The sequence below is a fragment of the Triticum aestivum genome, chromosome 4D (assembly GCF_018294505.1).
Source record: "Triticum aestivum cultivar Chinese Spring chromosome 4D, IWGSC CS RefSeq v2.1, whole genome shotgun sequence".
Classification (NCBI taxonomy): domain Eukaryota; kingdom Viridiplantae; phylum Streptophyta; class Magnoliopsida; order Poales; family Poaceae; genus Triticum; species Triticum aestivum.
The window spans coordinates 515368798-515440886 of NC_057805.1; the positions used below are offsets into that span (position 1 = coordinate 515368798).

A 72089-nucleotide genomic window follows, 5' to 3' on the forward strand; every position below is an offset into this window, starting at 1 on the left:
CTAGTGACAACCCCAGTCATGCGAACTGTGGGATTGGGACTGATTAGCCCAAACGCACACGAAAGAAGAAGGTATACGACCTTTCTACTATGCGTCGGAGTGCGAGAATCAAATTCAAGAAGAAATTTCATGACGATCCATGAAAGGGATATACTAGAATAGTAGAGGTCTTGCGGCTAAGCGTAGGTTTTTGGCGGAGGCTTCCCGGGACTATAAGCTTGATCTTATTGCGTTGCTCGAGATAGGACGCGATAATTTCACCTCGCAGTTTCTGGCCACGATTTATAGTGGTCTAGACTTTGATTTGCACTGTTTGCCACATCGGGGAAGGTCTGGCGGGATCTTGCTCGAAGTCAACTGTGAATCTCTAGAGGTGGTGATGAAGGTGTTTATGGGTAAGTTTGCCATCAAGTTTCATGTGCGATCGAAAGTTGATGGTTTCAGATGGGCAATTGTGGTGGTGTATGGAGCGGCACAGCCAGAGCTCAAACCTGACTTCCTTGCAGATCTAGTAAGGATCTGTGGAGGGGATACCTTACCCATTTTAGTGGGTGGAGACTTCAATATCAATAGAAGAAGAGGAGAAGAAAATAATGACAATTTCGATGGTAGATGGTCATTCATGTTTAATCCGATTATAGAAAGCATGGACCTGTGAGAGATTGAACTCACGGGTAGGCAATTCACTTGGGCTAATAATCTTCTGAATCCAACATATGAAAAGTTGGATAGAGTTCTCACGAGTGTTGAGTGGGAACAAAAATTCCCTTTCGTGACGGTGCAAGCGTTACTAAGAGGAATTTCTGACCGTACACCCCTGCTTGTTGACTCTGGTGAGGCAACTCACCAGGGAAACAAACATACCTTCTCCTTCGAAACAGCGTGGTTCGAGAGAGAAGGGTTCCTTTAGATGATAGTAAAGTATTGGGAGTCAGAGCAAAGGGGTGAGTCCAATGTCGAAAGATAGCAATTTAAGATTAGACACATTCAACAGTTTTTGAGCGGCTGGGCCAAGAACGATAGTGGTATTTATAAGCAGCAGAAAGAGAGACTGCTTAACATCATTAATGATCTTGATATAAAAGTTGAGAGTCACTCGTTAGACACTGATGAGCGAGTGGCTAAAAGAGAAGCTGAGGTCTGTTTGGCAAAGCTTCTTCGAGAAGAAGAGATCAAATGGGCACTTAGGGCTAAAGCGTGTCGGGTGATTCGAGGGGATAAATACACAATTTTTCCATATGCTTGCCAATGGGAAACATAGAAAAAAGAAAATCATTCAGCTTGAACAGTATGAAGGCATAATTGTCGGTCATGAGAACCTTAAGATGTATATTTTAAACTTCTATAAAAAAATTGTTCGGGCCCCAGTTGAGAACTGCGTCGCACTCAATGAGAGTGCAGTGGATAACATAACACAACTGGGAGATGCTAAGAATGAGGTGCTCATGGCCCCGTTCTCTGAGAAGGAAGTGTTTGAGGCGATTTCGCAAATGAAAAATAACAAAGCACCTGGTCCAGATGGCTTCCCAGTTGAGTTCTATAAGAGATGTTGGGATTTTATTAAGGGTGACTTGATGCCTATGTTCCATGATCTGTTTAATGGCCAATTGCAACTATTTAAATTGAACTTTGGAACAATCACGTTGTTACCAAAGAAGGAAGCGATTCGGATTGAGCAGTTCCGACCGATATGTCTGCTTAATGTAAGCTTCAATTTTTTTACTAAAGTGGTACGAACCGTTTGACACAGATAGCTCAGTTTGTGGTTCAGGCGACTCAAATAGCCTTCATCCCTGGACGGCATATACTCGAGCGTGTGGTTGTCCTACATGAAACCTTACATGAAATCCATTCAAAGAAACTCGATGGAGTGGTCTTTAAAGTGGATTTCGAAAAGGCTTATGATAAAGTGAAGTGGTCATTTTTACAGCAAGCTTTGCGTATGAAAGGGTTCAATGCAACCTGGCGGAAGCAGGTCGAATCCTTTGTACAGGAAGGCAGCGTTGGAAGTAAGGTTAATGATGATATAGGCCATTACTTTCAAATGCAGAAAGGACTGAGACAAGGAGATCCGATGTCTCGTATCCTTTTTAATGTTGGCCGTTCTTATAAAAAAAGCGAAAGAAGGCAGCCAGGTAGGGGGTCTTATCCCACATCTGGTGGACGGTGGGGTATCCATTCTACAATATGCAGATGACACCATTATCTTTATGGAACATGATCCAACTAAGGCAAGGAATATGAAGTTAGTTTCGTGCCTTTTTGAACAAATGTCCGGGCTCAAAATTAATTTCAGCAAAACTGGATTATTCTGTTTTGGGCATGCCAAAGATGAACATGATAGTTATAAACAGTTGTTTGGTTGCGAGCTAGGTTCTTTGCCATTTACCTATTTGGGCATCCAAATACACCATCGTAAACTCACTAATAAAGAGTGGAAATGTATTGAAGATCGATTTGAAAAGAAGTTGAGTTGATGGAAGGGAAAGCTCTTATATTATGGGGGCGGTTGGTCCTTATCAACTCGGTAGTCATGAGCATGGCGATGTTCCTCCTATCCTTCTTTGAGGTACCTGTAGGGGTACAGAAAAGATTGGATTTTTATCAATCTTGGTTTTCCTAGTAGATTGACGAGAACAAAACCAAATATAGATATATGTCTTTCTTTTCGCAAAAATCAACAAGTGCGAGATGCTTTCGTGGTGGAAGAAATTGCACAATGACATCTGGTATGGATAGCTTTATTTTTGTTGGCAACATGCCGAGTTTGTCTCTATGCAAGGCTGGTTATAAATCTTTTCTTGTCAAGACTCAACTTTATTTGGTCTATGAAACGGATATTGATATATTATATATTAGTTCATTTTAAAATTACATTTTTTGCGACTATTACATTCATGTTTTCACTTCATTATTAATGTGGTTTTGTGGTTCAGAAGTTTGGTGCTATCTTATATGATGTGTATCCGAATATTCGAATTGTGATTTTCTAGGTTGTACACTTAGGCTTAACTTGCCCAGGCTCCACAAAAGTTCTGGTTCTGCCACTGCGCAAGTGTAATTTGATAGTTGATGCGCTGTAGAGTATGGTGTCGGAACAAATGTTGTGACGCCTGCTTCTAGCTGCAACGCTTGCTCCTCTGGCTGCTTCTTGAAAGACGGCGCACAGCAGCGGGAGGCGCACTGCACAGCTGAACCGAGTGGGCGGCTGTGCAGCACCGACGTGTCGCGGGACTGGGTGCCGACAGAAGTGGCTGGTGTCATGCAGAAGCGGTGCAGTGCCAGACGAAGGACCACAGCGTGGTGCGGTGGCACGGAGCGGGTTGGGGCGGCTCAGCAACGGGGATTTAGAGGAGAATGACGATGGACTCGGTAGGGGATTTCATTTTTTTTCCTGAGGCAACTTGGTAGGGGATTCCTAAGAGGCTGACACGTTATTGGGCGGTTTGGGCTTTAGCGCCGGTGGTTGTGCCCTTGCCCTTGTCGTCTTTAACACAGAAGTACCGGTCGATGATGCAATATAGACCCAGTCGAATCTGCCCACTACCAAAGTTATTCGATCTGTCACTGGCTATGTGGGTCCGGGCAGTTAGTAGCGTGCGTGACATAGGTCCGGACGCCTGCAAACCTCCTACCTGTTTGCTTCCATTTTGTGAGAATTCAGACATTTGGACCGGTCCGCGGAGTTTGGAGGACAACGTTGGAGGGTTCAAACTGTCCGGACCACACAGTTACGACCAGTTTGACATACAACTTTGGAGATGCCCTAAGAGGACCTAAAATGTGAACACAGTGCCAAGTTTCATCAAGAAAACGATATTCAACCATCATTTACGTGGATAGCATTAGGTAATAGGTGGACAGATACATTGTCTAATTTTTTTCATTAGTACAAATCAAAATCCTATACAAATACACACCAAAGTACATAATCAAAGTAGAACAAACACTACTGGAAATTCACTCTACGCCGAGTGCCAGAAACACTTGGCAAAGGCTTTGCCAATAATTGTTCTCGGCAAAGAGTACTCGGCGTACACCTCTCAAGAAAACTCAATTTCGTCGAGAACCATCCATCGGGCACTGGGCAAACAGTTTTCCGAGAGCCAAGGGGGTTGCCACTTGGCGCGTCTTTGCCTAGAGCCATCAAGAAGTTTGAACAATCTCAAACTATAACTTTACGATTTCAAAGGAAAGTTAACACCCAGTTTACAATAACATGAGCTCAACCAAACACCTTTTTTCAAGGAGGGACAAATCCTCAACGGTGTAACAGTCCATGCCGCTCCTTAAAAAAACTTTCCAAGCTGCTCACATCCAAGGATTTTTTTTTGACAAACCACCCGCTAACGACAAATTTCGCTGCCCCATGAGAAACCCATATACCGAGTAAAACAAATAGTAGAACTTTCAAAAAAAATTAATTTAAACTGTCGATGTGTAGTTAGATAGGCAGGAACTGAAACATATCACACCTAAATAGCGATGGTGTAGTGGTAACTAGGGTCTTCCATATCGAGTCCAACCATATATATAGGCCGCTGGTTTGGCCCTCGGTCATGCGGACCTAACCAGACAGTTTCTGAATATATTTAGTTCAATAATAATGTATATAAGTGGTACATAATTTTGAATTCAAAATATGATTTAAATTTCGCCTGAAATTTGTCTGGTATTTCATGGTTACGTGGTAACCTGGAATCTCTGTCCCCCATGAGAAAAAAAATCATTCAGAATTCAAAACCTTGCTCACATTTCAACCGGGACCCTATTGTACAACTCCTCCTTGTCCAGGCGCGGCTTGGCGACAGCCTGCAGCGGCATGCTCATGAATGTGACGATTCCGGGGGACTCCATCATGTCAACATCCTCCGGCATGGTACCTTCTGGCAGAGACCACTCGAAATGGGCAGAAGGTGCCCGATCATGGAGGCCACGAGGTTGATTCCCAGCTGCGCGCCAGGACACGCCCTCCGGCCCGCGCCGAAGGGGAGCACCCTGAAGTCACCACCCTTGATGTCAATGCTCTTCTCCAGGAAACGCTCCGGCCTGTACTCCAGCGGGTTGCTCCAGACATCGGGATTGCGAGCGATCGCCCACACATTCACCGTGACATCGGCGCCGCCGACCTTGACGCTTGTGCTGGCCTTGTGGGGCAGCATGGGCGGCGTTGCCGGGTGCAACCGGAGGGACTCCTTGACGACGGCTAGCAGGTACGGCAGGTTTTGGAAGTCAGTCTCGGACATGACCCGGTCACGGCCAATCACACTGTCCAACTCCTCTTGTAGCTTCCTCTGCACCCTGGGATACCTAACCAGCTCTGCCATTGCCCACTCGGCTGATATGACTGTCGTGTCCATTCCAGTAGTGATGATGTCCTGAGCACGAGGAACAAATCTTGGGGTGGTAACCACTAAAGAAATCACAAGAGGGCCAATCAGATTATCAGGGTGCAACTTTAGTACATAGCAGATATCGTGTACTCCTTCCGAAAAAGCTTGTCCCTCAAATGAATGTGTCTAGCACTAACTTGGTGCTAGATACATCCATTTGAGAGAAAAGCTTGGGACAAGCTTTTTTGGACGAAGGGAGTACTTCTTCGATGTTGATTTAGCAGTATGAACAAGTTTGACATGTGCAATATAGGAATATACGAGGAGACATCCAGTGACAAAGATTACACTGGTTTACCAGTATGAACAAGTTTGGCATTGTATTAATTGTTGCTCAGCCGAATGTATCTAGACGTATATCAGTGTTAGATACATTTGTTTGTGCAATAATTAATATGGGAAGGAGGGAATATTTATAAAGAGAAAATAAACATGCATTTTCCAATCCCATCATCTTACAGCAACCTTTTTTTTGAGTTGTTGATGTTTTTGAGATAGCATTTTACACCAACCTTGAGAGAGTGGCATCTCACCAAACGTATATCTAGTAAATTTGGCTAAACTTTCCCTTCTCCCAAAAATCAATCAACGCAATAAAAAGGTAGGGAATGCAGCATTTATGCAAATAATGGGAGCACTGACAAGGCATTGATATTTTATTCCACATTAAAAGTTAGCACAGCATCTCATCTTATGACACTAAAATCAAAATGTACTGTATGAAGATATGTTAATTAAATTTTGAAGGGGCATCCATCATACCCATAGAAGTCCGAAAACTGTGTCATCACTAAGCTCATACTGTTCTCTGAGAGTCAACAGTGCATCCACGAAATGATGCTTGCTACCTCATGCTCTTCTATGATCTTCTTGGTCAGCTGATCCCTTCTCTCATTGTGGGTCTTGTAAAGCTCCTCATTAAGTGGAAACAGCCATCTCAAGTACCAAACATATTCAACAATAGAGAGAGATGCACCAATTTTGATACCGTTGTTGACAATACTCTTGAACTCCTGCCCTTCTTCGTTAATGTCACCATTTGCATTCATAAACCGCTTCCCAAAAACTAGCCTTGTTATATTGTTGAAAGACACCATGGCAAGGTGACTCCTCACAACCAGTGGCTTTCCTTCATTACCTAAAAATATTGGAACAATTAATTTACAACTCAACTCAATAGGATATTGCTATGAATCTTATAGTATTTTACTATGACCTTTGCAAGTAAAATTATGTTGTATTAACAAGGAAAAAAAATAGTGTTCTACGACAAAATAGTGCATCCTTTAAAATCTGCTATAGCGAATCTATCGCGGTGTAGCAAACGATATATTGTACATTGATTTCATTTAGCAAGACATTGCTCAAAACGGTACAGAGTGCTATTTAAATCAGTAGTTATGAATCTTGTTGTATTTCGCTACAAATGTTGCAATTAGAATTATGGTATGAATCTTATAAAATCTTGCTATGAAGGCTTTTTCTGTCAGAATCACTGCGTACAATGCTTCGACATCCAGCCTTGGTACGACGCTTCGATGGATGGCTCGTACTGTTTGTGGTACTGAAATCAGATCCAAAATCGTTGCGCATGGCAGTGCTCTTTTTCTTCTTTTCATGCAAGCTTGACACTAAGAAAGGTACACAACAGTTAAACATTTCTAATCCAACGAACTCCCATCCCAACATGAGTCTAACAGGAGAAAGCAATTCGTCGACCATTTGCAGCAGCAACCATATACTCCATCTGTCCTATAATATAAGAGTGTTTTTGACACTAGTCCCATAATATAAGAGCGTTTTTGATACTGCACCAGTAGTCAAAAACGCTCTTATATTATATGACAGAGGGAGTATAATGCATGGCATAAGTAATATCAGTGTTCGGAGGTGAGAAAGAACATGAAATCTCGGCTGCTTGCTTTGCTTACCGGGGCCGGTGGCGGCGCGGTGGACGGACGAGACCATGGCAGTGACCTCGTCCTCCCGGATGGGGCGGAGCGCCTCGAGTCGCTTCTGCGTGAAGAGCTCGAGATTGCACAGCTTGCGCACCTTGATGTAGTGCGGGCCGTAGTCGGCCCAGACGAGGTCCTGGCCGTTGCGGCTGAAGCGCTGGGTGGAGCGGTTCCGGGTGCAGTTGGCGAGCTGCTGGTCGTGCTCCTTGAGCACCTCCTTGGCCAGCTCCGGCGTGGAGACGACGACGGTGAGGGAGGAGCCGAACCACACGGAGAAGATAGGCCCGTACCGCTCCGCCCACTCCTGGAAACAGCGGCACCGCACGGGCTTGATCTGGCGCAGGTTGCCCACCACCGGCCACGGACACGGGCCTGGCGGAAGGCGCAGCCAGTCGAGTAGTGCGAGCGAGATCGGGATCGCCACCAGCGCCAGGACCAAGGGGAGCAGCAGCGAGGCCACGTCCATGGTGGCTACCTATGAGTGACTGCTAGCTTTGTTCTATTCTGTTCTGGGTTGGGAGAAATGGTGGTAGGACATGCACAAGGTACATATATGTGAGAGTAGAAACTAATGGGCACATGCAACAGAGAACGAAAATATCCTGTAGAATCGTGCACCGGATGCACCAGTGGCTTATGGGCCACCTGTTCTATCTATCTATCTTCTATCTATTCTATCTATCTATCTTCTACTCTATCTACCTATCTATCTAGTATCTATAATGGACGTGACTATACAGCGGCGGGGCAGGTATCTATAATGGACGTGACTATCTATCTATCTAGCTAGTATCTATAAAATCATGGCTTTAGTACCTGCAACCGGCAAAAAAAAGCTCCCTAGAGTTTCAACTCTCAAACTTGATACTCGTGACCGAGAAAATTAAAATTTTCATATGCAAATTCGTAAGTTTTAACGATTAAAACTTAAACTTCTTGTGCATTGGTGCGGGATCCAATTATTAATACCAGACGGACATCGCACCAAACCCTAACATATAAAGCCGGATGCCCCAGCCCAGCCACACGCCAGGACTGGGTCCATACCGGACCGACGCACTCACAGAGGCTGTCGCCGCCATCTTTCACCAGTCCATCTCTAGAGCAGTAACTGACCCATCGACCTTGCCTGGCCTGCCGTCGACGCCACCACGACACCAGACAATTCCACCATGCTGCACGTATCCGTCCACGCACGCCCGTCGCCGAACCTCCGCAGCGCCATGCCACCGGGATCCGCCGTCGGCCTTGCAGTGGATGAGACACCATTCTTCCGCTTGTCCCGTCCAACCAGCACTTGCTCCAAAACATGTACTCAGGAGGGACAACATACAGGATTCTTATTTGGATCAAATAAGTTCAGGTACACAAGTTTGACAACTTCCGGTACATATTTCTTGAAAGCTCTAATATACTGATGACCTTCTGTTGACATTCACATAGGATCTATAAATACTCCCTCCGATTTCAAAATATAAGGTTTATTAATTTTTTCAAAAGTCAAACATGTACCTGTTTGACTAAGTTTCTAGAAAAATATATCAATATCTACAACACCAAAATTATATAATGTGATCCATCATGAAAAGTATTTTCAAACAATTAAGGTATTGAAGATGTTGATATTTTATTCTCTAATGCATCACATGGTGTACTTGCATTGCTGGTTGCACATGAACCGGAAATTAGTTTTGATAATGAATGACTCAGTTTTTTTCACGTGCAAAACTTAACCCTTTTTCTGTTGATACAAGCAAGTGGAAGTTTTGCATAAGAGAGCATAAGAAGACAAATACTTCTATTTCCAGTATATTTGTCTACCTTTCTCCAATTATTCTACCTGCAGCTATGGCTTTCACAAAGTAAACAATCTTTGAAGGCTGCGATGTTGACAACACTGCCAGAGTTGCTTCTAGCCATTTCTCTATGGAAGGGAAAAAAGGTTGTTTGACACCCATCAAGCGAGTGCCAAAACGATGACCAGGCCTGCACGAGTGAGTCGTGGTGTTTGCACTTTAAATTTATTTTAAAGGGTTCGCCATTTCACAGGCAACTAGTTTTTTTTTTTTTTGCTTCCCATCACTTTTTTTCTGCACCAATGATCAGAATCCGACTGTGTCATACCTTCTTTCTCCTCCCATGGGAACCCCCTCCGGTCGCACCCTTCTTCCTCCTCTTGCACAAACCCCCCTCCAGCCTAAATCCTAACTCTTCCGACTCGAATAAGTCACTCCCTTCCACTGCTTCAGCGGCGACACTGATGCGTCCCCGTATCGAGGTCGGGCGTCATATAATCCGATCGACATGGAACCAAACACAAGCCAGCCAACCCCTTGCTCTCCTCCAACAGAAACAGCACGACAAGCCGCTGCCGGACACATCATCTCCGCCTCCCAACAAGGTCTTGGCTCAAGCTCGCCGGCAACGACACAGCCAGCTATGACTTCCCTATCTCACCCTCTAAGCTGTTGATTGAGGCCTGAAAAAAATTCTAGGCATCTGATCAATAGCAAGCGCATAATTTTAAACCAGTCCACACGATTGGGAGCGTGTGATCAGCCATAGCGATTGCTCCCAGTGCAGTGTATGCTAGCTGATACTCCTACATGCATAGGATGCTAAGCAAGAAACAATTGGTCGCCTCGCGCCGGCTGCTGCAGCACATTTTTTTTCCTGAGAATGGTGCAGAACAAGTTGTGGTGTGTCTTCATGCCCATTTTTTTTCCTTTTTACAGCGAAGTGTCTCCATCCATGCTTTTTCGTTTGTTTGGTGTGGACATGGCACGAACAGAATTCTGGCCAGGTTAGTAATCCATCCCAAAAGTATAAACACATCATAGCCAGCCCAACGTGGTCGTGTGCTTCCCGCACTTACCACTTTCAAAGCCCCTGCAGCACCCAACACTTGCCACTTTGGCACTTTCCCAGTGATGAAGTCTGCGCAGTATTTTGCGTCCTCCACGCTTCTGTGCCACCCTCCTTTAATTTCTGGAGCTGGAGGGGAAGAGCCACAACACAAATACACCTACCACCGAGGAAGACAGGTTCAGAGAAGCGCTTTATTTTTTATATATAGTAAAGTTCTTGTTTGAGAGACTACACATGTCTTTGTTTATGCTTTGGGTTAGAGCAAATGACTTCTATTTTTTATGATTTTTATTTTTTGTACCTTTGACTGACGAGAAGAGGAGGCCGCCAAGGGCCAGGCCCTAAGACAAAGATGGCCCCAATCCACGCTTCCTTGGCCCAGATCGGTGTGAGCTGCCATGTAGTTAGGTGATAGCTAGCTTTGTCTCAAAAAAAAAGAGGTGATAGCTGCTGAAACAGAGAGGTAGGCCGGTAGGAGTGGAGAAATGTGTGGTGATGAAGATGAACTATGTCTCCATTCAACTATAGCGATCTGGTGGATGAACTAGACAGCAAAGAGCGACCATGCATAACACATACCAAGCGACTACATTCTAATTTGGCTTTCTTCTTGGGCGTCTAATCCTTATTAGGCGGACAACTGTGTGATGATGATGATGAACTCTGTGTGTCTTTTGAATATGTAAACTGGAATTGATGTATTTTGGGGTGATGAAGATGAACCCTGCGTGCGTTTTGAACCATGTGGTACTGGATGCTCCCTTTGATAGTTGACATCACTAATCTTGAAGCTCAGTGAGTCATGTCTTCAATTGCCACTGTGTGGGTGGTGGGATGGTGGCAGTGTACGTATGTGCTTGCTGTTCTGCAAAATAAGTATCACCTTTATCTAATTTAGTGTCCTATATCACTCATTCAAACTGCAATTGACATTGGCACGCGGTAGTGTTCAGGAGCCCTTAACGATTTCCGAGGCATGGATCTACACTCTAAGGCAACCATGAATAGTTGGTGGAGTAGTTGGTAATACCATATCCTTGTCACCCTAGTACATTTTAGGTATAACTGAGTAATGTAGTATGGCTTAGTGATGCCGTAGAGACAAAATGATGAAATGGTGTAGATCACTTGAAATTATGATGAGAACTTATGTAAAACCCCGGGATCCATTTGCCACATAGATAAAGTAGAGAAAAACAAAAACAAAATAGAGTTGTTGTTCTTAATGTATTATTCGGTCGAGAATTAATGGTCAGGTGATTCATGGGCACACGAGAGTGTGACATATGGAAGTTCTTTAATGATTCCGGAGGCATGGCTTTACATTCTAAAGGGACCATGAGCTTTAATTTTGATGATAAACAACGTCCAAGTGGGAGTACAAGATTCGAAAGAGAAGGTTAGGTACAGGTGACAACACCACGCGCTCGATCTGAGGGAAACCTTGGACAGAATATTTCCATATCTATGCGGCATTCTTTGTGGCAGTATATTGTGCTGTGCACAAGACAGGCACCTTTTTCCGTTTCACGCTTGTGGTTTCTAATACTGCCTCCTAGAATATAGGACCATCACTTTGTTAAATAAGATGGAACATCAGATTGAGTTGTATATATTTATCGTCTCATGAAAAGAAGCATCGTGTGCTTGCATGCATGTGCAACACTTTTGCGTCACCAACACCAAAACGTAATCACCACTTGACCAGGCGCCTATATAAGGCCACAAATGGACGCCTCTGCCTCGTCAAGACTCGACTCACAGACCAAGAACCTCTAGTGGTGGCTTAGTGTGGCTTTCAATATGGCCAACAAATCATCATCTGCTTCAGCCTTTGCCGCCATGGCCATCACCCTCCTCCTGGTCGCGCACTCCACCACCATGCCGAGGGTAGTTCACTGTGCGAGGGTTGCAGCGGCAACCACGGTTCCGAGCGGGACCCTCTCTGAGGGAAGCGGCGGCGGCAGTAGCTTCCCTGCGGTTGAGGCCATGGATAAAGAGACGACTCCCGGCCATAGCACCGGCCCCGGTCATGGTCACCAGGGCCGGGCGCCATACAATACTACCGGTTCGCCGTAATCGGTAGGTCGATCATTACGTGGTTATGTACGTAGTCCGTGCATGCATGCATGCCCGGCTTTCGTAGCTACTCCCTCCGTTCCAAATTATTCGTCGTGGTAACCACCCACGACGAGTAATTTGGAATGGAGGGAGTAGTAGTTATGTTATATCATGAACTGAGGCGTCCGGTATCAATCGGCGTCGTCTTCGTGCTACATGTTCGCACTACGAGAATAATAGGTTCGATCGAGAGGTCTGTTCTTTCGGCCAGGTTCGTCGTTCTTGGTCCGGACGAGGTATGAGTGTGTACAGGTATTGCGTGTTTGCCTGCATGTAAATATGATCGTCATTTACTGGTGAGTGGTGACGAATTTATATAAGCATGGTTCTTCATGAAGACAAGGATGTCAGTTTGATCTTTGTCTGCACTCCTTATGTCTACTTGGATGTGTTTATAAGGAGGTGTACCGAAGCAGAAAAGTGATCTATCTATCCCAAAATGTAAGTTAAGTTGGCTTGAGACGGAAAAAATAGGACTTACATTTGAGATGCAGCGAGCAATATTTTGGGCCGAACGAGGAATAATCTAGGATGTGTCGGCCGGCGGCCACCACAGCTCAAACTCTCGTGCTCTCTCTCTCTCTCTCTCTCTCTCTCTCTCTCTCTCTCTCTCTCTCTCTCTCTCTCTCTCTCTCTCTCTCTCTCTCTCTCTGAACTCAGGTGGGCAAGATGTTTCGCACAGCGCACAACGTTACTGCTTTTCTGTTTATCGTTGCCTCTTATTTTGTTTGAGCTAACAAACTTGGCTGATCAGCACGCCATGGCCCCGCTCGCATCGAACGTGCCATCCCACGTTCACGAGGTGGGCGTGCTCACCGCGGCCATCTCCCAGACCTATTCATGCACGGCGCGCACAGATCACGGCCATACATCTTATTTCATACGGAAAGAACAGAACCGGTTTAGCTTCAATCAGGGTTTAACTAACAGAATGCATACCAGTATAATTGGAAATTGAACCTGCTCCAAGAAGGAAGAAAGAGAAACACATGCATTGATTTTCTATCGGAATAATTTAGCCGTGCGCAAAAGGCATAACCAGGGGCTGCCCCACCTCAATTCAAGGCTATTCAACCAAATACCCATTATTTTTGCTCAAAAAATAAGTATATATAGTGTATATTGTATGTACAAGTATAGAAAAATGGGAGTGTCTATTTGTCATGCACCTGAAAAAAAGTATTGCATCATTCACTTTTCATCTGGACTGTGAGATCTTCATCCAACTGACCAACACTATTCATCTTCTTCCTCCCTTCCTTCTTTAGCGCGGTTAGTCGCTGCCACTTCAAGTGGTCGCTGCAGGTTCCCTCGACCGGCTATGTTAGTTTTTTTCCTTTTCTGTTTTCTTTATATTTTTTCTTGATTTTTTGTATGTTTTTTTCAACGGTTTTCTCTTCTTCTTTTCTTTTTTCCTTCATTATACTTTGGTTTTCTTTGTGTTCTTATTGCTTTTTTATCTTTATTTCTTTCTTCGCTACACTTTTTTGAATGCACGGTGCCATTTTCGAAATACATGTTGTACAGTTAACGGAAATAAACATTTGTATAAACTACATCAACATTCTTTCACATAGTATAAGTATTTTTTTTTAAAGTTTACAAACATTTTATTGAAACACGTGGATATTTACTTAAACGCCATGCACATTTTTTAATTGAAATAAACATCGTTTGAACCAATGCGGCTATTGTTTTTACATTGTAAATAAAAGAAATTAAATGTCACAAATATTTTTGAGAAATGCGGGAATATTGCCGTAAAATATCACATATAATTTTTAATGGTACGAAAAATTTATTTGCATTGTAGAATGTTTTTTAAAAAATTTGGCATGTATTTTTGAAAAATAGGAACATTTTCCATTTGTCATGAACATTTTTAAGTTATAAATAATTCTATACTATGCATTTTAAAAAATTTGCTAACAATTATTTTATTCTATGTTAATTTTTTTCAAATTTTTGGTTTCAATTTCTTCAGTAAATTCAAGTTTCAAAACTATATGCTTTAAAATATTAAATTAAAAAGAGAGGAAATAAAAATCGGGTGATGCAGCGAGAGGATCCACATAGATACTAGGCCAACCCACCACGTGCTCCTTTCAGGCGACGCTTCTACTGTGTCCTTACGAGCGAGACATAGCCGTGCCCATATTTCCTCATTGTTTTGGGTTTTCCTTTCTTATTTCACTATAGTTTGGTTCTCTTTGTTTATTTTTATTTTTTTATTTTCTTTGCTTTTATTTTTGTTTTATTGTCAGTTTTATCAGTTTCTTATTTTCCAACACATGTCTACTTTTTCTCATTAAACAATGTGCATGTTTAGAGCACACTTGACACATTTTTCCAACACACGTTGGGCATTTTTCAAATACATGATGTACATGTTTTGAACACTTTATTAACACTAGGCATACCCGCACGGCGGCACGCCATGCCCCGTCAACATGTAGTGTTTCTATATTGTGTCTTTGTTGTATGTAGTGAACTTCAAATTAAAGTTAAAAAAACTATGTGGATAAGGTTTTATTCCCAAAAAAGGAAGTAATGAGTAGACGGAAACCTGAAATGATACATTTTTGTCACTGTGTGGTGCATCATAGATAACAGGAAGTACATTCTGACTCTTTTCTAACAAGACTAAACGTCGTACATTCATTTCTGGCCTACATCATTCTACTTTTATTTCTGGTCTACACATTTTATTTTGAGCCCCTTGTCGGATTCGTGCTTGTGATGAAGTAGTAGAGGGCCTTTGCAAATTGTTCGATGCGGCCCACTGATGGTTTGGTGCCGGTGTATGTAACGTTGAGGATACATGCACAATGGTATATGTCATGCCAAAACTCTAGTTTGCCTTGTGAACTCATCTTGCTGGGGAGTTATTTGCTGACGGGTCATGTTGAATTGCCATAGTTTGGTATGTGCCATGTCTTGTGTTGAGAGAATACGTTGTTTTGTGACTTCGAGTACATGGTATTGATACTGATGTTGTAATGAGCACAAATGTATTCCAAAGCTGCTTGGGCGGCGTTTACTTCTGATGCATCCAATGTCTTGTCTAGCTGACCTGTGTTCAAGTCGCATCGTTAACATTGGAGTGTGATGACAATACATGCTTCTATTTTGCCACCGCGTCCGTCCCAGTGGTCGTATCTGCGTATCTCTAAGTTGGCGGCTAGACGGGACGGCTTCAAGAAAGATGTGTCGTGATATGTAGGCCGTCAATTCATCCTGTTGTATGCGGATGTGTTATGGTTAGCTGTAATTGTGAGTAGAAAAGTGCAGAATATATGAATTGTTGAATAAGTAATAATGCTATTGTTCATGTTATAGTCACGATCAGTATGATGACTGGGCATGCTTGATTCGAGTATCTTGCCATTGTTCCTAAGTTGCTCTCATTTGGGACCTCCTTCGCAGGCGTGTATAGATTCCTAGTCTCACCGTGTGCTTAAGAGATGGCTTTGGCTGGTGGTGTCTTGCTAGGTGTGTTTTTTGTACTCCCTCTATAAAGAAATATAAGAGCGTTTAGATCACTACTTTAGTTATCTAAACGCTCTTATATTTCTTTAGGGGGGAGTAAGTTTTTTTTTTTGAGGGAGTAGCAGAGCTTGGCAGCCTATAAAAATGGCTGAAGTTGTTGCATTTGTCTCACAATGACAAAAAAGAATCAATGTTCGAATCCATTATAGAGCCTGATCACCTCTGCCTTGGAAGACAAAAAAACATATCTCACAGGTAGTGCGAAGTAGAGGATAATGAGAATTCAGGTGCCTAGGTAGTAGTTGGCACGTACTATAGAAATGTGAAAGAGTATATGTATCCTTGCAACATTTGGTCCCAAGGTTTGAGTCCGTACAGTGAAGAGTTGAAGGAATCAATACTAACGAAACTTGATGTGAGGTGGTGAAACTTGTATAGAAATATCAAATTTCAGTAATATTTTGAAATAAAATCCAGAAATCGTAGAATAATTATATACGCCCATTCCGGCAAAAAGCTCCATATCGCTTGGACCATTGGTTTGAGAGATCTATGCTTTGAAACGTTCAACTTCAAAGTTTTAATGAATTTGACAGAAACTTCAAAGATCCAAAAGAATAAGAAGTTTTGGTCAAAAGTTGAAGAATACATATTCTAATAATCTGGGAAAGTTTTAGATCACTTGGATCATTGGTTTAAGGGACTCATGCTTCTATACTGTCAGCTTCAGAAATTGGTCCGTCGCATGCACATCATGATAACTTGCTTCACTAATCAGAACCAAAGTTTTAGCATGCGCGAAAAAAAAGTGCAATTTTGCCATCGTGTTTACTAATCGTGTACTTCTATATGCTCCTATCCAAACACTAATTGACGTGAATCCCAAGCCACTTCCTAGTTTTCAATCAGAACCAAAGTTTGGGTAAATCTTGTTCAGATCAAGCAGCATGCAAGTGTACATTAGCATAGATTTGCATGGAGTCCCTCTAAATACTTATAAATGTAAAAAAAAATCCCACATTGTCTTTGCACCCAACTTTGTTCAAGCAGATAACTCATGTAGCACCATGCTGTATTTCAGTAAATCTCTTTGAATTTAAGTCCTTTGAAACAAAGAATATTAACATAAGATACAAACACATTTTATCAACGGGATTTGTGATTCAATGAAATAGAAATATGGACTAAAGCACCAACTTCGTGAAGTGTCTGTTTTGCTTATTTTAAGAGATGCCTTCAACGATCCTGCTATAAGGTGACTGAGCGAAGTAATTGGGAATGTACAACAAAGTAAGACCACAAACATACGACTAAATAAAGTAATTTGAAAGTGTGTTATACTAAGTACCGTGAAGACCCAAGAAATTAAGAAAGTGTCAGTATTATCAATCATTAATTCTGTTCATAGATGCGATTGTGCCATTCCATCATGATGGTGGTGGTGTGAGAATACTGCACTCGATCTGGTGAGTTGAATAACACGCTGATAAAAAAATGTTGCCATTTTGGATAATACCACCATCTAATGACATGAGGTGCGATGACAATATAAATAGTTGCATCATATAATTATGTAATGTAGTATGTAGTACATGTGTCCATTTGAAAACCAGGTGGCTAAAGAAAGAATAAATTACCTTACCCAAGACGACATCTTTAATCATAACCACGGCTTAAAAGTTGCCTATTCAACGAAAAAGGTGCAAAGATTTGTTCAGCTTCATCAAGACAAAAAAGTACTCCATAATATATTTCCATGCAAGCTAGGTTTTTGCTAGATTATATACTTCTTAATAATCAAGTCCCGAGTGAAGAGTTTGAGATTAAGTCTATGATTACATTCATCCCACTTAAGCCTTGAGCAAAGGTAAACACCAAAATTACATATCAACGTATGAGATGCTGGATCAACTCAAAACAGATAGCATCTCTGGACCATCCCATCACCTTACTATGCTCGTTGCTTGTTGCGCCCGATTGCCTTACTAAGCTCGTTGCTTGTTGCTGGTATGAGTCGAAAGCCTGATAAAACTGAAGAATAACGGTGAGATCCTGACACTCTTGGACAGTGCGCAGTTGATCACGACAATGCCATCTCGATTTGCACTCTTCTTGAATTATGTAACTACAGTAAGAATCACACCACCGGCCGGGATATATTCATATATATCAGCTTCGCTGCAAAATTAAGGTTCACCATGTAATGCAAGTACAGGAAGCCAACAAGATTCATGAAAAATGCGGCATAACAATCAATCACTTTCACATGCTTTGGTGGAGCACATGAGTTGTTAATTACTATGTCCAAACCATGCGTACGTACCAGCTGTAACATGGAGTCTTGATGAAGAACAGTGCAGCAGAGGGCAGTCGGATTATACCGCGCGCCGTCATGGAGACGTGAGGTGCCGAGAGCACATCCATGTGGCAGGGTAGTTTGCTGATGGTAGCGTATAAGCGAGTGTTTTTGTCGGAGTATGCCGAGAGCCTTGTCTACGGCGAGTGTTTGTGGGGCTGCTCAGCTTACAACTGTGTAAACCGAGAGCCTAGCCTTCACCGTGTGCTTTAGGATTTGAAATTGGCTTACATTGATATATTTACAAGCCGAGTGGTCGAAAAATTACACTCGGCGTATGGTGAAACACAAGGCAACAACTGTTTTCCTGTAGTGGAAAATCACCGAAACCCTAATATTTATGTTGTATCTATTTGACCCTATGCGGGGCATATATGTGGAGAACATAAGGGGTCGAGGCTTCAAATACAAGATTAATATGAAATAGTTTAAACATATTCGATCTCTATCTTTGAATTCAACTAGTAAAAGAGCTGGTGTGTTGCAAGAGGAGAAATAAACACCACACGCCCCTAACCCAATAATCATGACTCAAGACCCCATTAGGTCCACGTCCTTTATATCAACACATGGCCTACCATCTGTGTTGCCACTTGTCCTTCTTCCCACCCTTGCCGATAGTGGCCCGCTAAAAAAAATTGCACTATTCAGTGACATAAGCCCTGGTGATGAAACTGGAAATGTCGCCAAAAATCATTTTTCTTTGACGGTCAAACCGAAGAAGTGATGAACTATGACGATCATGATAATGAACCAACTGTTGACCAGCTGGCCTATGTGGCAAATATGATTAGATGTCTAGAAGAAAGCGGGAAGGAGAACTGTAGAACTCTGGTGACAATATGTTAACATTGTTTGACATTCAAAAAGATACTGCTAAAGGTAGATTATAATCTTATATGTTGAATTACATGATGACTGTTACACAAAGCTCAGGCGCGTCCAAGAAAAAGCGGGATGAACCGGTTAGTCAGCGTACTTGAAGTTGATGAAATATATTTTGTTGATTACAGTCTGTGCAATTATATAATGCGGTTATCATTTTTTGTTCAATTACTGTTGTTCTCAACATTGCACATTCAGTGCGTACCTGTTGGCAAAACTGATGCAACTTCATATTTGGCATTCATTGCCAAAATTAACAAAACAAAAATGTACATTGAAGCAGCAAAAGAGATGCATCAGTCGGTGATGCCATTAGTTACATTTATACCTCCCATGAAATCTGCATCACGATATATAGTGGGACTGGGCTTCTTTCTAACTACCTTAACATCATGACATCGACTTTGTTCTTGTCACTGATACCATGCTACCACTGGCCGGCTAGCGAGCCTCCAGTTGTGAAAGAATAGTACTACCTCCATCTCGGTGAATAAATCATTCGCGTGTGGTGTCAGACACCTTCATTAATGCAGATGGCGGTCTTGTGGCATTCATCCCGACACGAATGAGAAGTTTATATATGGGTTATTTTTACTTATTGTTGTTTCATACCAATCCTGTGGTTATAAGTATGAAGGTCCGGCAGTGCTTTCTTGATAGTCCGGTGGTTACTGAATTTTTGCTCAGACTGTGCGTGTGATAACTTAGTTTCTGTGCCTTTGAGAACGGCCCATGAGTGGCTCCACCTGTTCCGTTTGGTTTAGGGCAGCCTGTAGGCTGAAGGAGCGTGTTATTAATCCAATGTGATGATGCGTCCATGGCTATCTTTCATGTGTTTTGCTTATGTAGAATGTAGCTGAAACTGTTATTGTGTCTGTTGTGTTCACGCCTGCTGAACTATTTTTTGCGAGCGGGCGATTAAAAATTAGTAGACTGTGCTGCTTCCGCTCCAGCACCTATCGTTGGTTGTCTCGGTTGGTTGCTTTGTATACAAAGCGGGAGAAAACCCTTTTTCGATAAAATTAGCAGAAAGACAAAGGCTCGATCAAGTTCTCGTTTGCTGGAATAGCGTCCTGTGTTAGCACTAGAAGGGTGAATCACATGCATGGACATTAGAGATGGGGAGAATAGCCAAAGTGCGAGAAATGTGCTTAGGTATAGCTGCTTGACACGTACAAACAAAAGGCACAGACGAACATGAATACCCACTTACACGTCATCCCAATGTAAAAAATACGAAATGGGCAAGAATTTGAGCTCAATTATATTGGGGAAAAATTCTAAAATAAACCTCGCACTCATCAATTATTTATGAAACTTCCTCGGCATCTTACGAAGATGTTTAAACATGATTGACACTGCTATTGTATGATGAATAAAAAAAATTGACGATCACGCACAACAAGCCAACCGACTGCATACAAAATAAACAAAGAAGATTTAACTCATGTCACGCTCTAGTTTAGGTTGAGGGGCAAGAAAAGACAGAGCAGTACAAGTGTAGAAGCGACGCGTTGATGCATGCATGGGGCAGAGACCGGTTCCTTGAAATTTGGTTGATGTGTGCGCCTGCCGTCTCCTTGTCCTCCTCTTCCGCCGTGTGCCCCGCATCTCCTCCTCCTCAACCAAGAAGACGGCGAGCAGGGAGCTGGTTGGCGCTGGGTGTTGGAGCGGGGCGCCGGCGGGTGTGGCGAACGGTGGCCGCCCCCAAACTTGGTGTCGGTGCTCTTCTCCTTTTTCTATTTGACGAAGGAAGCGATTTCTCCGCCTTTTCATTGTTGAGATTAGAATAAATGGCGGCATGCTTGGAGGTCAACTCATTCAAAAGAGAAGGGCAGGTTTTGGAGAGATGATCCAAGTCATCTGGTGTCATGGCTTGATCTAGTGTGGTGGGAGACTTGAGGATGAGCTCAAAGCACGCCTCCTTTAGCCTGTGGCAGCCATGCTGCTCAGCCAAGGCAAGAGTGGTTGCCGCCGTCGCCACGCTGATTTTCCGGCGTAGCACGTCCTCGCAGAGCAGCTTGAGTCTCTCCATGGCATACCTGTCCGCAGCCTCCATGAGATGCTGGGCCATCGCCACCACCACGTCGTCGTCTTGGTCCGATTGCTGCAGCGAGTCGGTATATGCGAAATGCAGCAAGTTGTTGAACACCTCGGCTCTCATGCCGTCGATCCGTATGTTGTGGGTGGCGCCCTCCATCATTGGGCCGTAGAGCTCCGCCTTGAACACCGCCGACCGCGCCGCCAGCAGGCACCGGTGCGCGGCGAAAGTCTCCTCGCCGACCAGGAACCTCACGTCCGCGCCCTGCCCGCTGTGCAGGAGGTCACGCATGTGCAGTGGCCAGTCCGGTGGCGGCGGCATGGCGGGGGCTGCCAGGAAATCCAGGACCATGACGTTGCACCTGACGGACAGGGCAGTGCCGTCCTTGAGCAAGTCCTTGTCCTTGTCGAGCTCTTCCCGCTTGATGAAGTCGCCAAAGCCCCAGTATTCACCCAGCTGGGTAAAATCGTGGATGTTGCCGGCCCTAGCGTAGCGCGGCGCGGGCTCTCCGGTGGCCTGGTCGAGCAGGTCGAACCCGACCTTGGCCATGGTGGAGACCTCGGTGGCGGTGCGATCGAGAACGGCGAAAACGGACACGAAGCCGGCTGTCTCCGGGCTGTCGCCATTGGGGAAGAAGTCGATGTGCCAGCTCGTGCCTCCCACGGGGAAGGAGTCCGACCTGAAGCCTTTGCCGTTTGGGTAGATCTCGCTCAGCGCTGGGTATCCTTTGATCCTGAGGACGTGCTGCACGGTCGTGGTGGTGGCCTCGAAGGTGGACTCTGAGTTCTCGCCGGTCTCACGCTTGGATATGAAAGCCCTGATGGGGTGTGGCTCCAGCGGCGACGCTTTGGAATTGAATCCGGTGGCAGCCATAGATCGCCGGCCGACCGTGGCACCTCAACCTCGACCTCGGTGTGAAGGCGACGTATATATGTGAACGCGAGGCGCGCGGAGGCAGGCTGGGGCTTTGGTTACGGGCCCTTATGATGTGGTGAGCTATTTATCTTATACAAGCCCGGTCGGACGTACGAATCCTAATCGGACAACCACTCGTTTTTTTTTTTTGAGGATACAGACACTCGTATTGGTAATGTGTGTATCTATATATATACAAATACAAATACAAATACAATACAAAACAAATAATAAAGGATGTATTGCTTCTTATCACCGTAAATTCGTCCGTCGTCATCCGTCAAACAGGTTTCGTCCGTCGTCCCTCGCTAGACTGGGCGAGGCATCGTAATAGGTTCGTTAAAAAAAACGTGATGTTTTTGGCCTCGAGAGGCATTCTGCCGCAGCGGCCCACTAACTCTAAGAAAGCATCCAAAAAATGCTTGGGAGTACGCAGAATCGAACACGCATCCTGCGCACCAGCTAATTAGCCTAATGCCAGTTGAGCTAGAAAGATTTTGTTGCTTGGAATGTTCCGTCCCGTTCTAAAATAGTATGACCTCGACCCCTTCCGTGCAATCACACCAATTTATATACTTGCAAAACTTGCACATATTCAGAAGATGGCGGCTGCATGATTCTACATATAGATATAGATGATATAAAAGAAAGGATGTAGCAGATTCTCAATGAGAGATACGGTGCTACACTGGAAGGATGCTACAGGATGCGGGCAATCCGATGGCCTGGCCAGCTGCATGCATGTGCCGGTTTTGACTAGCATGCATGATGGTTAATTCATCAGTTACTTTTATGCCCCGGCCAATGATGCATGTAGCATGTACAGGTGCATGCATGATGTATTAATTGTGCATGTACGGATGCCTATATTTAGTTGCTAATTATACTTATGATGCCTCTGTGTTTTTTGATGGTACTTCCTCCGTTTTATTTACTCCGCATATTAGCTTTGGTCAAAGTCAAGCTTTATAAACTTTGACAAAGTTTATAGACAAAAATATTAACATGTACAATAACAAATCAATACCATTAGATTTATTATTGAACGTACTTTCGCATCATATAGATTTGTTATTGTAAATATTTATATTCTTTCCTATACACTTGGTCAAACTTTACGAAGTTTGACTTCAGTCAACTCTAATATGCAGAGTAAATAAAAACGGAGGGAGTAATATGTGTCTCATCCATATCATAAAGGTTAAAGTATAAGTTACATAAAGACCGACATGACAAAACTGGAAAGACAGCAGAGCGTCTCTGAGCTTGACACCAACACTCATCACCTTTCTTTGGAACCACCACAGCACCCACCGACAGAAAAAATGACGGATCACCTTCTCACCCGAGCTCGACGCGGCTCCATCGCTGATATGCAGCTTTGCGGACCTCCAAGGTGGCTCGCAAAGGTGAAACCATTACCGTTGAACGAATCAGACTGGGGCAACACCCCGGACACACCATCGTACTCCAGATCTGGCACCCTCACATGACAAAGACGTTGGAGGAGGAAACCATACATGCCATCCACGAACCACGAGCCTAGCACATGTTCCGTCTTCCAGATGTTGTCGATGCAGACCACAATCTCCATCTGCTCCTCGACTACCTCCCAAGCTCCATGCCGACGTTGGAGTAGACGTCGTCGCAACGGCAGAGCCCGAGGACACATGTCCACCACAAGGATGCCGCTGCCACCACGACTTCCCCGCTTAAATAGACTGGTTCCCAGATCCTTCACCGACCATAGAGACGATCGCATCGTCGGAGAAGAATCCGGAGCTTCTTTATTTAGCATCACCGTCGCCGCCACCGAAGCGAAGACATCGAATGATCCAAAACCCTAAGATTCTTGGTCTTAAAACCTAAAGCTAAAACAATCTACACGCGCGGGATCCTGCGACCCTCCTCACCACCGACGACCAAAAGGTCGCCGAGGAGGAGAGCTGCCGGAAGACGGCGCGGGAAGCAGGAGCGGCTCTCCTGGTGGCTGCGGCTAAGTTTCCCTACCAGAGGAAAACGATCAGGCCTTTTCGCCTCACCTTATGATGCCTCTGCTTTACGAATGAGACACTACATAGGTATAGTTCCGGTCAGGTAATCTTCTTGTTCTTTTGCCTCAAACGTCCATAAATATCTGATAGAAAATTTGAACAGTAAAAGACAACGAAGAAAACATTTCTCTATAAAGGAAAATGAATCATGGAACTAGATTAACCCTAAATTAAAACAAACACAAAATTTAAAAGGAAAGTAATATTACCCAACCATAAGAAAAAACTTCAAGTTTATCGAGCCTTCTTATTCCCAAGTAACACATAAATTAACTTCTTTATAATATGCAAAAATAAGCATATAATCCTGGAATTTTTGCACAAAAAAAGTTTTCTCAGAACAAAGGAATTAGTGGCATCGCTATTATCCTACAAAAGGATACAAAATAAATTAAAAACCAAAACTAAATCAAAATTATAAATTTTTCCAAGAGAGAATAACTTACTGGCACTGGAATTACCCTTCAAGAATATGGAAATTAAGAAAAAAACAAATAATAATAAAACTTGCACACAATTTACATAGAAGTTGCGCTTTTTATATTATGCAAGAATAATTATATAATAGAGGAATTATATTCAAAAATATTTTGCTCAGAAGTAATGAATTGGTGGCATCAGTACTAGCCTTAAAGAAGAAAGAAAATGAAATAGGAACTAAAATAAAATCAAAATAATGAAGTTTTGTAAGTGCATCTAGTGCCCCTTAGTGATTTTGATGTATTGAAGACTTATAGGTTAACGGACTAATGTGTTTGTGAGTGTACACGGGTTCTATAAGTTTCTCAGAAGTTGAGATTTCTGAAGAAAGTCGACCCCTAATATGAATGTCTTCATTTGAAGACTTTGGTTTGCTTGAAGACTTTGAAAATGAGGAAATTGGTGTGTCCTTGAAGACATTGATATTGATGCGAGGATTATGAAGCGTGAAGACTTTTGTTTTCGTAGTTTCTTTTTCTTTTTCTTGAGTCATAGGAAACATCGTACTGTTAAAGGGGGTCGAGGTAAAACGAAGGAAGAATTTCCAAATGATGCTCATCTCAAAGCCTACACCTACGCAATCCTTCGAGTGAAGCCTTTGGAAATCTCATACAGTTCAGTCAATTTTTTCAGTGACAGAGACGAAGATCTTTTGGTCTCTGAGGAATTTGTTCTGACTAAGGAGTTAGGAATTCATCAGTGCGGATTGCCTACAAGTGAGGAACATGATAGCCCTGAGAAATTTGAGAGCTCAAATTTCTGACTGTTTGAAAGTGCGTTATATCGACTAGAGGGGGGAATAGGCAATTTTTAAGAATTTCTTCACTGAGGAATTTGCAGGTGAGGAAATTCCTTAGCGAAGAACTACTAGCAGCGGAATAAGTACTCAGAAGTAAACATAACAGAACACAAGCATGGTCATCATGATGAAATGAAAACAAGCACATAGTACAGAAATCGTAAACACAGGATACCACAGGATGAAGACAAACAGACTGAAGAAATTGAACTGAGGAAATTGAGAAAGTCTTCAGTCAAAGTCTTCAAACACAGATATGAACAATTACACAACACAGTAATGAGGAAATGAAAGAGTTGAGGAAATAGAACCAGTAGGCTTGGTGAAGATAATGATTTGGTAGACCAGTTCTAACTACTGTCTCAGTTGTACATCTGGTTGGAGCGGCTAGGTATTTAAACCTGAGGACACACAGTCCTCACCGTATTCTCCTTGAACTAAGGTCACACAGACCTCGTCCAATCACTCGTGGTAAGTCTTCAGGTGACTTCCAAATCTTCACAAACTCGGTCACTCGGCGATCCACAATTTCCTCTTGGATGCTCAGACCATGACGCCTAACAGTCTGGAAGAAGCACAGTCTTCAAAGGTAACAAGCGCCAGATCCACGCAGGATCAATCTCTTCAGTGATGCTCAATCACTTTGGGTTTGTAGGTGTTTGGGTTTGGGTTTTCCTCACTTGATGATTTTCGCTCAAAGTCCTCGGAGGATGGGATGCTCTCAAATGACAAGTGTCAGTTTCTCTCGGAGCAGCCAACCAGCCAGTGGTTGTAGGGGGCGGCTATTTATAGCCTAGGGAGCAGCCCGACATGATAAGACATAAATGCCCTTCAATGATATGACCGTTAGGTGGGTAGATATTTTGGAACAGCTGGCACATAGCACAGCAACGGTCAGAAATTTGAGTATCAAATTCCTCAGGGCTATCATGTTCGTCACTGTGTAGGCAATCCGCACTGGCGAATTCCTAACTCCTCAGTTAGAACAAATTCCTCAGAGACCAGAAGAACTTTGTCTCTGTCACTGAAGAATATGACTGAACTGTATGAGATTTCCAATGGCTTCACTCGAAGGGATTGGTAGGTGTAGGATTTTGAGTTGTGCATCACTTGGAAATTTTTCGTTAGTATTTCCTCGACCCCCTTTAACAGTACGGTGTTTCCTATGACTCAAGAAAGAGAAAATGAAACTACGAAAACAAAAGTCTTCACGCTTCATGTTCCTCGAATGAATACCAAGTCTTCAGGGTTACACCAATTCTTCATTTTCAAAGTCTTCAGAAATACAAAGTCTTCAATCGAAGAACTCCATTTTTAGGGGTCGAATTTCTCTGTAAATATCAAACTCCTCATAGACTTGTAGACCTGTGTACACTCACAAACGCATTAGTCCCTTAACCTATAAGTCTTCAATACACCAAAATCACTAAGGGGCACTAGATGCACTTACAATCTCCCCCTTTTTGGTGATTGATGACAATAATATAGGTTAAGTTTTAAACGGGGATAAACATATGAAGTGTAAATACTGATATTGAGGAATTTGATAGCAAGATATAGAAGAAATCCCCCTGAAGATGTGCATAGTGAGGAATTTGCTTTTGAAGCAATGCACACTTGAAGAGTAGAATCATGGAGATCTCCCCCTATATCTTGTAAGTCATACACGCATTTAACATAGAATATGAAGAATTTGAAATGCATGATAAAATATGGTGACTGATGTAATTCAGCATGCGTGCATTGACATTAACGAGGAATAAGCATGCAGAAGAACACAACAAAAGTAACAGGTCACCATAGAGTTTAAGTTTACAACTCGATCCAACAAAGTTTCAGAAGAACGAGAGTTGTAACTTAGCAAAAACACCCATATATGATAGACCCATTTGAAGACTGACTCAAATTTCTCCCCCTTTGTCATCGAAGGACCAAAAGGGTTGAAAATGAGGACTAACGCCCCTGAAGAATATCATGATGATGGAGGAGCGCCAGCGTTGTTGGGGTCGTTTGCCGAAGTAGGGCCTGCCGCAGTGTCATCCAAGTCTTCATGCTCGTCGGTTTCACGCGATGAGGAATATGAGCTGGCCACCAAGGAAGGAACCTTGACCTTCTTGTATTTCTTCGGTGGAGGTGCAGACCAGTCAAAATATTCCTTGAGACCCATTTGCTTCAGATCCTCGTCAGAGTATACATGTGACAAAATAGCCCAGGTGCGACCGAAGACTTCATGGTGGTAGTAATGGTTTTTCTTCACTACATTATGTGTAACAGTCATGTTGTGAAGAATAGAACCAAACTGACGCTTAACCCATTTATGGTTTCGATCCACCTTCTGGTGAAGACTGAGAAGCAGCTCATGGTCAGTCATCACTCTTGGAGCTGTGGCTTGAGGAGCAAACTTGGGTGCATTGGCAGCAGAATCATGAGTGGTAGAATCATCATTGGTGGAATAAGATGCAGCTTTGCGGAACTGACCATCCAATGGACGAATGCCTTCATCAATGACAGCAGGTGCCTTGTCCTTTTCATCAGCTGAGGAATAGGTCCGCTTGAGGACTTCAATCGGGGGAAAGTAGCTGAGGTGATTCTGAAAATCAGCCTTGTAGTTGAGTGAAGACCTTGTTCTGAGGAATCTCATAATCCAAGGAGCACAAGGCTTCAGCTCAAACAGAGAGAGTGCAACATTTGCCAGAGTCCTCATGAAGAAATCATGATAATTGATAGGAATGCCATGCTTGATGTTGAAAAGCAGATTCTTCATGATGCCAATGGCTTCTTCATCATTCGAGTCATGGCCTTTGATCGGACTCAATGTATTTGTCAGAATGCGATAGACAGTTCTTGGCACATAGAGTAATTCCCTCACGAGGAATTTGGTCCTTGGGGCTTGACCGGGCTTCAGCGGCTTCATAAGAACTTGCATGTGGTGAGCAGTCAGCACAGGCTCTTGGTACAGACAACGAGCTCCTTCAGGTGGAGGACTGATGGGAAGGGCGTGAAGCAATTCAGAGGCCGGTGCCTTATAGTGAGTGTTTTCGGTCATCCAGTCCAAGACCCAGGAGTTCACATCGTCAGCATCTCCGGTGATGTGCAGCATTGCGTAGAATTGAAGAATAAGTTCTTCATTCCAATCGACAATATCTGAGCAAAAGTTCAGGAGGCCTGCATCATGAAGCACACTAAGGACTGGTGAGAAGCATGGCACTGATTCCATGTCCACATGAGGAATATGCTCGTGGTCGAAGACTTTGTCCTTGTTGAAGAGCAGTGAAGAATAGAAGTTGGCCTGGCTGGCGGTCCAGAAACGCTTCCTTCTAAGACGAGAAGAATCATAGGGATTATAATCAGTGAAGAACACATGCTCGCCGAAGAAATCATCAGCCTTGAATATTTGCTTCTTTGAGAATGGATCCTTTGGCTTGGGGTGAGGAGTGTCAGTCAATTGCATCACCACCTCAGGAATCGCAATCTCAGGTTCCACAGGCTGAGGAATTTCAGCTTCTTCTTCAGTGACAGCCTGAATCTCATTTACATTTTCATCAGCACTAGTGGCTGGAATTTCTTCATGGACAGATGGGGTTGCACGAGGTTCTTCAGATCCCATTTGTACTTCAGTAGCAACAGGGGACTGAGGAATTTGCCGTAGAGGTGTGAACAGTGGAGAGTTGGGGTGCTGACTTTCCCAGAAGTCATCATTCAGCACTGGTGTGGTACAGCCAATGTCCACATCTTCATCTTCCATTTCTTCAACGCCGGCCTCTTCAGCAGTAAACTGAGGCGTAGGCGAGGAGACAGCTGGTGGTGAAGGGATTGGATCCACTTCAATTTCTTCATCCAACTGCTCTGACGAAGCAGCAAAAGGATTCTCTTCATCGGATTCACTTGGAATCACATAATCTTCATCAAAAGGAACTAGTGCCTTTGATGGTATGGTTGTGAGAGGAACGTCATCAATTGGGTTGTCAAATGAGCTAGTCAGCGGCTTCATCTTCTTCGGAGCTGAAGAATCTGATGAAGTTGATGCCTTCCTTTTCTTCACCGTTGCACGCTCTGCAGCCTTGGTCTTCTTTGCATCTGATGCAGATGGAAGAATTGGAGTTGGGGTAGGCGCAGGAGGAGCAGAGGAATTTGGTTGAATTTCTTCAGGCGCAACTAATGCAGTTGCCCTGACTCCTTCATTTTCTTCAGGAACAGCCATTGAAGCTTCAGCTGTCCTGACATTCTCTTCAGGCACAACACTAGTGGAAGCCCTGGCAATATCTTCAGTAATGCAGTCATAAGCCCTGGTAGTCTCATTTTCTTCAGCAACCTGAATGTCATCAGCGGTGCTGGCATGTTCTTCAGTGGGCTGAGCAGATGCTTCAGCCTGAGGAATTTCTTGTTGCGTTGGGGCAGCAACATTGGAAGTGAACTTATCAGCAAGTTTCATAAAACGGACTTTGGCTCCAAGCCAATCAGCGCGATACGCATCAAATTCATCACTGAGTTTTTTGATCTCAGCTTGAATAGCCACAAGTTCATTTGTTGACATGGAGACAACATTCTTCTTCAGGTAGCGCTCCTTCTTGTATTGCGCTTTCTTGATCTGCCTGGCCTTGTCAAATTTCCATTTCTCTTCTTGAATGAAGGCAGTCAGCATATGACTTTGGCCAGGAGTCAGCTTGAAGTCAGGCATAGGAGCGTTGGGGTCCTTGTGCCAGAGATCAATGTAGTCAAGGATCAATTTTGGATCCAAAAGTTGAGGCACATTTGTGCCTTTGGCTCTAGCGGCTCTAAGTTGCCTATCTCTGATGATTTCGGCAAGTTCCTCATCATCAGCTTGGACTTCATCAGACGGCTCTTGGAAGGCGACCTGCTTCTTTTGAGGACTTGGTCGAGAGCCTTGTCCAGCAGTGGCCTTTGTCTTCAGCAAAGTGGGGCCAGCTGAGGAATTTGGTGCAGCTGAAGAACTAGCAGAAACTCCTGAGGCAATAGAGATGCCTATTGTCCTTTGGCACGTGGCGAGATGCACAGGTGCTGAGGATTTTGTTGGAGGAGCTGAGGTGCTTTGGCAGAGGAGCTAAGGACTTTGGAGGAGCAGCGTGAGGAGTTGGCCGTGAGGGCTTTGAAGGTTCTGTCCGTGAGGGCATTGCTGAGGAACTTGGCCGTGAGGGCATTGAGGGTGAAGCACTTGGCTTATGAGCAGGCTTCTTTGCCATGGCCTTCTTTGGCTTGCTTGCAGAGGCCTCGGCAGTGGTAGTAGCAGCAGAGTCTTCATTGAATTTCTTCACTGCTTATTTTGCCATTTTGGCCAGTTTAGCTTGACGCTTTGCCCATTCATCAGGATAGTCCTCACCACGCTTGAGGCTGGTGGGATCAGCTTCTTGGCCAGGTGCCAATCAGGGGCGGAGCTAGCGAATTGCTAAAGCCTGGGCACACCACAAGCTAAATTCTACTTTGGTGTATCAAATACCACAAGTACCATATATTCGGGTAAACTCCATGTGCAATATACACACCAATATTTCATAGATCATAGAAATAAATAAAAATGCTAGATACAATACCAATTAAATTGCTAATTGATAATAAATTGTAGGTAAATCGAACAATTTGTCGATATATCATAGGGGCACTCACCGGTGCTGCATGTGTGGCTAGGGCTCGCGGAAGTGCGGATGGTGATTAGGACGAGCCACCATTCGCCGCTGCCGGAGTGGAATTCCCCCCACAGGGACTGCGGCTTTGACCCCGAGCTTTCGATTTTGATCCCGAGCATCGCTCGCTGGGGTCATAGCCGAGGCCCGGCCATGCACCATCTCTTGCGGTGTTGCCGGTCGCCGTGCCTCCGCCAGTCCACCTGACCAATCGCCGCCTCCAACCCTGGAGTTGCTAGGGCACATCGTGCCGCACAGACGAACCGGCGAGGCTAGCGATGCAACCTCCTGATTGATCCACGTTATTTTCCTTTGCAGGAGACCACGAGCTGACTACCTATTGTGGCCCATATAAGGAAATTAAGGGATGGGCCTGCCTTGGCGTACTGGTTTGACGTGGCTAAGCCCAAAAGGCAAAAACGATGCCCAGACTAGCCAGAAGTTGGTGTATTCTGGATCGTACATCGTACGTTGTGATCCAGCTGCTCGTAAAATTTGCAGCGCTCGAGCCCGGGCACGTGCCCAGGGTGCCCGGACGGTAGAATCGCCACTGGTGCCAATGGAGGTCTTAGGCATGGAGGATTTAGAGCGAATTACTTCATGTATTTGGGAGTAACATATCTGTACTCCCTCCATTCTCTTGCCCATCTCCTCTCTATCTTTTGAATGGGCACCTTGCGATGATTTTTATCCTCCTCAGGGGGTGTGCAATACCCAGCATAAATGTCATCAGGGATTTCAAACGCTGTGTTGACCTCAGGTCTTTTTCCTCCCTTCTGTGGCTTCTTACCATCAGCCATTTTCTTCAGCTGAGGAATATGAACAACAAAATTCTGTGAAGATGTGTGCAACTTTTCTTCGAGGAACGCTGCAAATGAGTTAAGTTGATGAGAACCTAGTGATTCAAAAGTGGACATGAGTACCTGTGAACAGAGTATAGTTGCGAGGAATTTGGAGAGGTCATATGCGTTCTCAGAGGTTTTTTTTAAAGAACAAGTTTGAGGAATTTGACCAGATGAGTCTTGAAGAATTTCACTAAGCTTTCATTGTCTTAGGTTCCAGAGTTGTACAGATCAAAATTCCACACAATTGAGGAATCTTGAAGAAAAATGTTGCTTAGAGAAACGGATCAAGAACAGATGACATGTGAGGTGTTTTAGTGTGTGAGGATTTGAGGAAAAACACCTCTGGAGATTTTATAGAAATCATTTGAATCAAAGAAGGTAGTAAAAGTAACTTTTAATTACCCTGGATGAAGAACACGACGAACTGGGAAGTGTAGAAGTGAAGTTTGTCAGTTCAGATCTTCCACGCCCTAACTCGGCAGAGGAAGACAGCTACGGCGGCGGCGGAGTGAAGAAATCCGCAGCCGGCGCGAGTACGACGGCGACTGATACGTCCATTTTGTATCATGCTTTTATGTCGATATTTATTGCATTATGAGCTGTTATTACACATTATGTCACAATACTTATGCCTATTCTCTCTTATTTTACAAGGTTTACATAAGGAGGGAGAATGCCGGCAGCTGGAATTCTGGGCTGGAAAAGGAGCAAATATTATAGATCTATTCTGCACAACTCCAAAAGTCCTGAAACTCCACGAAAGTTGTTTTTGGAAATAATAAAAAATATTGAGCGGAAGAAATACATCAGGGGGCCCCCACCTAGCCACGAGGGTGGGGGCGCGCCCTACCCCCTAGGCGCGCCCCCTGCCTCGTGGGCCCCCTGTTGGCCCTCCGGTGCCCATCTTCTGCTATATGAAGTCTTTCATCCGAAGAAAAAGCATAAGCAAGCTTTCGGGACAAGACTCCTGCGCCACGAGGCGGAACCTTGGCGGAACCAATCTAGGGCTCCGGCAGAGCTGTTTTGCCGGGGACACTTCCCTCCGGGAGGGAGAAATCATCGCCATCATCATCACCAACGCTCCTCTCATCAGGAGAGGGAAATCTCCATCGACATCTTCACCAGCACCATGCCCTCTCAAACCCTAGTTCATCTCTTGTATCCAATTCTTGTCTCTAAGTCCGGGATTGGTACCTGTAGGTTGCTAGTAGTGTTGATTACTCCTTGTAGTTGATGCTAGTTGGTTTATTTGGTGGAAGATCATATGTTCAGATCCTTTATGCATATTAATACCCCTCTAATTATGAACATGAATATGCTTTGTGAGTAGTTACGTTTGTTCCCGAGGACATGGGAGAAGTCTTGCTATTAGTAGTCATGTGAATTTGGTATTCGTTCGATATTTTGATGAGATGTATGTTGTCTATCCTCTAGTGGTGTTATGTGAATGTCGACTACATAACACTTCACCATTAATTGGGCCTAGAGGAAGGCATTGGGAAGTATTAAGTAGATGATGGGTTGCTAGAGTGACAGAAGCTTAAACCCTAGTTTATGCGTTGCTTCGTAAGGGGCTGATTTGGATCCATATGTTTCATGCTATGGTTAGGTTTACCTTAATACTTTTGTTGTAGTTGTGGATGCTTGCAATAGAGGTAAATAAGTGGGATGCTTGTCCAAGTAAGGGCAGCACCCAAGCACCGGTCCACCCACATATCAAATTATCAAAGTACCGAACGCGAATCATATGAACGTGATAAAAACTAGCTTGACGATAATTCCCATGTGTCCTCGGGAGCGTTTTCCTTCATATAAGAGTTTGTCTAGGCTTGTCCTTTGCTACAAAAAGGATTGGTCCACCTTGCTGCACCTTATTTACTTTTGTTACTTGTTGCTCATTACAAATTATCTTATCACAAAACTATCTATTACCTATTATTTCAGTGCTTGCAGAGAATACCTTGCTGAAAACCGCTTATCATTTCCTTCTGCTCCTCGTTGGGTTCGACACTCTTACTTATCAAAAGGACTATGATAGATCCCCTATACTTGTGGGTCATCAAGACTCTTTTCTGGCGCCATTGCCGGGGAGTGAAGCGCCTTTGGTAGGTGGAATTTGGTAAGGAAAATTTTATATAGTGTGCTGAAATTTACTGTCACTTGTTACTATGGAAAGTAATCCTCTGAGGGGCTTGTTCGGGGTATCTTCACCCCGACCAGTAGAGCAAAGAGTTGCTCCTCAACCTACTGAGCCTACTGAAGATGAAAATGTCCACTTTGAAATTCCTTTGGGTATGCTAGAAAAACTGCTAGCTAATCCTTTTGCAGGAGATGGAACAAAGCATCCTAATGAGCACCTAATATATGTGGATGAAGTTTGTGGATTATTTAAGCTTGCAGGTATACCCGGTGATGTTATTAAGAAGAAGGTCTTCCCTTTATCTTTGAAGGAAGATGCATTGACATGGTATAGGCTATGTGATGATACGGGATCATGGAACTACAAACGATTGAAATTGGAATTTCATCAGAAATTTTATCCTATGCATCTTGTTCATCGTGATTGCAATTATATATATAATTTTTGGCCTCACGAAGGAGAAACAATCGCTCAAGCTTGGGGGAGGCTTAAATCAATTTTATATTTATGCCCCAATCATGAGCTCCCAAGAGAAATAATTATTCAAAGTTTTTATGCTCGGCTTTCTGATAACAATCGCACCATGCTCGATACTTCTTGTGCTGGCTCTTTTATGATGAAGACTATTGAATTCAAATGGGATTTATTGGATAGAATTAAACGCAACTCTGAAGATTGGGATCTCGACGAAGGTAAGGAGTCAGGTATGACACCTAAGTTTGATTGTGTTAAATCTTTTATGGATACCGATGTTTTCTATAAGTTTAGCACTAAATATGGACTTGACTCTGAGATAGTAGCCTCTTTCTGTGAATCTTTTGCTGCTGATGTTGATCTCCCTAAGGAGAAGTGGTTTAAATATCATCCTCCCATAGAAGTAAAAGTAGCTGCACCTATTGAAGTTGAAGAAAAGACTATAACTTATAATGATCCTATTGTTCCTACTTCTTATGTTGAGAAACCACCTTTCCCTGTTAGGATAAAGGATCATGCTAAAGCTTCAACTGTGGTCCGTAAAAGCAATATTAGAACTTATACACCTCCTGAGCAGATTAAAGTTGAACCTAATATTGCTATTGTTAAAGATCTCTTGTCTGATAATATTGACGGGCATGTTATTTATTTCTGTGATGAAACTGCTAGGATTGCTAAACCTTGTGCTAAAGATAAACATAGACCTGTGGTAGGCATGCCTGTTATTTTTGTTAAAATAGGAGATCATTGTTATCATGGCTTATGTGATATGGGTGCCAGTGCTAGTGCTATACCTATTGACTTATACAAAGAAATTAATCATGATATTGCACCTGCTGAGTTAGAAGATATTGATGTCACAATTAAACTTGCCAATAGAGATACTATTTCACCAATGGGAATTGTTAGAGATGTTGAAGTCTTGTGTGGGAAAAATAAATATCCTGCTGATTTTCTTGTTCTTGGCTCCCCACAAGATAGCTTTTGCCCCATTATATTTGGTAGACCCTTCTTGAATACTGTTAATGCTAAGATAGACTGCAAAAAGGATGTCGTTACTATTGGTTTGGGTGATATGTCTCATGAGTTTAATTTCCATAAATTTCGTAGACAACACCGTGAAGAGGAATTGCCTAGTAAGGATGAAATAATTGGTCTTGCTTCTATTGCCGTACCTCCTAGTGATCCTTTAGAACAATATTTGCTAGACCATGAAAATGATATGTTTATGAATGAAAGAAGGGAAATAGATGAAGTATTCTTTAAACAGGAACCCATCCTGAAACACAATTTGCCTGTTGAAATCCTAGGGGATCCTCCTCCACCCAAGCATGATCCTGTGTTTGAGCTTAAACCGTTACCGGATACTCTTAAATATGCTTATCTTTATGAGAAAAAGATATATCCTGTTATTATTAGTGCTAACCTTTGAAAGCATGAAGAAGAGAGATTATTGAAAACTTTGAGGAAGCACTGTGCTGCTATTGGATATACTCTTGATGATCTTAAGGGCATCATTCCCACTCTATGTCAACATAAAATAAACGACGGCTGAATCCTAAGATGAAGGAAGTGGTAAGAAAAGAAATACTAAAGCTCCTTGAGGTAGGTATAATTTATCCCGTTGCTGATAGTCAGTGGGTAAGTCATGTCCATTGTGTCCCTAAGAAGGGAGGTATTACTGTCGTTCCTAATGATAAAGATGAGTTGATCCCGCAAAGAATTATTACAGGTTATAGGATGGTAATTGATTTCCGCAAATTAAATAAGGCCACTAAAAATATCATTACCCCTTACCTTTTATCGATCAAATGCTAGAAAGATTATCCAAACATACACATTTTTGCTTTCTAGATGGTTATTCTGGTTTCTCTCAAATACCTGTGTCAGCCAATGATCAATCAAAGACTACTTTTACTTTGCCCTTTTGGTACTTTTGCTTATAGACGTATGCCTTTTGGTTTATGTAATGCACCTGCTACCTTTCAAAGATGCATGATGGCTATATTCTCTGACTTTTGTGAAAAGATTTGTGAGGTTTTCATGGACGACTTCTTCGTCTATGGATCCTCTTTTGATGATTGCTTAAGCAACCTTGACCGAGTTTTGCAGAGATGTGAAGGAACTAATCTTGTCCTGAATTAGGAAAAGTGCCGCTTTATGGTTAATGAAGGTATTGTCTTGGGGCATAAAGTTTCTGAAATAGGTATTGAAGTTGATAAAGCCAAGGTTGATGCCATTGAAAAGATGCCATGTCCCAAGGACATCAAAGGTAAAAGAAGTTTCCTTGGTCACGCTGGTTTTTATAGGAGGTTCATTAAGGACTTCTCAAAAATTTCTTGGCCTTTGACTAATTTATTACAAAAAGATACACCATTTGTCTTTGATGATGATTGTGTAGAAGCATTTGAAATACTTAAGAAATCATTGATCTCTGCACCTATTGTTCAGCCACCTGATTGGAATTTACCCAGTGAAATTATGTGTGATGCTAGTGATTATGCTGTAGGTGCTGTTCTAGGGCAAAGAGTTGATAAGAAATTAAATGTTATCCAATATGCTAGCAAAACTCTAGACAATGCTCAAAGTAATACTACTACTGAAAAAGAATTTTTAGCAGTTGTATTTGCTTGTGATCAGTTTAGACCTTATATTGTTGATTCTAAAGTAACTATTCACACTGATCATGCTGCTATTAAATATCTTATGGAAAAGAAAGATGCTAAACCTAGACTTATCAGATGGGTTCTCTTGCTACAAGAATTTGATTTGCATATTATTGCTAGAAAGGGAGCTGAGTGATACGTCTCCAACGTATCTATAATTTTTGATTGCTCCATGCTATATTATCTACTGTTTTGGACATTGGGCTTTATTATTCACTTTTATATTATTTTTGGGACTAACCTATTAACCGGAGGCCCACCCCAGAATTGCTGTTTTTTGCCTATTTCAGAGTTTCGCAGAAAAGGAATATCAAACGGAGTCCAAACAGAATGAAACCTTCAGGAACGTGATTTTTAGGAAGATTATGATCCAGGAGACTTGGACCCTACGTCAAGCAAAAAAAGAGGAGGCCACGAGGTAGGGGGCGCGCCTACCCCCCAGGGCGCGCCCTCCACCCTCGTGGGCCCCCTGTTGCTCCACGGACGTACTCCTTCCTCCTATATATACATACGTACCCCCAAACGATCAGATACGGAGCCAAAAACCTAATTCCACCGCCTCAACCTTCTGTACCCACGAGATCCCATCTTGGGGCCTGTTTCGGAGCTCCGCCGGAGGGGGCATCCATCACGGAGGGCTTCGACATCATCATCATAGCCTCTCCGATGAAGTGTGAGTAGTTTACCTCAGACCTTCGGGTCCATAGTTAGTAGCTAGATGGCTTCTTCTCTCTTTTTGGATCTCAATATAATGTTCTCCCCCTCTCTCGTGGAGATCTATTCGATGTAATCTTCTTTTGCGGTGTGTTCGTTGAGACCGATGAATTGTGGGTTTATGATCAAGTTTATCTATGAACAATATTTGAATCTTCTCTGAATTGTTTTATGTATGATTGGTTATCTTTGCAAGTGTCTTCGAATTATCAGTTTGGTTTGGCCTACAAGATTGATCTTTCTTGCAATGGGAGAAGTGCTTAGCTTTGGCTTCAATCTTGCGGTGTCCTTTCCCAGTGACAGTAGGGGCAGCAAGGCACGTATTGTATTGTTGCCATCGAGGATAACAAGATGGTTTTTTATCATATTGTATGAATTTATCCCTCTACATCATGTCATCTTGCTTAAGGCGTTACTTTGTTTTTATGAACTTAATACTCTAGATGCATGCTGGATAGCGGTCAATGAGTGGAGTAATAGTAGTAGATGCAGGCAGGAGTCGGTCTACTTGTTTCGGACGTGATGCCTATATACATGATCATACCTAGATATTCTCATAACTATGCTCAATTCTGTCAATTGCTCAACAGTAATTCGTTCACCCACCGTAAAATACTTATGCTCTTGAGAGAAGCCACTAGTGAAACCTATGGCCCCCGGGTCTATCTTCATCATATTAATCTTCCAACACTTATTTATTTCCTTTGTTTTTTACTTTGCTTTTATTTTACTTTGCATCTTTATCACAAAAATACCAAAAATATTATCCTATCATATCTATCAGATCTCACTCTCGTAAGTGACCGTGAAGGGATTAACAACCCCTTATCGCTTTGGTTGCGAGGATTTATTTGTTTTGTGTAGGTGCGAGGGACTCGCGCGTAGCCTCCTACTGGACTGATACCTTGGTTCTCAAAAACTGAGGGAAATACTTACGCTACTTTCTGCATCACCCTTTCCTCTTCAAGGGAAAACCAACGCAGTGCTCAAGAGGTAGCAAGAAGGATTTCTGGCGCCGTTGCCGGGGAGTCTACGCAAAAGTTAAGACATACCAAGTACCCATCACAAACTCTTATCCCTCGCATTACATTATTTGCCATTTGCCTCTCGTTTTCCTCTCCCCCACTCCACCCTTGCCGTTTTATTCGCCTTCTTCCCGTATGCCTTTTTGTTTGTGTTTCCACGTGCCTTCTATTTGCTTGCATCTTTGCTTGCTAAAAATCTATTGATATGGATCCACTTAAAGTGTTCTACTTGGATCATCTTCGATCCTTATGCGCTCGTGCTGAAACCCCAACTAGCCTAGTTGATGGGAAATCTTTAGATGAGCATGCTCATTTTGTGCGTCACCGTTTGTCTGAAAAAGGGAAACTCTTATGGAATCAAATAAACAGATTGCTGTGTTATGCTTGGAATCTTTGTGAAATTTGTGATATTACTTGTTGCTCTAAGAACCCTAAAAAACACCTCCCCTACCTATGTGAGTTTAATGAAAATGAAATCTTATCTTCTTATGCAAAGGGTGTTTATAGCTACTATGATATTGAACAAATTGAAGAATTTGTTGCTTTTAAGGGTTCTTTTGAAGTTGCTTCTTTGCTTGAAAAGTATGATACTACTCTTTACGAATCTGAAAATCTTGACATACTTGAATATTGCTATGAAAACTATGCTCATAATGTCTATGTCAAAGAATTTATTGAAAGAATGACCGTTGCTTCTAAAGAAAATAATGATATGCACGAATCTATAGATAATTATGATTCCGATGATTTGATTGAAATATCCCTTGATGAACATGATGCTTGCTATCCTTGTGGCCATGATGCCAATATTTATGAAGATGAATTTGCTATAGTTCCTTACGTTAAACATGAGATCGTTGCTAATGCACCCATACTTGGTAGTTCCTTTGATGAAAATCATGATTGCAATAATTTTACTATAAATTTTCTTAATGTCAATTGTGCTAATAATATGCAAAACCCTAAGCTTGGGGATGCTAGTTTTGCTATGTCTACTACTTGTTGCAATGATCATGATTGGGGTGATTCTTCTTTTGATCTTGAAAATTTATTTAAGCCCCATGATGAATATGAGATTGATAATAGTGTTTGCAATATTATTGAAAGTGGGTTCGGAAGAGTGTCAACTTTAGATCCCACATATTTGGAGAATGTTCAATCTTATGAAATTTTTGATAAAAGTGGGTTTGCAGAGGTCATGACTTTAGTTAATGTTAATCCCACTATTTTGGAAGAGTGTCAACTTCGCATGCATGTGGATCGTGTTGAAAATATTTTAAGCTATTTTGTTGAATTTGATTATGATCCTACATATAATTATTGTGAGAGAGGAAAATATGGTTGTAGAAATTTTCATGTTGCTAAATTACCTTTCGTTATGTTGAGATTGCTATTGTTTGTTTCCGCTTCCTTGCATATGCTAGTTTTTGCTTACCTTGATAATTTTTTTGCCTATAAGATGCCTATGCATAGGAAGTATGTTAGACTTAGATGTGTTTGTCACGTGTTTTATGATGCTCTCTTTGTGCTTCAATTCTTGTCTTTCTTGTGAGCATCATTGAAATCTCAATGCCTAGCTAGCTAGGGGCGTTAAACGATAGCGCTTGTTGGGAGGCAACCCAATTTTATTTTTAGTTTTTTGCTTTTTGCTTCTGTTTAGGAATAAATATTTGTTACAGCCTCTGGTTAGATGTGTTTTAATGTTTTAATTAGTGTTTGTGCCGAGTTAAACCTATATGATCTTCTTGGATGATAGTTATTTGATCTTGCTGTAATTTCCAGAAACTTTCTGTTCACGAAAACAATTGTTAAAAATTACCAGAACGTGATAAAATAGTGATTCCAATTGCTGCTGATCAATAAACAAATTGCCTAGGTCGTCCTATTTTGGATGATTTTTTTGGAGTTCCAGAAGTTTGCGTTAGTTACAGATTACTACAGACTGTTCTGTTTTTGACAGATTCTGTTTTTCGTGTGTTGTTTGCTTATTTTGATGAATCTATGGCTAGTAAAATAGATTATAAACCATAGATAAGTTGGAATAAATTAGGTTTAACACCAATATAAATAAAGAATGAGTTCATTACAGTACCTTGAAGTGGTCTTTTGTTTTCTTTCGCTAACGGAGCTCACGAGATTTTCTGTTGAGTTTTGTGTTGTGAAGTTTTCAAGTTTTGGGTGAAAGATTTTGATGGATTATGGAACAAGGAGTGTCAAGAGCCTAAGCTTGGGGATGCCCATGGCACCCCCAAGATAATCTAAGGACACCATAAAGCCAAAGCTTGGGATGCCCCGGAAGGCATCCCCTCTTTCGTCTACCTCCATCGGTAACTTTACTTGGAGCTATATTTTTATTCACCACATGATATGTGTTTTGCTTGGAGCGTCTTGTATGATTTCAGTCTTTTCTTTTTAGTTTACCACATCATCCTTGCTGTACACACCTTTTGAGAGAGCCATACATGATTTGGAATTTGTTAGAATACTCTATGTGCTTCGCTTATATCTTTTGAGTTATATAGTTTTGCTCTAGTACTTCACTTATATCTTTTAGAGCACGGTGGTGGATTTGTTTTATAGAAAATATTGATCTCTCATGCTTCACTTAGATTATTTTTAGAGTCTTAAATAGCATGGTAATTTGCTTAAATAATCCTAATATGCTTGGTATTCAAGATTTGTAAAAACTTTCTTATGAGTGTGTTGAAAGCTAAGAAAAGTTTGATGCTTGATAATTGTTTTGAGATATAAAGATGGTGATATTAGAGTCATGCTAGTTGAGTAGTTGTGAATTTGAGAAACACTTGTGTTAAAGTTTGTGATTCCCGTAGCATGCACGTATGGTGAACCATTATGTGATGAAGTCGGAGCATGATTTATTTATTGATTGTCTTCCTTATGAGTGGCGGTCGGGGACAAGCGATGGTCTTTTCCTACCAATCTATCCCCCTAGGAGCATGCGCGTAATACTTTACTTTGATAACTTGTAGATTTTTGCAATAAGTATATGAGTTCTTTATGACTAATGTTGAGTCCATGGATTATACGCACTTTCTTCCTTCCACCATTGCTAGCCTCTCTAATACCGCGCACTTTTCACCGGTATCTTACACCCACCATATACCTTCCTCAAAACAGCCACCATACCTACCTATTATGGCATTTCCATAGCCATTCCGAGATATATTGTCATGCAACTTTCCACCGCTCCGTTTATTATGACACGCTCCATCATTGTCATATTGCTTTGCATGATCATGTAGTTGACATCGTATTTGTGGAAAAGCCACCATTCATAATTCTTTCATACATGTCACTCTTGATTCATTGCATATCCCGGTACACCGCCAGAGGCATTCACATAGAGTCATATTTTGTTCTAAGTATCGAGTTGTAATTGTTGAGTTGTAAGAAAATAAAAGTATGATGATCTTCATTTTTAGAGCATTGTCCCAAGGGAGGAAAAGGATGATGGAGACTATGATTCCCCCACAAGTCGGGATGAGACTCGGGATGAAAAAAAAGAGGCCATAAAAAAAGGGAGAAAAGGCCCAAATAAAAAAAATGAGAGAAAAAGAGAGAAGGGACGATGTTACTATCCTTTTACCACACTTGTGCTTCAAAGTAGCACCATGATATTCATGATAGAGAGTCTCTCATTTTGTCACTTTCATATACTAGTGGGAAATTTTCATTATAGAACTTGGCTTGTATATTCCAATGATGGGCTTCCTCAAAATGCCCTAGGTCTTCGTGAGCAAGCGAGTTGGATGCACACCCACTTAGTTTATTTTGTTGAGCTTTCATATACTTATAGCTCTAGTGCATCCGTTGCATGGCAATCCCTACTCAGTCACATTGATATCTATTGATGGGCATCTCCATAGCCCGTTGATACGCCTAGTTGATGTGAGACTATCTTCTCCTTTTTTTTGTCTTCTCCACAACCACCATTCTATTCCACATATAGTGCTATATCCATGGCTCACGCTCATGTATTGCGTGAAGATTGAAAAAGTTTGAGAATGTCAAAAGTATGAAACAATTGCTTGGCTTGTCATCGGGGTTGTGCATGATTTAAATACTTTGTGTGGTGAAGATAGAGCATAGCCAGACTATATGATTTTGTAGGGATAACTTTCTTTGGCCATGTTATTTTGAGAAGACTTGATTGCTTTGTTAGTATGCTTGAAGTATTATTATTTTTATGTCAATATTAAACTTTTGTCTTGAATCTTTCGGATCTGAATATTCATACCACAGTTAAGAAGAATTACATTGAAATTATGCCAAGTAGCACTCCGCATCAAAAATTCTGTTTTTATCATTTACCTACTCGAGGACGAGCAGGAATTAAGCTTGGGGATGCCTGATGCGTCTCCAACGTATCTATAATTTTTGATTGCTCCATGCTATATTATCTACTGTTTTGGACATTATTGGGCTTTATTATTCACTTTTATATTATTTTTGGGACTAACCTATTAACCGGAGGCCCAGCCCAGAATTGTTGTTTTTTGCCTATTTCAGAGTTTTGCAGAAAAGGAATACCAAACGGAGTCCAAACGGAATGAAACCTTCGGGAACGTGATTTTTAGGAAGATTATGATCCAGGAGACTTGGACCCTACGTCAAGAAACAGAAGAGGAGGCCACGAGGTAGGGGGCGCGCCTACCCCCCAGGGCGCGCCCTCCACCCTCGTGGACCCCCTGTTGCTCCACCGACGTACTCCTTCCTCCTATATATACCTACGTACCCCCAAACGATCAGATACAGAGCCAAAAACCTAATTCCACCGCCGCAACCTTCTGTACCCACGAGATCCCATCTTGGGGCCTGTTCCGGAGCTCCGCCGGAGGGGGCATCCATCACGGAGGGCTTCTAGATCATCATCATAGCCTCTCCGATGAAGTGTGAGTAGTTTACCTCAGACCTTCGGGTCCATAGTTAGTAGCTAGATGGCTTCTTCTCTCTTTTTGGATCTCAATACAATGTTCTCCCCCTCTCTCGTGGAGATCTATTTGATGTAATCTTATTTTGCGGTGTGTTTGTTGAGACCGATGAATTGTGGGTTTATGATCAAGTTTATCTATGAACTATATTTGAATCTTCTCTGAATTGTTTTATGTATGATTGGTTATCTTTGCAAGTCTCTTCGAATTATCAGTTTGGTTTGGCCTACTAGATTGATCTTTCTTGCAATGGGAGAAGTGCTTAGCTTTGGGTTCAATCTTGCGGTGTCCTTTCCCAGTGACAGTAGGGGCAGCAAGGCACGTATTGTATTGTTGCCATCGAGGATAACAAGATGGTTTTTTTTATCATATTGCATGAATTTATCCCTCTACATCATGTCATCTTGCTTAAGGTGTTACTCTGTTTTTATGAACTTAAACTCTAGATGCATGCTGGATAGCGGTCGATGAGTGGAGTAATAGTAGTAGATGCAGGCAGGAGTCGGTCTACTTGTTTCGGACGTGATGCCTATATACATGATCATACCTAGATATTCTCATAACTATGCTCAATTCTGTCAATTGCTCAACAGTAATTCTTTCACCCACCGTAAAATACTTATGCTCTTGAGAGAAGCCACTAGTGAAACCTATGGCCCCCGGGTCTATCTTCATCATATTAATCTTCCAACACTTATTTATTTCCTTTGATTTTTACTTTGCTTTTATTTTACTTTGCATCTTTATCACAAAAATTCCAAAAATATTATCCTATCATATCTATCATATCTCACTCTCGTAAGTGACCGTGAAGGGATTGACAACCCCTTATCACGTTGGTTGCAAGGATTTATTTGATTTGTGTAGGTGCGAGGGACTCGCGCGTAGCCTCCTCTGGACTGATACCTTGGTTCTCAAAAACTAAGGGAAATACTTACGCTACTTTGCTGCATCACCCTTTCCTCTTCAAGGGAAACCAACGCAGTGCTCAAGAGGTAGCACTGAGAACCCCGTTGCAGACAACTTGTCTATGCTAGAAAATGTTCTTGATGACCCACTACATATTGATGATAGCTTTCCTGATGAACAATTAAATGTCATAAATACTTCTCGTTCTGCTCCATGGTATGCTGATTATGCTAATTACATTGTTGCTAAATTTATACCACCTAGTTTCACATACCAGCAAAAGAAAAAGTTTTTCTTTGATTTGAGACATTACTTTTGGGATGACCCACATCTTTATAAAGAAGGAGTAGATGGTGTTATTAGACGTTGTGTACCTGAGCATGAACAGGAACAGATCCTATGCAAGTGTCACTCCGAAGCTTATGGAGGACACCACGCTGGAGATAGAACTGCACATAAGGTATTGCAATCTGGATTTTATTGGCCTACTCTCTTCAAGGATGCCCGTAGGTTTGTCTTATCTTGTGATGAATGTCAAAGAATTGGTAATATTAGTAGACGTCAAGAAATGCCTATGAATTATTCGCTTGTTATTGAACCATTTGATGTTTGGGGCTTTGATTATATGGGACCTTTTCCTGCCTCTAATGGATACACACATTTTTTAGTTGCTGTTGATTACGTTACTAAGTGGGTAGAAGCTATTCCAACTAGTAGTGTTGATCATAACACTTCTATTAAAATGCTTAAAGAAGTTATTTTTCCGAGGTTTGGAGTCCCTAGATATTTAATGACTGATGGTGGTTCACATTTTATTCATGGTGCTTTTCGTAAAATGCTTGCTAAGTATGATGTTAATCATAGAATTGCATCTCCTTATCACCCACAGTCTAGTGGTCAAGTAGAATTGAGTAATAGAGAGCTCAAATTAATTTTGCAAAAGACTGTTAATAGATCTAGAAAGAACTGGTCTAAGAAACTTGATGATGCATTATGGGCCTACAGAACTGCATATAAAAATCCTATGGGTATGTCTCCGTATAAAATGGTTTATGGAAAATCATGTGAAAGGATCGATACGGTCGACTAGAGGGGGGGTGAATAGGAGACTACAAATTTTACTCTTTCTTGTCAATTTTAAGGCTTAGCGGATAAAAAGGGTTCACTAGATATGCAACTAGGTGAACACAACCTATATGACAAGCAAACTCTAAGCTAAATATGCTAGGCAACAAACTAATTAGCAAGCCAACAAGCATACAAGGCTAAGTAAAGTGCGGGAAAGGATTAACCACAAGTGAGACGAGGAGGCGGATTTTATCCCGAAGTTCACTCTTCCTTGGGGAAGAGCTACTCTCCGTTTGGAGCGGTGCCGGAGCCAAAGCTTGCGGAACGCCACCGAAGGCTCACCGTAATCTCCTTCGAGTCACCCCCAACGGATGAGCCTCGAATCACTCGGGGTTGGTCTTGAAGGCGACCACCACACCTTTACAAACTTCTCCGGAGCACACCACAAGCAAGGAAGCTTCCGGAGGAACCTCTAACCGCCTAGGAGCCCAAGCTCCAATAGTAACAAGTCATGGTGGATGAATGTTGCGGGGAATGCGATTTGGTTTGGTCAAAGTGTAGATCGGGTCTTGCTCTCTCAATCCCCAAAGTTTCAACAAGATTGGGTGGAGGGATTGAGAGTAGTGAGCAAAATGGGGTGTAGCAATGGAGGAGCTCAACAAGACATTAGGGTTAATGGATGGAGGAGGAAGAAGGGGGCTTATATAGTGTTCTTGGCTGGGAGGGGATTTCTGCCCATTGGACCCCGTGCGCACGGGCCAAGTCAGCCCCGTGCGCACGGGGTGTCCAGTGAGTTGCGAGGTACCCCGTGCGCACGGGCCAAGTCAGCCCCGTGCGCACGGGGTGTCCAGTGAGTTGCGAGGTACCCCGTGCGCACGGGCCAAGTCAGCCCCGTGCGCACGGGGTGTCTAGTGAGTTTCGAGGTACCCCGTGCGCACGGGCCAAGTCAGCCCCGTGCGCACGGGGAGTCCAGAAATATTCTGACTACCCCGTGCGCACGGGGGTCAGAGACCCCGTGCGCACGGGGGTCAGAGACCCCGTGCACACGGGGTGTCCAGAAGATTTCTCATGAACCATCACAGGACACCACGGCAACGCACACAATAAGTGGAATATCTGAGGAGGTGTAGGAGGGCTGGTGTATCTGTCTTGGAGGCATTCCCACATGACACTAATTCCACGAAGACCTCTCTTGATAGTGCGGTTTTACCTACGACTCAAATTGAACCAAAACGAAAAACCTTCGAGTCGCCGGTAACCACGCCTTTGATCTTTTTGGACTAGGGGGTCGCACACCTCCATCAATGGACACCTTGGAACCAATGTCCTGAGATAAACTTTAGCAACCAACATTAGTTCCACTAACCACATTGTCATCACACCAAAATATAATCTAAGTGATACTTGCACTTTCAGCATGTCACTTACCTCTCGAACTAGAACATAAGGCTTATTGGGCTATTAAAGAGCTCAATTATGATTTCAAACTTGCCGGTGAGAAGAGGTTATTTGACATTAGCTCACTTGATGAATGGAGAACCCAGGCCTACGAAAATGCCAAATTGTTTAAAGAAAAGGTTAAAAGATGGCATGACAAAAGGATACAAAAGCGTGAGTTTAATGTAGGTGATTATGTATTGCTATACAACTCTCGTTTAAGATTTTTGGCAGGAAAACTTCTCTCTAAATGGGAAGGCCCTTACGTTATTGAGGAGGTCTATCGTTCCGGTGCCTTAAAAATCAACAACTTTGAGGGCACAAATCCGAAGGTGGTGAACGGTCAAAGAATCAAACATTATATCTCAGGTAATCCCATAAATGTTGAAACCAATGTTATTGAAACCGTAACCCCGGAGGAATACATAAGGGACACTTTCCGGAACGTTTCAGACTCCGAAAAGGAATAGGTATGTGGTACGGTAAGTAAACCGACTCCAAAACAGTTTTTATGGCAATATTTCTCCGTTTTGGAATATTTAGAAAAATAGAAAAATAAGAAGCAGTCCGGGAAGGACACGAGGCCTCCACGAGGGTGGAGGGCGCGCCCTCCCCTACTGGGCGTGCCCCCTGCCTCGTGGGCACCTCGTGTGCTCTCCGGACTCCGTTTTGTTGCACAATACGTATTTTGGTTGGTAAAAATTCATTATATAATCTCCCGAAGGTTTTGACTCCTGTATCATGCAAATATCCTCTGTTTTCGTTTCGAGCTGTTTCTCTGACAGATCTAGATCATCATGACGTCTCCAAGCGCCCCCAAGGACAAGTTCTTCAAGAAGGTCATCAACCCCTACCTCGCGAGGGTGCTGCAACACCCTCAAACCATTGAGATGCGTGATGGGTTGCTGCACATCCGCGATGTTGAGGGACCACGGTGGACCGGAAGCGTGGAGACAAGGCTTGAAGCAATGGAGCAACAAGTTTTCAAGTGTCAGGAGATGGTGGAGCGTGGACTTGACTCCAATCACATAATGATCACGGAGTTCACCAACAACCACAAGCTGGATGCCAAGGACATTGGGGAGGCCATCTTAAAGCTCCACGAGAAAATTGAGCACCTTCAAGCCCAAATCTATGACCTACAAAACCAAAACTGTGAGTATGAATGTAGATTCAAGAGGATGAGTTTGGCTGCAGATTTAAGGATTACGGAGACTCGATCATCCTTCTATGATGGTGAGCCTATGCCTTGGAAGATGGACGACAAGCCTACATCATCAACAATCCCTTCACCAGCAAAGGAGACATAATCACACGGGTATGGGCACTCCCCTTGGCAACTGCCAAGCTTGGGGGAGATGCCCCGGTATTGTATCACCACCACATCTCCTATCTTTACCGTTTTTCTTAGTTCGATCCTTTTAGTAGTATCTCGATCTAGTAGAATAAAGTTTTGGTATGATCTAGTTTTGAGTTTTGCTTTATGATCTTTCTATGTATTCGAGTCCGTGAGCTATATATAATAAAGATTGGTGTTGAGTCAAGGGCTTGATTATCTAGCTATGATCTTGAGTGAATAAAAGAAAAGAATAAAAAGAAATAAAAAAGAGATCATATTGATCTTATTGAGAGTAATGACTTCACATAGAAAGAGAATGATGATTAAAAATTGTTGAGAGTTGACAAACATAGCTTTGGTCATCGTTGCAGTTAATAGGAAGTAATAAAGAAAGAGAGGTTTCACATATAAATATACTATCTTGGACATCTTTTATGATTAGGAGCACTCATTAAAATATGACATGCTAAAGAGTTGATGTTGGACAAGGAAGACAACGTAATGGGTTATGTTTTCTTATATCTGAGATAAAGTATATTGTCATGGATCATCCAACATGTTGAGCTTGCCTTCCCCCCTCATTCTAGCCAAATTCTTTGCACCAAGTAGAGATACTACTTATGCTTCCAAAAACCCTTAAAGCAGTTTTGCGATGAGAGTCCACCATATCTACCTATGGATTGAGTAAGATCCTTCAAGTAAGTTGTCATCGGTGCAAGCAATAAAAATTGCTCTCTAAATATGTATGATTGATTGGTGTGGAGGAAATAAGCATTATACGATCTTGTGATGTGGAAGAAATAAAAGCGACAGACTGCATAATAAAGGTTCATATCACAAGTGGCAATATAAAGTGACGTTCTTTCGCATTAAGATTTTGTGCATCCAACCCTGAAAGCGCATGGCAACCTCTGCTTCCCTCTGCGAAGGGCCTATCTTTTACTATTATCTTCTACCTTATGCAAGAGTCATGGTGATCTTCACCTTTCCTTTTACATTTTATCCTTTGGCAAGCACAGAGTGTTGGAAAGATCCTGATAGATATATCTAATTGGATGTAGGTTAGCATTAACTATTATTGTTGACATTACCCTTGAGGTAAAAGGTTGGGAGGCGAAACTATAAGCCCCTATCTTTCTCTGTGTCCGGTTGAAACTCCGTAACCACAAGTATTGCGTGAGTGTTAGCAATTATGAAAGACTAAATGATAGTTGAGTATGTGGACTTGCTAGAAAGCTCTGACATAGACTCTTTTTGATGTTATGATAAATTGCAATTGCTTCAATAACTGAGATTATAATTTGTTAGTTCTCAATAAAGTTTTTGATTCATACTTTGCATTGTGAATAGATTATTACTTGAGCATAAGAAATCATATGACAATATCTATATATGTTGCTGTTATGAGAATAATCATGATGCCCTCATGACAATACCTCTACCTCTAAACATGTGGACATATTTATCGTTATCGGCTTTCGCTTGAGGACAAGCGAGGTCTAAGCTTGGGGGAGTTGATACGTCCATTTTGCATCATGCTTTTATATCGATATTTATTGCATTATGGGCTGCTATTACACATTATGTCACAATACTTATGCCTATTCTCTCTTATTTTACAAGGTTTACATAAGGAGGGAGAATGCCGGCAGCTGGAATTCTGTGCTGGAAAAGGAGCAAATATTATAGACCTATTCTGCACAACTCCAAAAGTCCTGAAACTCCATGAAAGTTATTTTTCGAAATAATAAAAAATATTGAGCGAAAGAAATACATCAGGGGGCCCCCACCTGGCCACGAGGGTGGGGGCGCGCCCTACCCCCCTAGGCGCGCCCCCTGCCTCGTGGGCCCCCTGTTGGCCCTCCGGTGCACATCTTCTGCTATATGAAGTCTTTCGTCCGAAGAAAAATCATAAGCAAGCTTTCAGGACGAGACTCCGCCGCCACGAGGCGAAACCTTGGCGGAACCAATCTAGGGCTCCGGCAGAGCTGTTCTGCCGGGGAAACTTCCCTCCGGGAGGGGGAAATCATCGCCATCATCATCACCAACGCTCCTCTCATCGGGAGAGGGCAATCTCCATCAACATCTTCACCAGCACCATCTCCTCTCAAACCCTAGTTCATCTCTTGTATCCAATTCTTGTCTCTAAGTCCGGGATTGGTACCTGTAGGTTGCTAGTAGTGTTGATTACTCCTTGGAGTTGATGCTAGTTGGTTTATTTGGTGGAAGATCATATGTTCAGATCCTTTATGCATATTAATACCCCTCCGATTATGAACATGAATATGCTTTGTGAGTAGTTACGTTTGTTCCTGAGGACATGGGAGAAGTCTTGCAATTAGTAGTCATGTGAATTTGGTATTCGTTCAATATTTTGATGAGATGTATGTTGTCTATCCTCTAGTGGTGTTATGTGAAGATCGGCTACATAACACTTCACCATTAATTGGGCCTAGAGGAAGGCATTGGGAAGTAATAAGTAGATGATGGGTTGCTAGAGTGACAGAAGCTTAAACCCTAGTTTATGCGTTGCTTCGTAAGGGGCTGATTTGGATCCATATGTTTCATGCTATGGTTAGGTTTACCTTAATACTTTTGTTGTAGTTGCGGATGCTTGCAATAGAGGTTAATCATAAGTGGGATGCTTGTACAAGTAAGGGCAGCACCCAAGCACCGGTCCACCCACATATCAAATTATCAAAGTACCGAACGCGAATCATATGAACGTGATGAAAACTAGCTTGACGATAATTCCCATGTGTCCTCGGGAGCGTTTTCCTTCATATAAGAGTTTTTCCAGGCTTGTCCTTTGCTACAAAAAGGATTGGGCCACCTTGCTGCACCTTATTTACTTTTGTTACTTGTTGCTCGTTACAAATTATCTTATCACAAAACTATCTGTTACCTATTATTTCAGTGCTTGCAGAGAATACTTTGCTGAAAACCGCTCATCATTTCCTTCTGCTCCTCGTTGGGTTCGACACTCTTACTTATCGAAAGGACTACGATAGATCCCCTATACTTGTGGGTCATCACCGTCGAGGTCGAGGCAGTGAAGCTCTTCCTCACCGGCGACGATGAAGTAGCGGCGGCGCTAGGGTTTGAGAAGCTCGAGCTGAAGTGAGGTCAAGCGGAGTAAAAGTGAGATGAGGAAGGGGAGGGGTATATATAGCCGTGGTGAAAAACTGTTCACCCTAAGAATTTGGACGAACGTGCCCCTGACCCTTCTCATTCGCTTGACATGTGTCACCCACGTACTGAGAGGTGGCGATCATGTGAGATCGTGGGTGAATAGATAAGTATTTTCGTGGAATGCGGACGGTTTGAGCGGCAAATGCCGAAAATTTGGATAAGATAAGTTTTAAAGTTCCATTCGCAAATTCTTCAGCTGACAAGGACACAGTGAAGATTTTGAACGAGTTTCAAATAGAACGCTCATGAAGAATTTGTGAATAGATTGGGTTGACTATAGCATAGAGGGGGAGGGGTCCGATCACATTCACTTAGCAGAAAAAGCAACTTGAAGAATTAGCAATAAGTGAATTTTGTAGAGGACATAAACTTATATATATATATTCAGTGAAGAAAACGACGGAAACAGTGAAGACAATGCAAAGTTGAAGAATATGAACAACTGAGGAATTTCAAATACCGAGGAAAAACTCAAATTGAAGATTTTCAACTTTTGGTGGTGGTGTGACCCACCGTATAAGAATGATGATTTCAGACACCGCGTACAATTGTCGTATGGCTCTGAGAATCAAATTCTTCGTTAATTTCTTCACACTTAGAGGGTTAGTCTTCATTGATTGAAGAAAAACGTTACTTCGTGTGTTGCACATCTAAGTCATCAATTTTGCATAAGTGTTAGGATGAGTGTCCTTTTCAAAGAACATTCGAAGATTCTAAGATATTTAGCTCACACCGCAACTTGCTAAATCTCTTCTCATCCAAGGGCTTTGTGAAGATATCGGCTAGCTGGTCTTCAGTCTTCACGTGCTCGATGGAGATGTCGCCCTTGAACACATGATCACGAAGAAAATGATGACGAATCTGAATGTGCTTTGTCTTCGAGTGCTAAACTGGGTTATGAGCAATCTTGATGGCACTCTCATTGTCACAGTAGAGAGGCACATTCTTCAGGTTGATGCCGTAGTCCTTGAGGGTTTGCTTCATCCATAGCAATTGTGCACAACACGAACCAGCAGCAATGTACTCAGCTTCAGCAGTAGACAGTAATACGTTGTTCTGTTTCTTCGAGGACCAACAAACCAAGGATCGTCCGAGGAAATGACATGTGCCTGATGTTGACTTGCGGTCCACACGATCACCAGCATAGTCAGAGTCTGAATATCCAATGAAATCAAAAACCGAGCCCTTGGGGTACCATAATCCAAGTGTTGGTGCGTGAGCTAGATATCGAAGAATATGCTTCACAGCCTTATGGTGTGATTCCTTCGGTATAGCTTGAAATCGGGCACACATGCAAACACTAAGCATAATATCTGGCTTAGATGCACATAAGTACAATAAAGAACCAATCATGGAGCGGTATACCTTTGATCGAAGTCAATATCATTTTCATCAGTGCATAGATGGCCATTTGTGGGCATAGGGATTTTGACGCCTTTGCAGTCTTGCATGCCGAATTTCCTCAGTACATCCTTGAGGTATTTCTCTTGAGATATGAATATGACATTGCGCTGTTGACGAATTTGAAGATCTAAGAATAATTTCAACTCTCCCATCATAGACATTTGATATTCTTCACTCACCATATAGGCAAATTTATCACTATAACGTTGGTCAGTACAGCCAAAGATAATATCATCAACATATATTTGGCACACAAACAGTTCACCATCATAAGATTTAGTGAAAAGAGTAGGATCGAGTGAACCGGGTTTGAAGCCTTTCTTCATGAGGAATTCCTTCAAAGTATCATACCATGCCCGAGGGGCCTGCTTGAGGCCATAGAGGGCCTTATTGAGTCTGAAGACTTTGTCAGGATGCTTTGGATCTTCAAAACCTGGGGGTTGAGCAACATATACTTCTTCCTCAAGCTTACCATTGAGGAATGAACATTTCACATCCATTTGATATAAGATGATGTCATGATGGTTAGCATAAGCAAGTAATATGTGAATAGCCTCAAGTCTAGCAACAGGTGCAAAGGTTTCATCGAAATCAATTCCTTCAACCTGTGTGTAGCCTTGAGCTACAAGCCGAGCCTTATTCCTCAACACAAGGCCATTTTCATCTTGATTGTTGCGGTAGATCCACTTTGTGCCAATGATATTGTGCTTGCGAGGATCTGGATGTTTAACCAGTTCCCAGACGTTATTAAGCTCGAATTGATGCAATTCGTCTTGCATAGCCTGAATCCACTCAGGTCCAGAAATGCTTCATCTACATTAGTGGGCTTTGTGATAGAGACAAAAGCAAAGTGCCCACAAAAGTTAGACAAATGAGAAACTCTTGAGCGTGTGAGAGGACCTGGAATGTTGATGTCGCTGATGATTTTTTCAATCTGCACTTCATTAGCGACACGAGGATGAGCTGGTTACCGTTGTGGAATTTGATCAGCATTTTCTTCAGTATCATTTTCCTCACGTGCATCAGCACGACGTTCTTCACAATCTGGAATGACTTCTTCAACAGATTCTTCGGTAGGAATGACATCCTCAGTAGCCTTGAACTTGATGGTTTCCTCAGGTGACTGTTCATCTATCACAGAAGGTAGGTTCTCTCTTTGCGAGCCATTAGTTTCATCGAACCGCACATCTATAGTTTCAACAATCTTGTGAAGAATGTTGTTGAAGACTCTGTAGGTGTGTGAGTCCTTTCCGTAACCAAGCATAAACCTTCATGTGCTTTCGGTGCAAATTTAGCATTGTGATGAGGATCTCTAATCCAACATTTAGCACCGAAGACTTTGAAATAACTCACATTGGGTTTCTTGTCTGTGAGGAGTTCATAAGCAGTCTTCTTGAAGAATTTTTGAAGGTATACCCTGTTGATGATGTGGCATGCAGTATAAATTGCCTCAATCCAGAAGTGACGAGGCGTCTTGTACTCATCAAGCATAGTGCGAGCCATCTCAACAAGAGTCATGTTCTTGCGCTCCAGGACGCCATTTTGCTGAGGAGTATAAGGAGCAGATAACTCATGAGTAATACCAAGTTCATCAAGATAGTCATCAAGACCAGAATTCTTCAACTCAGTTCCATTGTCACTCCTGATGTGCTTGATCTTCACACCAAAGTTGGTTGAAGCCCTCGAGGAAAATCGTTTGAAGACTTCCTGCACTTCATGTTTGTAAGTGACAATATGTACCCAAGTGTAGCGAGAGTAATCATCAACAATAACCAAGCCATATAGAGATGCATCATTTGTGACTGCTGATTAATGATTAGGACCAAAGAGATCCATGTGAAGCAATTCAAATGGTCGAGTAGTGGTCATGATAGTCTTCGCTGGATGCTTGGCCTTGGCCATCTTTCCTGCTTCACAGGCTCCGCATAAGTGATCCTTGAGGAATTTGACATTCTCAATGCCAATGACATGCTTCTTCTTCGCGAGCGTGTGCAGGTTCCTCATGCCAGCATGGCCAAGTCGTCGATGCCATAGCCAGCCTTCTGAAGCTTTTGCAAGTAGGCATACCGCTGGTTGTGGTCCTGTAGAGAAATCAACAATATACAGATCTCCTCTCCTAAAGCCTTCGAAGACTTTGGAATGGTCAGCTTCCATGATCACAACACAACGATACTTTCCAAAGACAACAACCATATCAAGATCACAAAGCATTGAGACAGACATGAGGTTGTATCCTAAGGACTCGACAAGCATGACTTTGTCCATGTGTCGATCCTTTGTGATCGCAACCTTACCTAGACCCAATACCTTGCTTTTGCCTTTGTCAGCGAAGATGATATGCTTCAGATGCGATGGAGATAGGGGAATATCCATCAGTAGACTCTTGTCACCAGTCATATGATTTGTACATCCACTATCGAGGACCCACTCATTGGCTTTGGGTTGATCATCCTGCAGATGAATTAGTGCAGCTTACGAACTCATATACTTCATCAGTGAAGAATATGACATCAATTTCATCAGATCAAGTAATAGAACAGATAAAGCAATATGAGGATGTGAGAAATGAAAGTTCATTTCTTCATGATTAGCCTGCGTCCTTTCAGGCAATTTGTCAGGCCCCTAGCAAATTCCTCAGACGTTCAAGCACGTCTGGAGACCTGATCCTGCATAAGAGATTAGTTCTTTTTCTTCACCACCCACATCTGAAGGGGTGGAAAAGAGTTCATCACTCTGCGAGCTCCATATGAGAATGGTGGCATAGAAGCCAGTCCATTTCGTTTCACATAAGAGGAGTTAGGATAAGCATATGAATAAGCAGAGAAATTCTTCGAGGACTTATGAACATAATGGTTAGAAGAATAATGCTCATATTCATAGCCCTTAGCTCTTCCCTGCGAAACAGAGGGGTTAGCACGATGATGATCATATAAGGACTTTGATCCTTTTGAGGAATTTGATCCGTATGAGGACTTGGATCCATATGACGAATTTGGTCCATATGAAGATTTCGATCTGGGGTTCCTGTTCTTCACTGGTGGTGTCATGATGACATTCACCTGAAGATTTTCAAGGCACCTTTTGGGAACCCAGATTTTCTTCATAGGGGAACCATTCTTGCAGTTAGTGCCAACATATCTAGCAAACACTTCACCATTCTGATTTTTGAACAGTTTATAGTTGGAGTCAATTGACTCATCATAAGAATGAGGAGATTCACATGTAAAGCCAGATAGATTGGATGGATCAACTGGAGGTCCCTTTGTAGCAACCCATGAGGTTTTGGGGTACTGCTCAGGCTTCCAATATGTACCATCAGCATTGAGTTTCCTCTCAAAGGCAATACCCTCTTTCCTAGGGTTCCTGTTGAGGATCTGCTTTTTAAGCACATCACAAAGAGTCTGATGCCCTTTGAGGCTTTTGTACATGCCTGTCATGTACAATTCCTTCAGCCCTGCATTGTCAGTGATACTAGCAATATCCTCAGATGAGGCATTAGTGATAGCAGAGATAGTTGAAGAATTTGTAGCATTTGAAGCATTTGAACATTCAGGTGAAGAATTAGCTGATTCACGTTCAATGCACTTTAGGCATGGAGGAATGAATTCTTCCTGTGAAGCGCTGATTTTTTGAGCAAGCAATGAGTCGCGCTCCTTCTGAAGATCTTCATAACTCACTCTTAGCTTTTCAAGATCTTGCTTTCTTTGAAGAAATTCATAAGAAAGCTTCCCATGATCAGATAAGAGTGTTATGATGACTTTGAAGGTTGTCAAACCTAGACTGAAGTCTCTGAAGATTTTCAGTCAAAGTTTTAGTGCGATCCATTTCTTCACCCAACATATCATCACTTTTGTCTAGCATGTTTTGAACCTTTTCAAAAGCCTTTTGTTGTTTCACAGCAATCTTAGCAAGTTTAGAATAGTTGGGCTTTAGGTTTTCATCAGATTCATCCTCACTAGATTCAGAGGAGGGATATTTCGGTACCTTGGCACCTTTTGCCATGAAGCAATAGGTGGGAGCGTAGTCATCATCGCCTTCATCAGCCTTGGAGAAGCCATTTTCCTCAAAGTTGAAGATGGACTTGCTGACGAATGCAGTGGCGAGAGCTAGGCTCGCCACACCTGACTTGGACTCCTCAGAAGCCTCCTCTTCCTCATGTTCCTCAGACTCAGCCTCAGATTCCATTTCCTTGCCAATGAATGCTCGAGCCTTCTTGGAGCTGCTCTTCTTGTGAGATGGAGACTTTGAGGATTTTGATGAAGACTTTGAAGATTTCTTCTTCTTTGAGTCATCAGAACTATAATCCTTGTATTTCTTCTTCTTTGCTTCCTTTTCCCACTGAGGACAATCTTGAATGTAGTGACCAGGCTTCTTGCATTTGTGGCATAGCCTCTTCTTGTAGTCACTGGATGAGGAATCATTGCTCCTTGAGGATTTTCCAAAACGACCACGCCTTGAGAACTTCTGAAATTTCTTCACGAGCAATGCTAGCTCCTGGCTCAGTTCTTCAGGATCACCAAGGCTGCTACCAGAATCTTCACCTTCAGATTCAGAGACGGATTTGGCCTTCAGGGCGCGTGATATGCCATAGCTCGGACCATAGAGATCTCTCTTCTCAGCAAGCTGGAACTCATGAGTGTTTAGCCTTTCAAGGATATCAGCGGGATCAAGTGACTTGTAATCTCCACGTTCTTGTATCATCAGTGCCAGTGTATCAAATGTGGAATCAAGCGATCTCAGCAATTTCTTCACCACCTCATGGTCGGTGATGTCAGTGTCACCAAGTGCTTGAAGCTCATTTGAGATGTCAGTTGGGCGATCGAAGGTTTGCTGAACATTTTCATTGTCGAGTCTTTTGAAGCGGTTGAAGAGATTGCGAAGAACGTCAACTCGAGAGTCACGTTGAGTTGAGACTCCTTCATTGACCTTGGACAGCCTATCCCAGATAAGCTTAGCAGTTTCCAAAGCACTCACTCTTCCATACTGCCCTTTGCTCAGATGGCCACATATGATGTTCTTCGCTTGAGAATCGAGTTGCTTGAATCTCTTCACATCAGCAGCGTTCAAAGAAGGTGTGACTGAGGGAACACCATTTCCACAACATACCAGAGATCATTGTCAATTGCCTCAAGATGCATTCGCATCTTATTCTTCCAGTAAGGGTAGTCCATCCCATTGAAGGTAGGACACCCAACAGAGACCTTGATCATACCTGCGGTCGACATAACTAAAACTCCAGGCGGTCAAACCAAAATCACACAGAACAAGGGAGTACCTTGCTCTGATACCAATTGAAAGTGTGTTATATCCACTAGAGGGGGGTGAATAGGCAATTTTCAAGAATTTCTTCACTGAGGAATTTGCAGGTGAGGAAATTCCTTAGCGAAGAACTACTAGCAGCGGAATAAGTACTCAGAAGTAAACATAACAGAACACAAGCATGGTCATCATGATGAAATAAAGACAAGCACAGAGTATAGAAATCGTAAACACAGGATAACACGGGATGAAGACAAACAGACTGAAGAAATTGAACTGAGGAAATTGAGAAAGTCTTCAGTCAAAGTCTTCAAACACAGATATGAACAATTACACAACATAGTAATGAGGAAATGAAAGAGTTGAGGAAATAGAACCAGTAGGCTTGGTGAAGAAAATGATTTGGTAGACCAGTTCCAACTGCTGTCTCAGTTGTACATCTGGTTGGAGCAGCTAGGTATTTAAACCTGAGGACACACAGTCCTCACCGTATTCTCCTTGAACTAAGGTCACACAGACCTCGTCCAATCACTCGTGGTAAGTCTTCAGGTGACTTCCAAACCTTCACAAACTCGGTCACTCGGCGATCCACAATTTCCTCTTGGATGCTCAGACCATGACGCCTAACCGTCTGGAAGAAGCACAGTCTTCAAAGATAACAAGCGTCGGATCCACGCAGGATCAATCTCTTCAGTGATGCTCAATCACTTTGGGTTTGTAGGTGTTTGGGTTTGGGTTTTCCTCACTTGATGATTTTCGCTCAAAGTCCTCGGAGGATGGGATGCTCTCAAATGACAAGTGTCAGTTTGTCTCGGAGCAGCCAACCAGCTAGTGGTTGTAGGGGGCGGCTATTTATAGCCTAGGGAGCAGCCCGACATGATAATACATAAATGCCCTTCAATGATATGACTGTTAGGTGGGTAGATATTTTGGAACAGCTGGCATGTAGCACAGCAATGGTCGGAAATTTGAGTATCAAATTCCTCAGGGCTATCATGTTACTCACTGTGTAGGTAATCCGCACTGGCGAATTCCTAACTCCTCAGTCAGAACAAATTCCTCAGAGACCAGAAGAACTCCGTCTCTGTCACTGAAGAATATGACTGAACTGTATGAGATTTCCAATGGCTTCACTCGAAGGGATTGGTAGGTGTAGGATTTTGAGTTGAGCATCACTTGGAAATTTTTCCTTAGTATTTCCTCGACCCCCTTTAACAGTACGGTGTTTCCTATGACTCAAGAAAGAGAAAATAAAACTACAAAAACAAAAGTCTTCACGCTTCATGTTCCTCGAATGAATACCAAGTCTTCAGGGTTACACCAATTTCTTCACTTTCAAAGTCTTCAGAAAGTCTTCAGAAATACAAAGTCTTCAGTCGAAGAACTTCATTTTTAGGGGTCGACTTTCTGTGTAAATATCAAACTCCTCATGGACTTATAGACCTGTGTACACTCACAAACGCATTAGTCCCTTAACCTATAAGTCTTCAATACACCAAAATCACTAAGGGGCACTAGATGCACTTACACTTTTGTTGTGCTACGCGCCAGCTGTCTCAAATATCTTATCCACCTAACGGTCATATACCATTGAAGGACATTTATGTCTTATCATGTCGGGCTGCTCGTCGGCTATAAATAGCCGTCCCCCTCAACCACTAGCTGGTTGGCTGCTCCGGAAGAAACTAACACTTGTCATTTAGAGCATCCCATCCTCCAAGGACTTTGAGCGAAAATCATCAAGTGAGGAAAAACAAAAACCCAAACACCTACAACCCAAAGTGATTGAGCATCACTGAAGAGATTGTGCCTGTGTGAAACCGACGCTTGTTACCTTTGAAGACTGTGCATCTTTCAGGCAGTTAGGCGTAATGGTCTAGAGCATCCAAGAGGAATTGTGGGTCGCCAGGTGACCAAGTGTGTGAAGGTTTGGAAGTCACATTGAAGACTTACCACGAGTGATTGGGTGAGGTCTGTGTGACCTTGGCTCAAGGAGAATAAGGTAATGACTGTGTGTCCTCGGACTGTGTGTCCTTTGGTTTTAAAATACCAAGCCGCTCCAACCAGACATACAACTATCACAGCAGTTGAAACTGGTCTACCAAATCATTGTCTTCACCGAGCTACTGGTTCTATTTCCTCAACCCCTTCATTTCCTCATTCATGTGTTGATGAAATTGATCATAACTGATTGAAGACTTTGACTGAAGACTTTCTCAATTTCCTCAATCATATTTCTTCAATCACTTTGTCTTCTGCCTGCTTATCCTGTTTATACGCTACATATGCTCCGTGTACGTTTCATTTCATCGTGCTGATTATGCTACTCTCTTGTTATGCATGCACCTGAGTACTTATTCCGCTACTTGTAGTTCGTCACTTAGTTAATTCCTCAAGTAGTATTTCCTTAGTGATGAATTTGTAAAAATCGCCTATTCACCCCCCCCCCCCTCTAGTTGATATAACGCACTTTCAAGTTTTCCGAGGAAGAATGAATTCGTGGCATTGGTATTACCCTTTAAGAAGAAATAAAATGAAAAAAAAAACTAAAAACTAATTAAATTTTACAATTCACAAAGAAATTGTGTCTTTTTATAATATGCAAGAATAAGCACGTAAAAGTGGCATTTTTTGCAAAAAAAACCATAGGAAGTAATGAATTGGTGGCAGAGATAAAATGAAATAAAAAATAAAATCAAAATCAAAATACAAATAAATGAAGATTTATGAGAAAGAATGAATAAGTGGAAATTGTATTACCCTTTAAGTAGAAAGAAATGAAAAAAATAAAACAAATAGTGACCAAATTTGCATGAAATTTACACTGATTTTTTTGTCTTCTCATAATATGCAAGAATAAGCACATACTAGTGGAAGTATTGCAAAAAACAAGTTTCGTAAGAACTAATAAATTGGTGGCATCTCTATTACCCTTCAAGAAGAAATAAAATGAAATAAAAACTAAAATAAGAAAATAATGAAGTGTTATGAGGAAGAGAATTGGTGGCTTTAGTATTATCCTTTGAAGAAAGAGAATGGAAACAAATAATGATAAATTTTGCATACAATTTACAATGAAATTGTGTCTTTTTATAATATTCAAGAATAAGCATGTAATAGTGGAAATTTTGCAAGAAATAAGTTTCCTAAGAAGTAATGAATTGGTGGCACTGGTTCTACCCATGAAGAAGAAATAAAATGAAATAAAAACTAAAACTAAATCAAAGTGATGAAGTTTTTTGAGGAAGAATAAAAAATAAAAAATAAAGTTTTATGAGAAAGAATGAATTCATGGCATTGGTAATACCCTTTAAGAGGAAAGAGAATGAAAAAAAACTAAAACAAATGGTGAAAAAATTGTATACAATTTACACAAAAAGTACGTCTTTTATAAATATCCAAGAATAAGCAGAATATTCACAAGAAAAAATCCGAAACATTATGTGAAAAATTATACATATTCGCAGTGGATCTGTAAATTTTGTTCAAAAATATTAAGATTTGCAAGCTGCACAAAAAAAATCGGCCATCAACAAAAAGAAAATGGCCCATTTCATGTATGTATTAAAAAGAATTGTCTACGCCACGCATGAAAGTATATTGTTATGAAAAATTTCGTGAACGTGTTTTATATCTATTTGTGTATGCACACATTTTTTCAATTTCTTTTTTGCATTTTGGAACTATGTTTTTTTGTAGAGTCCACCAATGCTCACGTGCTTGAAAACCCCATCTATAACCACACATACATGCCTCGCCAAAACCTCGCGTGTAAAAAAATGTAGATTTTTCATCTTATGTTGATAGGTAGAGGTGCCTTAGGATTGACCATATTCAAACAACCTGTGATTGTGTGAGCACAGAGGCCAGTGCCGGCGAGGGTGGGAAGAAGGATAAGTGACAACACAGATGGGAGGCCATGTGTCGCACTAAAGGACGCGAGCCTATTGGGGTCTTTGAGTCATGGTTACTGGGTTAGGGGCATGTGGTGTTTTTTTCTCCCGATGCAACACACAAGCTCTTTTGCTAGTTGAATGCAAAGATAGAGAACGAATATGTTTAAAATATTTCTTATTTATCTTGTATTTCAAGCCTCAACCCTTAAGTTCTCTCTCTATATGTGTGTGTGTGTGTGTGTGTTAGGGTCAAATCAATACACCATAAATATTAGGGGTTCAGTGATTTTCCACTACAGGAAAACAGTTGTTGCCTTGTGTTTCAACATACCCGAGTGTAAATTTTCGACTACTCGGCTTAGAAAACAGGCAGCCAGAAACACGAATCGCTGAGAGGGCTCGCTTTAGGCTCAGTTTTACTGTCCTAAATGGGAGGGGTAGCACCTACACTCATCATAACCAATGAAGCCGCTAGCATCAACAATGATATTGATGAAGTTCTTCCAACCACTATGCATAGGTTGTGCATGTGGCATATGATGGAAAAGGTGCCCCAAAAGGTTGGACCCTTGATTAGAGAAGATTCTTAATTTTGGACAAGACTGAACTCATGTGTTTGGGGTTCAGAAACTCCAACTGAGTTTTGAGTCACAATGGAATTCTATACGATCAAAGCAGGACGATCATAGACACCAACCGGATACACACACAATCCCTCGAAATCAATACTATCAAAGAAGGATGTAGGGTATTATCTCTTCGAAAGAGCCTGAACCTTGGTAAACCCCTTTGTTGCATGTTACCATCGCACCAAGGCTACCAGCTCGAGACCTCCTAGGCGAGATCTGCTGAATTTGACTCCATCAATTTGCCTTCTGCCACGTATACTGGTCAACAAAAAGGTCCAGGTGGTGGGCCAGGAAGGCAACGTCATTGGCCTTACTGCCTGCCGTGTAACGGACACGACATGATGGTAAGCTTTAAATACAAGGATAGGATTATGAAAATATTTGAAAATATAATTAATCCATGCTAAACTTTTATAAGAAGGTCGAAACAATGATTCTACGGCGGCACGCTTGAGCCTCGAGGCGAGGCACGCGTGCTGGACACTTCGAAATCACTAATTAAGGAGTACTCGTTGCAAAGAACACTCCACTTTTCCAGGTCGCGGCAAGTGGCGCACATGCAGCGCGCCACTTGTCGCAACCTGGGAGTTTTCCCTTTTTCTGTAGATCCGTTTATTCAAAACGTTTTATCTCTTAAACCGTGCGTCCAAATCTCGAACCGTTTTCACCATTGGATTCCCCGCGTCGAGATCTTCAAAACTAGATCCCATGTTGATAGGTTTTGACGAACTTTTTTTTCACAAAAAAACCGGACGAAAAATCCGAACCAGGAGCACTTTTTTTTTACCTTTCCGAAGAGGCATGCCCGTGCCTCTCACGAAATCACAACCGTGCCTCTCGTGGAAGCAAAACCGTGACTCTCGTGGAAGGAAAAAAACAGAAAACGCGTTTTTTTCGTTTCCGAGAGGCACGGCCGTGACTCTCGCGAAAGAAAAAAAACAAAAATCCGTATTTTTTCCCTTTCCGAAGAGGCACGGCCGTGACTCTCGCAAAAGCACAACCGTGCCTCTCGCGGAAGCAAAACCGTGACTCTCGCGAAAGAAAAAAAAACAGAAAACGCGTTTTGTTTTTCCCTTTCCGAGAGGCACGGCCGTAAATCTTGCGAAAGCACAACCGTGCCTCTCGCGGAAGCAAAACCGCGACTCTCGTGAAAGAAAAAATACAGATAACGTGTTTTTTTCGTTTCCGAAAGTCACGGCCGTGACTCTCGCTAAAGCACAACCGTACCTCTCGGGAAGAAAAACCGTGACTTTCACGAAAGAAAACGAAGAAAACGCGTTGTTTTCGCGCAAAAAAATGTTTTTTTGATTTTTTTTTATCGAAAATATAAGAAAGACCGGGGAAAACCAAAACGTCGAAAACCCCAAAAAAACCGTTTAAAAAGCCGAAAACGCATGCGGAAAAAAAAACAAAATCCGAAGGGAGCGTCCAGAGCGCGACACGTGGCGAATGGCTGAGAGCGCTCCAAGTGGCGCTGATCATTATGAGGCTCCCGAAGGAGCGCTCGTTAACTAGTTGCTCTCTGGACACTTTTTTTTGAATTATTTCTAATATATCCAAAAGCCCGAAAAATAGCCCAAATTAACCTGAAAACACGTGGGCCGGTGGCACACGTGTCGAGCTGTGCAGGCCCGTTTAGCTCATGTGTCGTGACTAGGCCTCGAGGTGAGGCACGAATGCCAGGCAATTCCTATTTGGCGTTTTTTTTTGTGTGTTTCTAATCCGCAAAAAATGATCGCCTAGTGCTACGAACCTGAGACCTCTAGTCTCGATGCGAGCAATAGTAAGGACACGGCCAAACCACAAGATGTGTTTAGTTAGATATTTTCTTTGTTTTCTTCTTTCTTCTTTCCTTTTTTCGTTTTTTTTTTCTTTTTTCGATGGACTTCATTTAAATTCTTAAAAAAATTCTTCATATCGATGACTTTTTTTCTCAAATTTTATGTTTTTTAAAGAAAAATATGAACTTTTTTCAAATTGATTAACGTTTTTTGAAATTGATGAACTTCATTTTTAATTCACGATCTTTTTAGTATTTCGCGAATTTCTTTCGTTTTTTTGTTGTTTTTCCTCTCGAAACTAAACGGTGAGCCATCTAAATGGGCCGGCACAGGAGGGATGGCCCGTGGGCACCAAGAAGCCCATCAGGCGCTGAACGCATACCGGGCCTGTTTAATGGCGCGTTGGGCAGGTCTGTAGCCTGACTATCTCTCTCGTCTTCCATTCCCTCAAAACAAAAACAAAATCTCTCTCGTCTTCCATTCCCCACGCCGCCCGTCCACTGTCTGTGCTGTCGCCGTTGGGTTCGGCGGCGCGTGGATCCGGCCGGAGACGCCGTCCCTGCGGGTTGTTCCGATGCGGCGGCGGCGTGGACCACGACTACTCGAGCTCAGCTCCCGTGCCCCGTAGTGCTTCTCCGACCCCGACCGCCTCGATCTCCACCGCCGGTGACCCACAGTGAGTCAGTCAAATTCCTTTCGTTCGTGCATCTCTTCCCCCCTTAAAAAAAATTCCTTTCGCCCACATGCTTCTCTCACCCCACCTCCACGTTTCCCATCAACTGATTTGATGCCCTTGCCGCCGGTGATCGCCGGCCGGAGACATGGTCCAGCGCACGGGAGGTACCTCAACGGTCCCTGAATTGAACAGCCCCTTCTGAGTACCGTTGCTGCGCCTATTTATCACCGTTTCAGCGAGATGCGAAATGAACTGCACGCCACCAAAGTTAGCATGGTCTCATTGTCACTCGTAACTGAAGAACATCCTTGTACTGTACTATTCAAAAGGCACAAAAAATCTTCAGATTCACCAATCTCTGTCGTTTGCTGTCAACATTTGGCAGTCAAACTAATTACTTTTTGGCTCTAATTACCAACATTTGGCTGTCAGACTAATATATAATGCGTCTGCAGGTTGATAAGTACACCCTTGACCTGAAGCTCTGGCAGAGGAGATGTCCTATTAACATGAAGGGTACGGGGGCATAGTCGACTGAAAACAAGAGAACAATGATATGGGCTAGCACAAGGATAGAGGAGGACAAACTGTATGTATGTAGTCCATGTTCAGCGCATTGCTTGGCGTCGATCTTCCTACTACTCTGTTCACCCACAAGTTCGAAAACATCAACCCAGCACTGCAAGTGGACAACAATGTCAAGATCTGTCACACCAACATCATCAAAGTCCTAGGCGTCGTCGAGAGGGATGAAGCAATGACGCTCGTCTACAGGTTCGAGGTGAATGGCAGCCTTGACTACTGGCTGCATCAGCGGGAGGGAGGCCGCTGAGCTGGCCAGAGAAGATGGCCATTGTCATCTGCCATTTGCACCACGGCTGCAATAAGTCGATTGTCCAGCACAACATCTTGCTTGATCAGAATTTCAAGGCCGTGATATAGCCAGTTTTGTCACTGCAACCATGAATATGGCCAGGTCGACCAACCATTGCCAATCACGGACCTGTCTCTTGGTAACTTTGGTTATGCTGCTCCAGGTATGTTGGGCGAGTGTTGCACACAATCGCAATGGAGTTCTTTTTTAACTAGCTTGGTCTTCTAACTAGTACTGATTGTAACTGATCACTTGCAGAATCTTGTACTGCGGCAATCATGGACCAGCGGCAATCACACAATTCTGTCTTAACTACTCTTCAGTCACCTGGAGTAGTAACTTATTCTTCTTACTAGAATCGCGGCAAGCCAGGTGACGGAAATGGTAGGCGTTTACAGCTTCAGGGTGGTGCTGCTGGAGCTCAACGCCGGACAGGTGGCCAATGGACAAGTGGCAATTTGGGCACGTGAGAAATGCGATGAATTGATGGCAAACCATCTGAAAACGTTCAAGATTGCCGTGGACAAGAGCATCCCTGATCAAGCGCAATACATGAAGTAGATGACGGGCATGTTCAGGCTGGGAGTGGATTGCACTGTCAAGGATCGGCAGAAAAGGCCGTCCAAGAAGATGGCTCTCAAACGTCTCAACCGCTACGGTGGGCGTGCCCTATTCCATGGCCTCCCCACCTGCTATCCACTGTGAGGCCACTGGCTAAGCAAAGTAGATGTTAGTTTATTGCACCTTACTGTTTTGGGAGAAAAGGAAAAAAAAGGAAGCAGAAAACTGTAAGTAAATAAAAGGATGAAAGGGGAAAAAAATGCAGATCTGATGTGTGCTAAAAATACAATATATACTAGTAACTATTATCATTATCTTAGCTATTTCTTTCTGTTCTTGTGGCAATACACCTGCTTCTTCACAGTTCAGTAAAACATCTATATGTATTCTCTGTAGATGTGTAGATAGTGGTTGTAAATTGCAGTTTAGTTTATATAGTGATTATATAAAAGATTTCATTTTTTGTGTCTGCCTGAAGAAGAATGTATCTACTGTGTCAATCTCCAAGTTTCATGAATTCTCATCAGGCGTGCCTTTTTTCTTTCAGGTACATCACCAGTGAGGATGTAGGCAAATCGAATGAGAAAGTGGCATGTGAGCTCAGCTCAGCTGATGAACTGCCATTGGCAGAGTTTATGTTCAGTGGTACGTTGAAGGATGATCCAGGAGATCAGATGGGGGACTCTGCTTTCTTGCTTTGTTTGGCAAGAAAAGTTTGAGGATGCCCTAAAGTCGAGGGAGGATCTTGACCTCTACCAGTTGCACGAGGCAAGGCGGAGGGTTGCGGAGGGTGCCCTAAAGTCGAGGAAGAATGCGGTGGTGTGCTTGCTTCAGAACTGGATACTAATGCTGAAACGTGTTCTTCTGGCCTTACCAATGACAGATTCAGATCAGACTGTTGAATGAGTTGTGAACTCTTTCCAACCCGATGTAATGGATGTCGTATTCGTTGGCCAGAGTGTCCAAGTTCCACCAGATCATGGAGATGACGCAAGTGTTTGAAGGCAGCTTGACAGGATCATCAGGCGGCTATTGGAGGTCCTGCAGCAGTTGATCCTGGCGCCCAGTTGATCGGCGAGGCCCAGCTCGAAGCCAAGCTCGAGGAGTCGGTCAGTAAGATCAGAAGGGATACCATTGTCTGTGGAATCCCTGTAATTGTAACAACTCCTGATGGTGTGGTGTGGTTTCGTTTGATCAGAGGAGCTGATGTGTGTAGATGGAAGGTTATCGTCATTTGCTGCTGTTATTGACAAGTGTTGCGCCATCATGGCAGTTAAAATTTTGCGAGTTTATAGCTAGGTTGTAGGAGTAGTAAGTTGTAGAATTAAATTGATTGGAGTTGGTGCAGGGATACAATATGTGTTGATTTCATTTTGCTGTACACATAAACTAGCTATTACTACAATGCTACCTGAAATTCATTCGGATATCAATATTCAAATTGGACGAATCTGTTTATGTTGTTGCTTGCCAAGAGACGGCTTTTTGTTTTTTGAATGAAGTCCAAACATTCAATCCTGGAATCCTAACCTAACCGTTTTTCACAACATTCAATCAACATCGACCATACTACTGAATTGCTCCACGATCGAGGAGCAGGCGATCACCGATCAGTGGCGCTTTCGCTTGCGCCCAGTTGGGGTGATCCCGAGCATGATATCGTTACATCGGTCACACATATTCCACGCCATCGCGAACTGGTAGCATACCACGTCGTTGTCATCTTCGAGCGGCCCCGTGTCCAGGATCCTCACCTTTCTATCGCAATGCCAACAGCGAGGAAGCCTTGGAGTCCTGGGGGTCTTCCAAGTAACTGCTTCTCCGAGGAAGATATCAACAGAGTGGCACATTGGACAACTCCACACAGGCGCCGTCGGAGACACGTCGTGGTCTGGAGTGGCCAGCTCCACCGTAGGGTAGCGTGACACCGGGGCTGCTGGCAGCAGCTGCTGCTGTGGGGAGCGCCGGCGGGCTCGTCATCGTCCTGCTAGGCAGCAAGCAATGCAAGAAGTGGCACTTTCAAATCTGTTTCGATGCAAGGCTAATTGAGAGAGAGAAGTCACAGGTTCAGAAGAAGCGTTAGGTCTGATTAAATTCGGGAACGGACCTCGATCAGAACGACATCCGGCGTGGGTGCGGCCGTCCGTCCACGGCAGATGCCGCTGGACATCCCGATCGCTCCCGTGCATCCCGGCAGAAGGTGGAGCGCTGCCGCTGCCGCTCCGTCCTGGGCCACCGCTCCCTCCTGGGCGGTCGCTCCCGTGCATCCCGGCAGAAGGTGGAGCGCTGCCGCTGCCGCTCCGTCCTGGGCCACCGCTCCCTCCTGGGCGGTCGCTCCCGTGCATCCCGGCAGAAGGCGGAGCGCTGCCGCTGCCGCTCCGTCTTGGGCCACCGCTCCCTCCTGGGCGGTCGCCGGCGCAGCGCCCACGTGAACCTTGAATCCCATCCAAGAACAGGGAGAAAAATGTCATTGCCAAGAAATCTTTGCTTTTCAAGAAGGCGCGCGGCAAGAATATAACAAGACTCACCAACGATAGTGTGGACGCCGCCGATCCCTCCCGCTCGGAGATCGCCTCCGCTCTCCCCTAGACCGGTCTCTCCTGCTTGGTGGTCGCCATCGCCATCGCCACCAATTCCTCCCGGAGATTCTTGGTTTCTTGAGCTCCCACCCCGCATACAAGAAAGAAGGGGAGAAAGGGAGGTCGCAGCTCCATTAAGGGATAAAAAAGCAACGAATTCTTACCAGAAATATCCGCCGAGTTCTTGGGCAACCCGCCGTCGTCCTCGCCGTCGTCCTCCTGCTCCGGCGGCCGCTCCCCGCACATGTTGAAGTTGAAGCGGCACAAGCTAAGGGGCTCGCGAGGATTGCAATGCGGGAGGAGAGCGTGGACGAGAGAACTAAGTCGTGGCAAAATCCTGGGAGGCTTGCGAAGAAGGCTGTCTCAATGGCGAGGAGCTCCGATCCAAGGTTGAAGACGACTCCTGGCGGGACAGAGTTTATAACGTTCTCCATGGGCACGCCGGAAAGGCCACCCACAACTGGGCTGGGCCCAAGCAGATTTTAACTCGTGGGCTAACCACGATAAGTTTTTTTCAAGACGGAAAACTTTCGAAGCTGTACGATTATATTATATCAAACTAAAAACTTTGGTTGCTGCAGTGTATGTTTATGTTTTTCCTTCTTAAAAATTATTTTAAAGTTTTCATGTATTTTTAAAAATAACCATATAATTGAAACAAATGTAAAAACATGTTCATCCGATTTTCAAAATTGCTCATGTATTATGAAACTCGTTCACGTATTTTTCATAATTAACTTTAGGAAAAATATAGAAATTCAACCTTTTAAATCACGATGGAACATACATTTTTTAAGTACACAATGAACTTTTTCTAAATACACATGGAACATTTTTCTGCCTTGCACGCTGAAAATTCTTTAGTACTACACGATGAATATTTTAAAAATACACGATTGATATTTCTGAAAATGCACGCCAAGCAATTTTGAAAATTGTGATGAAAAAATTAGAATCAAGTAAAAAATATAAGAAAATAAAATAAAAATGAAATAAGAAGGAGGAAAAAAGAAAATGAAAGATGAACATTTTTTACACCTACAATGTGTCGCTCCTTGTGTGCCCACTTGACAATGTCCCATGAGCTCTCATGGCACTTCGGCCGGGATTGGGGAAGCTTCGCGGCCCGGAATCATGCATTGCTATTTCTTATCAATTGCTTGCCAAATGCCTTTTTGGTCGAGGGGATCAAAACAAGCTTGGGGGGTCATAATGTAGGGTAAGGCAGCAGAAAACAAAAAATTTCCGACCTACGCACCAGCCCAGGACCACTATGGAGACTGCATACATGGTTTGATCTTTTTCGTTACCGACTCGTAGCGCAGCGGGAAGTAGAGTCGATGACGATCGGCGGTGCAGATCCCCGCAGCTAGGATTTACAACCTCCCAACCGCGAGGATGTATACCCTCATCTGCTCCTCAGACAGCCCTCCAGGAGGCGGTCGAACAGCCCCCCGGACGGTGTCGCGTACAGCCCTTCGGGAGGAACTTCGAAACTCGAACGGTCACTCGGACAGCCCTTCGGGAGGACCTTCGAAACTCGGACGGTCACACGGACAGCCCTTTGGGAGGCACTCACGAACTAAGACCGAAACTACGATGTCTCTACAGAGTTGCACACATACGGTGTCATCTATCCGGTAGGGCTTCGCCGTCTAGAACTAGTTCCTGCCGGAACCTAGACAGCCTTACGGCTCTACGAAACTCTTTTCGTGGGAGGGAGAGAAGAAGCCAGATAATGCATGGCATGTGTATGAGAGCAAGGGATGATCGTGGAGGGCTGCCCCTCCACCTCTATTTATAGGAAATCCCAAGGGGGTAGGGTAGTTTCACAAAAAACCCAAAATGCACATGAATGAAGTCCTTCCACAAGGACCTAGGAGTGAAACCAAGGAACTAGAGGGTCCCCAAGGGGGGATACCCCATGTGGCCGGCCACACCCCCATGAGGGGCCCCAAAAATGGCTCCTATCCATCCATGTCATCCCCAAGATCTTTTGGAGCAAAGCCCCAAAAGGTGGCTTTCCATAAAGTAACCATAAAGCTGATTTTCACTATTCACGACGACATTTTTCAGCGTCTGATCGAACTGAAAATATTTATGTGGGCTAAGAACATTTCCAGTACCCACTAAAATGATTTTCAACGTGTTCCGAAACAATTCCGGTTTTAGTGATTTTCATCTGCGAAACGCATCTGAAGTGGCTCCGGCAGCTCCGGAACATTTCCGGTTTTTATCTCAGAAAATTCCAAAAAGCTTCCAGAATGATTCTGGCTTCCTCCAAGAATTATCAGGCATGTGCCGAAACCAATTTGACTTAATGGTGTATCCCGAAACAACTTTTCGGTATCATCGAAACTTATCCGATGACCTCTCTCTGCGGTACGATTCCGCTGTCCGAAACTTTTTCGGTGATTTTCTCTCAGACTCCCTGTCTAGTATTCATCAGATAGATGACCCTTAAGCGTGTGACCCTATAGGTTCGGTGAAGTATAGACATGACCCGGAACCCCTTCCGATCAATGATCAACATCGGAGCCGTGGACACCCATATTGACCCCTATACCCACACGAATAAATATTCGAGTGAACCTCCAGTTGCCGTGTCCTATTCCTGTTGCTTCGCGATATGTTACAAATACCCGAGGTGAGACATGTTGGCATTCCTGTGGAT

At 42.9% G+C, this 72089-nt stretch overlaps 1 protein-coding gene, 1 long non-coding RNA gene and 1 pseudogene across 3 annotated transcripts; 1 reads left to right on the forward strand and 2 right to left on the reverse strand.

Annotated features, from left to right (window-relative positions):
• Nucleotides 1–4579: 4579 nt before the first annotated feature.
• Nucleotides 4580–7889, reverse strand: LOC123100801 (cytochrome P450 98A1; annotated as a pseudogene).
• Nucleotides 7890–65168: 57279 nt separating this feature from the next.
• LOC123099247 (uncharacterized) lies at nt 65169–68286 on the forward strand. Of its 2 annotated transcripts, none has more exons than XR_006448127.1 (4): nt 65169–65401; nt 65857–66438; nt 66534–66976; nt 67384–68286. It is a non-coding gene; the product is annotated as an uncharacterized lncRNA (long non-coding RNA). The 2 variants fall into 2 exon arrangements; XR_006448128.1 differs by lacking the exon at nt 65169–65401 and adding an exon at nt 65503–65668.
• A 2-nt stretch (nt 68287–68288) lies between these two features.
• On the reverse strand, nt 68289–69995 carry LOC123099245 (PE-PGRS family protein PE_PGRS26-like). Its single transcript, XM_044521420.1, has 3 exons — nt 69365–69995; nt 68944–69270; nt 68289–68820 (listed from the first exon to the last, which is right to left on the reverse strand). Exons 1-3 carry the CDS (start codon nt 69510–69512, stop codon nt 68813–68815), a joined length of 483 nt encoding a protein of 160 aa, XP_044377355.1. The 5' UTR covers nt 69513–69995; the 3' UTR covers nt 68289–68812.
• Nucleotides 69996–72089: the final 2094 nt, after the last annotated feature.

What these genes read in the sequence shown, in the direction of transcription:
- LOC123099245 (XM_044521420.1), bottom strand. Translation starts at nt 69,512, where the DNA reads ATGCGGGGTGGGAGCTCAAGAAACCAAGAATCTCCGGGAGGAATTGGT. An exon ending in CGGCGTCCACACTATCGTTG is followed by an intron (nt 69,271 to 69,364) that starts GTGAGTCTTGTT and finishes ATGGGATTCAAG; the next exon opens with GTTCACGTGGGCGCTGCGCC.